The 60,480-nt window shown below is 38.4% G+C and overlaps 2 protein-coding genes across 2 annotated transcripts; one reads left to right on the plus strand and one right to left on the minus strand.

Moving 5' to 3' along the window:
- The first annotated feature begins 742 nt into the window (after positions 1–742).
- CFAP43 (cilia and flagella associated protein 43) lies at positions 743–41,705 on the plus strand. The gene is made up of 33 exons (XM_075717765.1): positions 743–806; positions 8,994–9,073; positions 9,813–9,944; positions 11,053–11,169; positions 12,295–12,375; positions 13,219–13,367; positions 14,410–14,513; positions 15,589–15,729; positions 17,848–18,017; positions 18,788–18,940; positions 19,383–19,513; positions 20,218–20,383; positions 20,962–21,075; positions 22,715–22,792; positions 24,178–24,303; positions 24,747–24,851; positions 25,582–25,698; positions 26,451–26,660; positions 28,374–28,580; positions 29,373–29,462; positions 30,237–30,314; positions 31,135–31,260; positions 31,778–31,897; positions 31,977–32,084; positions 33,646–33,732; positions 34,035–34,123; positions 34,520–34,727; positions 35,518–35,630; positions 36,440–36,596; positions 37,438–37,602; positions 39,591–39,671; positions 40,739–40,892; positions 41,548–41,705. The coding sequence occupies exons 1-33, from the start codon at positions 743–745 to the stop codon at positions 41,703–41,705; spliced, it is 4,179 nt and encodes a 1,392-aa protein (XP_075573880.1).
- A 2,293-nt stretch (positions 41,706–43,998) lies between these two features.
- On the minus strand, positions 43,999–46,155 carry SFR1 (SWI5 dependent homologous recombination repair protein 1). Its single transcript, XM_009487170.2, has 3 exons — positions 45,980–46,155; positions 44,418–44,804; positions 43,999–44,190 (listed from the first exon to the last, which is right to left on the minus strand). The coding sequence occupies exons 1-3, from the start codon at positions 46,073–46,075 to the stop codon at positions 43,999–44,001; spliced, it is 675 nt and encodes a 224-aa protein (XP_009485445.1). The 5' UTR covers positions 46,076–46,155.
- Between the last annotated feature and the right edge of the window lie 14,325 nt (positions 46,156–60,480).

The following is a 60,480-nucleotide window of genomic DNA, read 5'->3' on the forward strand; positions in this document are numbered from 1 at the left end:
AAGCACATTCCCAGGCTTGTGTCAGCTATACATAACAGCCCCACACAAATTCTGCCCTGTTTTGTGCTCGTTAGTTAATGCAGCCATAGCTTGTATGTCTGCATTCACAGCACAATTACTGTATTATGTAAGTAATTCATCCATAGATAATCACAGGCTGACTGTGGTTTATTTCCTAATTATAATACCTTCCAACTGCAAGCCTGCAAGCATTGTAATCATTATTTTACAGATTGGAAAAGCAAGGCTGAGGTCTGGGGTGCTGAAGAGTTACTTGTTTGGGCCCATTCAAGTAGTCACTGATGGAACTGATGGAAAAAAATCCATGTCTCTTGACTCCGTTGTTTTTTTCACAAAAGGAAGCACATGATAATGTTTCTAAAATGTCAGTTTTCAAAATTATTTTACTATTTAATCTTTTTGTAGCAGTAATAATTTTATGTGTGGCTAATTAACCACCTCCTTTTCATTCTCAAGGGGACCTAACTTGTTTGACAGCAGAAATTTTTTGTCAGTGACAAAGTACTTGTTTTCCAAACTCAATCTTGAATGTCAGTCATAATCGCATCCAGATCTTTGGCTTGAATGTTTTTGACTTGTTTAATGGATTTGATTTTCTTTTACTCTCCATAATGAAGGAACTGGCAAGAAAATATCCTCTTGTGCAGTGAGTCTCAGCCAGGGGTAACAGTGACCTCTCTAAGTTTTAACCCTATGAATTGGCAACAACTGTGTTTTGTTAATGAGAGCTCCATTACTATCTGGCATATTGAAAGGAATAATGATGAGCATCACCTTAAGCAAAAGTAAGTGGAACACCCTTCAGCTTGAGAGAAAAATATTTTAATAACTAAAACTAGCAACCTACATCTGTTTGCAAAGAATTTAATCCCATTTAGTTCACCTAGCAATTGCAATCAGTAATTGCGAAGTCACAACCAGTGTGATTCTGTATAGTCAATCAAGTGAATTGAATTAATGATTTCATTTTGTAGCACTCACATGTCCAGATTATGCACATCATGAAGCTAATACTAATCAGCTGCTTTGGCAGCCTCTTTCAAAAGTTGCATGACTGAGTTAAGGTAGTGCCTGGACTGCTTTCCTGCAAGTTGCTATGTTGGGCATTGCTTTTGTAGCTATGAAACCACCAAATTTGGATCAAGTTGCTTCCTAGTAAGCATAGTTAAACAATTATGTTGTCGTAATCACAATTGTACCAAAAGCAGTATCAGTTTTCTGTGTGATTTCCAGCTTGTGTGACCAATTTACAGGTCCAGAGGGGGTGGCTCTGTCAATGCAATTCACTGAGCACAGCAATCCTAGCATTTATGTATGCTAAAATGTTTTTTGAGGCTGGTATAAAAGTAGTATGTATCATTCAAGTTGGAGTCCTTGAAGTATAACACCTGTGCTGTTTCAGTGGCAGCTACTCTGCAATTCCCAAGTGCATTTAATCTCGTTAAGTATGAATATAACCAACATATTGCCACTGGCACAGTTATACTAGTGAAAGTATAGACAAGGCATTAATTTGCAATCTGAAAAGAATACTGAAGGGTTTTTTGCCTTTTGTCATTATAGAGTACATATGTGAAAATACATATATGCTCCTTTTTCCTCACTTTTCATTCCATTCAGTAGAGGTTAAACCTCCCCCGAGAACTGTTTATTTTACATAAATTTTTTCCAAGTCATAAATCAACATAGTTTGTAAACTATAGAATCCTCAGCTTCTGCATTGTAACAGCCACTCATACACTGATACCAGAGTGCAACATACAAATACTACTACTAATTTTTCATCACTGTTAAACTTGCTCCACATAAACATTCAGCATGAATCCTCACAGCATATGCAAGTTAGGTATGTGACTTTATTAATCCTGGTTAATAATGAAACAGTAACATCGTTCTTTATACAAGGCAACAAGAAAAGACACTGAGCTAGAACATGGCAATCCATTTCTGGCAGTTAGGAACATTTCTCTTTTGTAGTAGAATTACTATTACTTTTCAGTGAAATGGTGTGTGCCGTGTAGAATGATGATCTACAACAATCCTCCATTACTCTTGCAGAAGTAAAGCCCATTAACTGAGTTGGTTTCTCAAAGTTTTGAAAATGTGTTTCTCAGTTTTCTATCGGCATTTACTATTTGTAATATTTCTTCTCCTCAGACAGTGTCTCTTGCTTTTTCACAGCCCTGTGAAACTCCCTGGTGGAGAAGGGTCCGTGAGTCCTCATAAGGATTCGTTTTTCCCAGTTTCTCATTATGAAGATCCATACTATGGCCCTGATTTGCCAGTTTCAGCCATTGCTGGACTGGTAGGAGATGAAGCAGAAACATTCATGGTAGTTACTGATTTTTTTCCTTTTTACTATCCCAAGTCATTATGCTTTTTATGCAAATAGGTGCTAATAAATTAATAATTTTAATGTCTCTTACAGGTACAACCCAGTAAATAGATCTGTTGTCTCAACAATATTTTTGAGATCCGTTTTGACAAGAGACTTACAAGACATGCTGCTACTGCACAGTGCAGTACAATGTAGAGATTTCTGACACAGGTCCTAGCATAGTAACATATCTGTGCCGTGGAGGTACTAATCTGTATCCCAGAAGCAGTATAGGCATGTCAGCTTTTAACCACGCCCAAGCTAATATGACCTGCTCAAACCTTGAAAACCTACTCCCATGCTAAACTCATAGTAACCTTCAGGTATCCTTACTTCCCTTTGAGATTTTTCTTTTTGACTCTGAAAATGTCTGAAGCTATGGAAACATTGAAGGCGTTATTCCAGACAGCAACCCCTGCTTCTGAAATACATTCCCATACCACTGTCAGTGTTGGACCTGCCCATTTGTCTCACTTGTATTTGATCATTTACTTATTAGCCTCCCTTGAGATGCCTCTTTTGAGAGGCTTCAGAAGTGTTCTCATTTTGTTTGAAATTTACTTTCACCTGATTACCAATTAGAAGCATCTGCCCATGTGAAAACATTTAACTTGCAAACCTGGGATTCTCTTCTAAGATTAAGACCATCAATTTCTATTTGGTGGCTTGTGGTACATATGAGACACCAAAACTACCATGCATAAGATCATACTAGCATTATACTACATCTTTTCAATGGACAAAAGTGAGTTCTGTATTATTAGATTAGTATAACACAGGTTGCTGCCATAAACTTTTCTTATAAAGCAGAACAGAAAATAAAAATAGGCAATGATGCTTTCCTGACCTCATCCTCTTTTCATGGCTTCATGCATTCAGATTTGCAGAGGTTTTTAACTGTGTAACTGCTGATGCCCTTGGATTCCAGGACAATCAATAACTACAGACAAACATCCTGTACTGATGCTGATTACACAAGCTGCTTATATTTCAGATCACTTAGAATACTGAAACTGAAGATAATGTATGCTCATCAGGGGCATTGCCTTTTTCTTCTACCCTATTGCCTCTTATATTATGTGCAGATGATGAACTGCAAAAACCAGTTTGTTCTTTAGCCTGTAAAGTGAATTATGAGAGGTATTGGGGGAAAAAAACAACTGCCATATTAGGTTTGTGAGGCTTTGTCTGTCCTTGAATGGATGCTATTCCATTCAGGAATGGTAGGTTCTTATACTTGAACTTGCAGAACCATGTTGTAAAATTTTCGACAAGGAAAAGTTTATGCTTTCAATCATACTAGATACCACTATATGGTCTTTGCATTCCCAACTGCCTTCAGAAAAACCTAGATTTCTTTTTAACACCTTCAAGGTGATAATCTTCTCCTTATACATAGAAATATTTCTGGAGTAAGAGTGGATTGTTCTACTAGTCTTTGAGGAAGATGTCCTTTTCTTTCAAATTACATGGTAAATATTTTGATAGTTGTTTACTGTCCAAATTCCCTGAATGGGTGTATTTTGGTTGTGAATATTGACAAGGTAATGAACATCAGGTTTTTAGAAATTAAGTTTTTTTGCAGAAATACAAGCTGTTGTTGTTCCTTTTATTGTTGTGGTGGTATGTTGTTTCCTGTGTACTAAATTGTGAGGTGCTACACTCACAGTTCAGCACCAGGAGGCACTGAATCAGTTTCTGGCATGTTTTCACCTTGCTCCAGACTATGATAGCCGAGTAATTTTTTGCAGGACTTGTGCCTTACAGCGCTAATTCTCCCCTCCACGCATGCCTGTGCACATATGCTCCATCTCTAACCTAGCAGAAAAACTGAGTCACTACTAGACCTTGTAACCGCCCACACTGCAGGGAGGATCACACATATATGTCTTGTTATGTTAAGCACCCCCTTCCAGCACCCCAACATGGAACACACAGTTTTGGCAAAGCAATTCCTACACAGGTTGATCAGAATATACTTGATGGAGAAGATACTTCTTTGAAATATTGTTTTATCAAGATCCTTATGTTGAAAAGTGTCTATTGCAGCAACTTTGAGAGAGATTGAAATGTTTGAACTTGCTGAGTTCCTCAGATATCAAGATAACTTAGGACTACAGTTGCTGTAAAGGACAAGCTGTCCAAAATAGAGGTGCTATAACTGCCATTCTTCACTGTCTTTATAAATTGACAGGCTGCTGCAGCAGGTGTATCAATGGTTACTGTCACTGATGATTTGTATACCATTACAAATGTTCATGAACAGTTATCTGACTCTGGTGTAAAATCTGTGCCTCAACGTTTGTAAATACCTTGGAGTTATTTTCCTCTCTACTATCATCAATGCTTTTTAATTAGTAAGAGACAGCCTGTTTCTCCTGTGGTGGTTAATGAGGTGTGTTCAGTTGAATGCAGTGGGAATAGTGTCATGGCCTGATGAAGCTCTCCCTGTCTCTGCAGAATTTGATAGAAGGATTTTTGTTCTTTATCACTAAATCCGAGTCAGTTGAGATCAATGTTTCTCATGTTGATGTAAGTATCCAAAGTGGAGAATCATTTATTTAGACTGTTTTTTAAAGGAGTTGTCCTCAACCTGTAGTCCATGATCCTTTGAGACTGTAGCCCACTCCTAAGGAATGTGTGAGAGGCGAGTAAGAAGAGCGAGCCCATTGCCAGTGCACTTGTTTGCTTCTTTGAAATGTGTTAGGGTTCCATACTCTAGAACAAGATGCTGAGGCTGGGTATGTACCAAAGTGTAACCACAACGGGGCAGCAGAGTGAAAGGAACTGAAATATCCTGCCGCTTTCAATCCTTTCCTTTCTTGCATTAGATTGATTTAGTTTTGTTTCAATATTTCTTACATATGGGACCTGAGTTTTCGAAATATGGTTTACCATGACAAGACCACTTGACTCCACTTCGTCTCCAGTACCAATTTTATTCCATTGCCTTTTTATAAAACTTTTCATTACAAGGATCCATCATGGATTTCTTTTCTCTGAAGAGGTGCTACTCAAAAGGGAGAGAAGTTCAAAAAAAGATGGCATTATTATTATTATGCACCACTGTACAAATGCACAGTTCAAGAAGCAACCTGGTTTGGGATTTACATAATCTCATCCTAGGATTAGCATATTTTATCTAGTTTACCTGTAAAGACAGTCATGACAGCAGGTACAAAGGAACATTACAGAAGTTATCTTTACACAGAAAGCTTCTGATTCACAGTAGTTCAATTACAACCTTCCCAAAGATTTGTGATGTTCAAGCCTCATAAAATCAGTGACAATGCCTGTATGAAATGTTTCTCTGGGTGATGTGAAGCCCCAATTTTTATAGATTTATTACTGTTAGTCCTATTTGATTTATAAAGTAAATATTAATATACTTTATTTCTGTAACATTTTCCCCTGAGAAATTAAAAATGCTTTGTAAGAGAGTAAGTTACTTACCTAGAATCATATAGGAAGTCCTTTGCATATTTTACTAATGAAATCTAGGTACTTACGAATCTCTGTGCTATGTTTTCATCAAAAGTCCATCCATATTTCCTCTTTTTATACAACCTTTAGTGAGACAGCAGGTGTTTTATAGAATCATAGACTCTTCTTTTTTTTCATCCATCATATTGTCTAGTGTTCCTCACCACTTTGGCTCACATGAATAGTTCTTTGAATCTTCTCTTTTAAATGTTCTCCCAAGGTTTTCTTGTGTTTTGTGCCCCTCTCCCCCTCCACAAATTCTCTTCAATCTGGTTCTTTCTGTCATGGTATTTATATTACCCCTATTACCATTGTATCTGAACAGGTCACTATCTTTAATAATATTTGGTGGAGAAGTTCTGTTCTTCCTGTTTTATGGATGATGGATTTATGAGATTTATTTTAGCTAAATGAAATTCAAGGCACTTGGGAAGTCTGTGGTAGGGATATTTCTAGAACTAATTTGCAGATGTCACAAAAGTTGACAGAGCTGTTTTACAGAGCGATTTGGATTATATGATAAGATTGACTATTCAAACAAAATGTGTTTTAGTACTGCCAAGTATGCAAGACCACATGTGCAGGTTATGTCTACAAAGTGGAAGACTTCTGAAAAGCAGTCTGAAAAGCATTTGTCAGGGTGAGGTCATGGTGCGTAACCATTTCAATTTCGGCTTCCAGTGCTATTCTGACATTAAAAAAAAAAAAAGATCTAGGGGTTCAATGTGTTGAATTTTATCATAATTTTATCATTTAAAAACTGGGAGATGACCTGGTTATGGTAGGTCAATATCTTTGCTAGGGTAGGGAAGATACTGGAGGGATTCCCAAGCTAGAGGACAAAACTGTAACAGATGCAAGTGCTGGAGAATAAATCCAGATAAATTAAAATTTAAAAATATATAATTTTTCAGTGAAAATATAATTCATCATTTAAACAAGTTTCTTCAGAGGGAGGCAAGTTCTCCACCACTATCTCTAGACATAGACCTTTCTTGGAAAACGTTGTTTCTCAAGTTACTAGCCTCAGTGAAGGGATGACTGAATAAAATAAGGCTGATGTTATACAATTGGTCAGACTCTATGAGGTAATGATCTTTTTTTTTTTACCTTAAAATGTATGTAACTGCTTGTACAGATGTTTGTCAATTGTTGATTGAACTTCTTTATTTTTGTGCTGAAGCCTAGAAATTGTATTAAGCCTTCAGTGCATCCTACTGCCCACTGCTGGGCTGCCACCTCAGAAATTTACATAGGCTGTAAAGAAGGACATATTTTGGCAATTGAGGCTGAGACATGCAGTGTTTCTGTTCTTCAACAAAAACCTCTACCTGGTAAGAAATAGCTGTGTTATGTGACTGGAATATAACTGACTTTTATTGCAATATTGACATATAAACAAGGTTGACATTATAAATTGTTTTCTTTTGTGCAGAATACATGCGTAAAATATCAGACGTGGTGTCATATGTTCGTAGAGAAGTACAGAAAAAGAAAGGTATTTCCATGTTCAAATCAAGCTAATAGATTTTTTAAGCAGCATCAGTGATGTCTGGGAGTAATAATATGTGAGTACAGCTGGAAGCCACTGGTTAGAAAAACTCAGCTCACACTGGCCTCTGTAAGACACATTGATGGCAATCTTTTATATGTTTACATGACAAATGATTAATAGCTTTTGTGCTAATAGACAGCCAAATGAATAGCCTCAGGAGAAACAGTGGCAGTGAAAAAATTTCTGTTCATTCTAATTTAAATTGGAATAAGTGATGCTAAAATAGGTTCCCTACTGCTTAGTTTTAGTAACTTTTTTTAGAACTGCAATGACTTGTAATTTAGTTGAGTTAGGATTTAGGGGGTTGTTTCAAACACTTTGTTTTGGGCTCCACAGTGCAAAAAAGATACTCACATAATGGACAAAGTTCAGCAAAGGGCCACAAAGATTATTGAAGAGTCTAAGTACAGGGCATACAAAAATGGGCAAGGAGAACCGTGTTGGTTCAGCCTGGAGAAAAGGAAATGGGGGATTTTACTATTGCTTCAGCTACCTAATGAAAGGTTACACAGGACACAGTTTGCATCAATGGAAATTCTGGGTAGATATTAGGAAAAAAAATACTTTCACAGTGAAGGTATTGAGACACTGGGACAAGTTGCTCAGAGAAGCTATGGAATTTCCATTCTTGGGTGTATTCAGACCTCAGCTGAATATGACTCTGGACAACATGATCTAACTTTGAAGTTGGTTCTGAGTTTGAAGTTGGCTTTGTGCTGATCAGGAGGTTGGATCAGAGGACATTGAGGTGCTGGAGCGTGTTCAGAGACGGGCAACAAGGCTGGTGAAGGGTCTGGAGAACAAGTCTTATGAGGAGCGGCTGAGGGAACTGGGGTTGTTTAGTCTGGAGAAGAGGAGGCTGAGGGGAGACCTTATCGCTCTCTACAACTACCTGAAAGGAGGTTGTAGTGAGGTGGGTGTTGGTCTCTTCTCCCAAGTAGCTAGCGATAGGACGAGAGGAAATGGGCTCAAGCTGCGCCAGGGGAGGTTTAGGCTGGAAATTAGGAAAAATTTCTTTACGGAAAGGGTGGTCAAGCATTGGAACAGGCTGCCCAGAGAGGTGGTGGAGTCACCATCCCTGGAAGTGTTCAAAAAACGGGTAGATGTGGCACTTCGGGATATGGTTTAGTCTAGTCTACCCTTGATTGGTTTAGGTGGGCTTGGTAGTGTAGGTTAATGGTTGGACTGGATGATCTTAAAGGTCTTTTCCAACCTAGACAATTCTATGATTCTATGATTCTATGACTTCTAGGGTCCCTTCCAACCTCAATGACTATGATTCTGTTATTGACAAACTTTGATGTGGCTATTTAGCAGCCTTTACAAAATCAAATGATTTCTCAAATTAATTTCTAGTTCATCAGACCACACAGTAGTGCTGTCACTTCAAATTGTGTATACCATCCTTCTCCTTCATTACCACAGCAAAAAGTCAAAAAAATATATAGCCCATGGAGCCTTTTTACACACAGATAGTAAATCATCCCAGATTTGAAGTTGAGAGACATTGTTGCAATAAATTAAATTTGATATTTTATGTTGGTTTTGTGCTCTCAGGTGGCAAACCAAAGGATCTGCAAAAACCAGTTTTATTTGCCATGGCATTTTGTAACGAGGGACTGTATGCAGCTGGAAGTGTAAGGCATCCTCTATGCTTTTAACTTACTCTTATTGTGTGAAAATCAAAGAACATTCAAATGGAGTATATTTGCAGAGTTCACTGCAAAGACAGGAGTTAGAAAAAAAAGTGGAGGGCTCCAGAACTATAAAGGTCCTCTCTGGTGTTGTATGTATTTTCTTTGTTAAGACTTGAGACAAGAAATCAGAAGGGAGCAGGGTAGGAAGAGATTCCATTTTTTTAGTCAAAGAAGCAACAGAAGAGGACAATCCTATTTTTAACAAAAGACAAAGAGTATTCTAGAAGAACAGAAAAGAAGGATGGACAAAAATAGGAAAGGAGAGAAAATGGCCAAGAGAACTGCCAAATTGTTTTGTGCAAGATCTAACTCAATATTTAACCCAAACTGACAATGCCATTGTACATTACTGCTTAAGAGTGGGACAAATTCTTATACTGTCTCAAAAAAACCAAATATGAAATCTTAAGTATTAACTGACGGGAGAGTCTGTTGTTATCAAACGTGGACTGTTACTAGGGCTTGTATTAAAGAACACCTTTATTTTTCGATAGATTTATTATCCAGGGTAAGAGTCATCTGGATTTAAGCATAATAAAGGAGAATGAGACCATTAGTGATGGGATACAGTTAAACACTGTTACTGTAGAGATTTTCAGAAGTTCTTGTAGTTCAGTTTGCCAGAGTGGGCTAGGATAAATGACCTAGAACTGATGTGGATTTGTACTTTTCTACACAGGAGGGCATTTTATTCTTTTATCACATCAAAGATCTGCAGTATGAGATGAAAATCTGCACTGATATCTTGCAACCCATATCCAGCCTCATGTTCTCTCCTGATTACACTGTACTTCTGCTTGTCACTGACCAGGTATAGCATTTGAGAAAATAGCATTACATAATGGGATGTTCCTGTGATTCTGTATGTGTATGCTGATACTGCTAGTATGAAATGTCTGTAATGTAATCATACAAGTCAACAAATTATATCAGAGGTGAACTTAGTCCATCCTGTGTTTTTCATGAAAGATTGGAAAGACTTTTAATGAAGCACAGACAATTATCGCCTACAGATGGTGGGTTATAAAGTACCTAATGCTGAGATTTCCCAACAGAAATATTTGTGTGTGTACAGTGGAGTACATGCTCAGGGTTTCTAGTGTGTCCAGGTCATGTGGGTCCTACTGAGCATGAGCTTGATGTGTGCCTGCACAGTAAGAAAAGTGTAGCTTGTGTACATCAGACCTACTGTGGCTATGCAGTAGAGTTGTTCTGTACATGTACATGAATTTGTCTGGCAAGCCAGTCCAAGATCCTTCTTTGACCAGCCTGATGTCCACAAATCATACACAAGGGTCCCAAATCCTCAAATTCCACCTGTTTTTCCCAGACCTTTAATCACTTAAATTGGCATTTTTAAAGCTCTTCAAATGTTTTTGTAGTCTCTCTGTGTGTGTGTGTCAGGAGTTCCTGGGTTCAGGACAGCAGTGCAATGGTAACTGGTCACACTCTCTCTCTGATTTCATTTGTAAAATGAGTAGAGAAGTACTAAAAACTTTGTCAATATTAGTTATGAATTGTTTCTAAGAGGCTTTGAGATCTTTAGATAAAAACATCTCTTAAGATTTATGATTTGTGTTTTATGTTGGTTTAGAATATTTATTGATTCCTGGAGTAACATGAAATAGGGTGGTTTTGAATTATTTTATTAAAGCAATTTTGAGAAACAAAACTTCTTGAAAATCTGACTAGCTGGATCACTCTCAAATGAATTAACCTGGTCTTCAGCTAGTGTAAATTAATATAATCCACTAAATTCAGCTGAATTCTACTGGGCACTTTTTACCTCAGTTTAGAGTCAAGTATAAAACCTTGAAGAGTGAAGCTCAGAAAGATGGGTATTTTTTGTTGAAGTCTCTGAAAGCTTTTAATGAAAAGTTTCATAACCCAGTGATGGATTATTTCTCTTTATTTGTCAGGGGACAGTCTATATTTACAAACCTGCCCACAGTGGAGAAGCTGTCAAATTCTTGGACAGATGCAGCAGTTGTTTTCTGGCAGCTGATTTCCTTACTCCAGGGAACAAGTACTGTGTGGTAAGAAATGGTATTCTTTCTTATATATAAGAGTGGCTCTTTTCAGGTAACCAGTATGTTGCTAAGGCACAAAATCAAAAGCCTTGCAGAGATTGGGACTGTTCTGATATTTGTTATAGTTGTGTAGCTTCTCATTAAGGAAGTAAATGGCGTTAATTCAGGTATGGCTTGTAAAAGGGTCAGAACTTGCCCTAGAATGCAGGGAGGATAATTCACAGGCTGCTAAAATGTCATATTGGTTCTGCTGTTGATTTGTGTGACTCACTAGAGTTCAGGAACATAGCTGAGCAAAAGGTGGATTCAATTCAGAGAACAGATGTTGGAACAACAAATTCCGACTGATCTTTTCAGCCTCCAGCACAAATTGGAACAGCCTGAGAGATGCCTCTGTCCTGGGTCCAGGGACAAAGAAGGCCTTACTCATGAATCTGTCCATTCTGAGAAATTCCTTGGTTTCCTCCTATGTCTTTGATTCCTACAAGACATGTATTTTAGCCAGCAAGTCTGATTCATCTCCAGACCATGAATTCTTCAAGTAGTGAGCCTAGGACCCCTGGGGTCTTAATCAATTAGGTTTGCTGGATCTGTTTGTTTGTCGTTAGCATGGGAATGATAAATTTTACCTGACTGTGAGTGAGTAATGTGAGGGTTGATTGATCTCTAGCCATACTTTACTCTGGAATTATAAAATTGCCTGGATACAAGGAGAACTCAAGCACCATTACAATATGCGTAATTTTTTCATGTGAGAAAACAAGACCTCTCCTTAAGCCCTTTCCTATGCAAAGAAAATTATAAGCAGGTTTTTCTATTGCTGGCTGAATGGTGGGAGTGCTAATATTGATCAAACTTGCATTTTTTGCCCTAGATTTTCTCATTCTGCTTAAAGACCATTCCTGTAGTTGCAGCAATTCACAAAAATTATTAAACATTTTCCTTAGGTAGGTGTACCTGGCAGCAACTGGACTTAAAGGAAAACCAAGATAATTCCAAGCAAAACTAGTAACCCTTGATCTGCTATGCTCAGACATTAGTTGAATTTATATTCTATAGGAGATCAGTAGTCAATTCCAGACTATTTGGTTATTCCACCCACTTTTGACGATGTTTTTCTCTGTTCAACAGTCTGTAACAATTTCAGGTGAAGTACAAGTTTGGTTCCTGGAAGATGGAACTTGCCTCAGCAAACTAAACCTTGATATTGAGGTACATGTAACCAGCAGCTTATAGTGGCTTATATAGTGACTGATACTTAAAATTTTCTTTAATATTTTTCAATTCATACCATAATAGTCCACAGATTTGGATCAAACAGTGTTGAGAAAAGCTCAGTAGTGTCTTCGAACAACCCATGAAAGAGATTTTAAAAAGTTTATCTTTCAGCATGTTTCCTTGAACTAATCATGTATTTAACTTGGCCATGTATTTAACTCGGCAGAGGAAACATTTCAACCTAATGTCCTAGTGACATGTCTTTAAGCATATGTTTGTAAATAATCTAAATTTTTATGATATTACTTTACTAAATTTTTATTTTTAATGACTGTCAGAACTGAAAGGAAAAGTTTCAAGTGTATAAAAACTAAATGCCTTGACTGATCTGAAAAACAGGTTTTAGGAACTGAGTTGATAAAAGTATTTCAAACTGTTTATGCTTTGTCCTGATTTAAGATGCATTCAAACCCTGAAATCTGATATACAGTAAGAAAAAGAATCCCTTCCTATAACAGCTGTACAAACAACAGTGCACTCACTGTTTTATTTAGGTGGAACTTCTTTCACTTAAAATCTAGATAGTGGATATAATGTTTTTTTCTGAGGAGCGCAGAATTAGCTTTTGATATGTACATACAGAGCATAGGTAAAAATGCCTATGGTTTCTCTAAAGTCCTTTCTTTGTTAAAAAAAAAAAGTTTTTTAGACAAACCACTTGGGGTCTCTTCTCCAAATTTTAGGGACTTTTAAATAGTAAAAGAAATTGCATACTGACATATAGCATAATATATAAAAAGATATGGAACTGTTAAGTATCTTTTACTTCTCAACTAGGCAACTGCTATGGCTTGCTGTCCCTCCTCCGACAGTGTTGCTGTAGGGACCAAAAGAGGTCAAATCTATTTCCTTGATGTTACCGAAGTTGAAGCTCCACGGGTTGTTCACAGAATTTTTCTTTCCACATTTCCAGTGCTGTCTTTGCAGTAAGTATGTAGTAACAAAGGCAGGAATATTGTCAATTTGTTGCTTGAGTAATGCTGTTAGTTGAACAAAAAAATTGAAGTTTTTATTCTAAAAACAACAAAGTAAAATATTTTAACAGCTTCAATTTTTTCCAACATATTCTGAATTGCTTGCAAGAGGAGGAGTAGTAGGATTTATATGAGAGAAATATAATAAACCTGTGTTTTAAGAAGGTTTAACTAAGCACTGAAGATATGACATAAGATCCTTTCTGACAGATCACCATATGCAGTAATTGTGCACAATTCCATGTATCTGAATTTAGAGGGTTATTTCTCACTGAATATAAATTTGAGGGTTTGTGAAGTTAAGTTTAAGCCTTTTGGCCATCCCTTCTTATCTGGTGGATTTTTATTACTGTTGTTAATTACTCCTTTGCTGACAGTTCCAGAATTTACCACTCCTCCTGTAATTGGCTCTAGTCATCTAAAAGGCTTTTTTTCAATTGGTTGGTTGGTTGGGATTTTTTTCCAATTATTGAAAGATCTGAGAGTATTTTACTTCCACTTTTTAAAAAATAGAATGGATTTTGAACAATTAAACTTCAACAAAAATCTGCCTGTTATTTGGAGACTCAGGTGTGATCTCTTCACAGTCACCTAAGATAAAACATTAAAAATAGATACAGAAAGCAACTTATTCAAAATCAAGTCAATATAAACAAAGACATGTCTATTCAAAATAATACAAAAATCTGTATAGTATTTTTGGTTTTAAAAAAAGTGCACATCAAAGAAAGATTTAATAAAGTTGTTAATGCAGACTGCTATGGAGTATCATTAGCTTTAGGTTGACCACCCACTCAATTAGAAATTGCACCCATAGCACTGGACTTTATATCAGGCCCTAACCCTGTAAACCTAGAAGCTGAAATTTGAGTTGCGTTTATGCCGTCAATTAAGTCAGCAGAGTTATGGGAGTGGAATTATTTGACCCTTTTTATTGACTGTATTGAACTGTTTCCTACTACTGTTTTCTACTTTCTACTTATATTTTACCTAGTTATGATCAGAGTGGCCAGTTCCTCATTGCTAGAGCTACAGAAGGACATATCTTTATTCTAGATGCACGGCCTTCAAAATTATTCCAAGTTCTTGGATATGTAGGTAATACATGTAACAACATTAATTACGTTGTGTTTTCACTATTTGCTGTGTTTTAAGTGTACTTGCTGGTCAAACTAAGCCACTGTCCTTCATTCTACTTATTTTTTAGGAGGACTAAATATATTATGCGCACGTATTTCCCAACCGTGTTTTGTTCTGGACAATCTTTTTTTTTTTTTTCTTTTTTTTCCTCTGTAATTTTAGTTAGCAAATGCAGCAATATTACTTTTCTTCCAGGGCACGTATAAGTCACAGGGAAGAGAATGGATTAGCTGACCAACTGATCACAACTCCAGCACAAAAGTAATAGTGCTGGCAAAGAAATTAAGACCTTTGTGGCTCGCCATATGAGAATTTAGACTAAAAAACTGTAGGTCATGATAGCTGGGTGCAATCTCCTGTTGCAAATATCTGCCCTAGGTATCTTTAACATGGGGACTGCTGGAATTGTCAGCTTTGCTGGTTGATACTGAAGAATAAAACATGATGGAATTTTATATCACAAAAAAATTGTCTGAAATTTGTAAATTTGTAAATTTGTTTACGCAGTCTCTCAATTCCAATAACATTATACTTACAGATCACACCAGTGCATATAAGTCTTCATAATTTTAAGTATAAAGGACATTATTTTATCATGTTCATTGGTTTGACAAATACAGAATTACATCTCCTTAGATAATTTTCAGAATTTGCCTGATCATGTTCGCATTGTCTGGCTGGCATCTTAGGGGAGGGCTTTTCTGTGTTTTATCTGGTGGTTATCAGCAGACAGCCTCAAAATTGCTACAATTCAAGCTGGATGTAATCTCAGATTTGAATGTATAATGTAAGAATAACACTCCGGCGCTTAGCATTCTCAGCACCCGATGCCTCAAGCTGAAGTTGTGTGCATGCAGCACTTTCTGAAACCAGGCTGTGGCTCGTCTGCCATTTTAATACAAGTTCAAAAATGTGTGGTTGAGCTGAGATGTACTCTGAACACGGATCTCGTTTTGTTTCACATGATGTCTTAGTAAAACCAAGTTACCATAATTCAGTAACAATTTGCACTGGTGTTCCCTACCTGCTTCAGTGTTGGCAGATGAAGTGCTGGATCTTTCTGTAGTTTCTGACTTCAAGAATGACTTAGTTGAAGTGGTTGTACTTCTTAATGAAGCAGAGGTCCAGCGAGCAAGACTGGAAATTTTTTGTCTATCTTCAGCACTCACAACAGGTAAGAATTGAATATAAACTATGTGATATTTTTCTAAGGCAAGAACATGTTATTACCATCCCTTAACACAAAATACTAACAATCTTAATCTCTTTCTTCATCTCATCCATACATTCTCCTGGGACACCATTTCTCATACAGCAGTCTGTAGACTTATAGTCAGCTGAATCATTCCAGCAGAAAGACTGTGATATTTTGTGGGAAAGCCAGGGAAGGAAGAAGTAATTCAGTTGCAGAATCACAAAGCCACCACTTAACTATTACTACTACTGGTGGTGGTGGTTGTTGTTGTTGTTATCATTACTACCGTGTGGGCAATGCCCAAAGCCAGCCGCAAAAAGGCGTTGTGCAGACTACCGTATCAGGTGTTCAAAGTGGAATCAATCCCACCAGCCTCTTCAAAGAATTATTATAGGTGTATAATAGCTCATTAGGAAAAGGTTACAGGTTGATATATCTCAAAAAATAATGATTCCCTGTCTTTGTTATAGCTTTTCTATATAGAAGCACCAAGGAAAAAGTCCACTCTATTTAAAAAATATTAACTTGTATCCCTATAAGGAATGTTACAGAGAAACATTCTATGAAAAAATTGGCCCTATGAGGAAAAGGGAAGAATTAAGGAGACTTAAGAATGGCATACCTCCATTCACCTTCCAGAAATCTGGCCCTGTGTATATGCAGTGTGCAATGTACATATTGGGGCATCACAGTTAGAATCTCTAGTCATAATCTGGAATTAAAATGAAGGGAACCTGTTAGTCTTCGACTAAATTGGGTAACCAACGCTAAATTCTCAAATACTGTTCATGATTTGTTTTATATAAGCCATCCTCAACTGTGAAACAACATAGTAATTTATGTCATTCAGGACACAACTACAATATTATAGCATTTTAGAAATACTATAAGCAAGAAAAAATAGACCTGAATGTCATGAGTGGTCACAAAACATTTAATGGTGTCTGATATTCTAGGAATATCTAAAACTGATATTCTAGGAATGCACTGATTTGGAGCACTTTCTGGAATCAGCTGGGAAACTAACTCAGTTGTCATGAAAGGGCTTAAATGCATTAACTTAGCTGAGGCACAGTGCAGGCTACTGTTGCACTTGGTGTCCTGTCCTGTCCTGTCCTGTCCTATCCTATCCTATCACACAGCCAGCGCAGGACAGGCTTGGTTGGCAGCAGCACCATGCACTTCCAGTTTTATATCTCTTCCACCTAAGAATTGCCAAATCAATATAGTTTGAGGTGTCAGTGATATCTTCTGTCTATCACATTACAGCAAAAGGCAGCTTGTGTTTGTTATTAACATCATTCTATTTTTATATAATTTTACGCACATTATATGCAAATGAATTACTAACAAAGCCTTTTGTGGAGAAAACTTCCATAGAACTGTTAGTAAGCCTAGTGTCAGATTTTCTAGTTATTTCCATATAATTTTTAGAAGACCTTAAAATTTACGAACTTTTTAAAAAGTAATTTTCAATGAAGTTAGTATTTTCTTTAAATATTCACTAATGTTGGGCTTCTTTTTGTGCCCAATTTTAGACATATAAAATGGGGCTTGAGTTTCAAAGTTGCTGAAGATCTACAGTTACTGCATTAGTCTTAATTTCAGATGTCTCTTTAAAGCTCAAATTACACAACTAAAAAGAATAAAATGCCCTTTTGAAGATGTGAACTTAAGTGTTTTAACCAATACAACCCAGGCTGTGTGTACTTCATGGCAGAGATGCCTAAACAAGTTCTAGATGAAAGCAATGTTGACATGAACCTCCATGCAAACTGATTAGCACTGCTTACGTAATACCTAAGAAAGAGGGTAAATTAGTGTATACAAATTGTCACATCACTGTGGTTAAACTCTTTCTAGTACTTCTTTAGAGCTAGTAGAGCGCTCTCTCTGCTTCACTGCAGTGTGCTACATCAGCACAACCCACAGGGTTAGTGTTAAAGCTGGGTATCTTAATTCCCAGTCTCCTCCTTGGAAACTCATGTCATGCTCACTCCTTGCTGAGACTGGTTTTCATAATTACTTGATAGGTGAAGCACCTGCATTAGTGGTAGTGATGCCTCTTCCTCCCTGTTTCTTTTTTCAATCGTTTAGATAATGATAAGTATGTTAATGAACAAGGAATGCTTAATGCTAGTGCCATTAAAAAGGAGCAGTATGATCTGGATCACCCTTTGAGCTCAGCAGTCAGATTGAAGGATAACATTGTGTATGGCTACTGTACCTGTGCACCTTTCATCTGTAAATACCATCTCTCAGAAGAGGTAATTCTCTGAAGCTGCTTTATTTTGGGTGGTGGTTAAATACCAGCGAACAAAGGTTGTAGATGAAGTGAATATAGCAGGATATTATCTTAAAGAAATCCTCTCTGCACTAAAAATGCCTACTCCATCCATAAACATCAACTTTCAGTATCCTATCACCTGCTCAGAAACCTGGCAAAAGCAATCTCCTTGTTCTATTACAGAGAAAGCCAAATATTGGTTCTTAAAAGTCATACAGCTTGCAGGCACTTCACATGTAGCTTCTGTATTGGAGCTGTGCTTTTGTGCAGTCTGCTGAGTAACCTGAATATCCAGTTACTGAAGGAACTGAGCCAATGTGATCCCATGACTCTAAGACACAACTGCAAACCCAGCCCAGCCCTGCCTCATAATGAAGTAGTGGGGGCTTCCGGAAGCCACTGGCATTGCCTGCTGATGAACTGGAGCACCCTGCAGCTCATAGGTCTCCCTCAGTTTAAGAGTCAGGTCAAGCAAGAAGGTGAATTTGAAAGGTGAGCATTCCTCCTTGACAAGTCCCATACTTTCTGAGCCAAGAAACTCCAGGCCCAAACATACTGAATACAGACCCCTTTGAAGAGATGAGAAGCAATCAGCAGCATAGCAATGGTGCTGCTTCCTGAGCTCAGTAATCCAACAATATTTTAAATTGCAATGCATGTGATAACCCACAAAGCTCTCATTAGTCTTCTCAAAATGGCATAGATATTTCCATCATCTGAACTGCTGCTAACATTTTGTTTGTTTGGCAGAATACATTGGAAGATCCATCAGTATTTTTATCAGAAAAGAGGACTCCTAGCAATCAGTTTGGATCAGGTTTCCTCTGTTTATCACCCAACAGCCGGTGGCTGGCATCAGCAGCAAAGGATGGTGTTTTGTTCATCTATCATACTTTTACTATGGTAGGTAGGCATCCAGACACAGGCTGTGTTTGGTTTACATGAGAAAGAGGTGTGAAAGCTACTTTCTTTCACTGTAAGCTTTTCTTCACTTGAATATAAGGTGTTCCAGAAAAATTTATGTTGCACATGAACTGACATAGCATTATACAGTACAATTGTTTTTATAATTAATGTGTATACAATCATATAAACTACTTACTTTCTTCTCCAGGAAATCTTAGGGTAGATAATTTTACTACTCTTCTTTATCTCCTGCAAAATCAATATACTACAAACTTGCCCCATCTGTAGTCAAAAATTTTAAACTCATAAATCCTAGTCTTTTATGTACTTTGTATTGACATTTTGGATTGACTTTTATCTAAAAATAAAGAAGCATAATTTACAGATGTATTCCATTAGAAAAACATATTTGCTGATATTGCTTCTATGACTTTTCTAGGATATACTTGCTCAAAAGCATTGTCACTCATATCAAGGAGGGGGAATCGGATCCATGGTATTTTCGCTGGATGGCAAATTCATCCTCGTTAATGGCGGAAATGATGGTGCCCTGGTGTGTCTGAAATGGAAGTATGTATAAAGTGGCAGACCAATATTGATGATGTAAATTCTTATATCCTGACAGACTAATTTTTGCATCTACTCATGATTCTAGACTTCCTTTTTCTTAGTCTCAAAATAAGGAGAAGAATTCGATAGAAATAGAATCACTCCTCTTATCTTTAGAGGCAGTCTCCCTAGCTCATGAAGTCTTGTACTTGTAGTTGCAATACAAGATACAGGAGTATCTTCTGATAAGTACTACCCATAGTGAGCTTATCACTGTCAAATAAACCATCTGGAAGGGGCTCTCTGGGGATGTAAGGGATGTAATCTCATGAGATACTATTTTAACTCAGCAATTAGGAGACATTGCAGCTTTAATGGGAATTCAACTGTGGCTATAGAGAGCTCTTAGCAGATATTAGGAGTAAGAGACACTTGAAACTACAGCTTTTCTGTGGTATAACAAATGTTCAGGTAGATGCACAGATTAAAGATGACTCCTCCAGAACAATATTTCTAATCTGGGTAATCCATCTTTCAGAATTTCTAATTGTGTGGAAACTTCACTTAATTATGCGATTCTAGAACTCAAACAATATTGAATCATATGTAAAGATATTGAATAGGCATTTTTAAGCAACTTAATAATTGTGTTATAAAGAATATTTAATACCTCGTCCTTTTCCATAATACACAAAAAATACATCAGTTCCCTTTCTGTTTACTAGGAAGATAAAGGAAATTGAAGTTAAGGAAGCTGATTTTCACTGGCAATCTCTTCTTGCTATACTGAACAAGTCTACTTCGAATGAAAATGTTGTTTTAAAATCTATGGCAGAATGGCAGTTTGACCAAGAATCCACATCAGAATCACTTCCAGAAGAGAAATTTAAGGTGTTTTCTTTATTTTTATGGGGGAAAAAAGTTTGATCATTATCCTAAAATTATACATGGTAAAAACTGTCCTCAAAACAAACTCTGGTCCTTTTGTAAAAGTAGAAGAATACCCCTGAGGATAGGCTGAATATGCTTAATTATTAATTTGTGGAATAGTATTATCAAGGAAATTGAACAGTTATGGGAAGATGACATTCACATCTTCAATTTCACTTGTTTTTTTCAGCTACAGAAAACTCTGTGAAAGTCAGTTTCTCCTCATGTGAAGTTATGTGTCATTCCCAGTGTGATGTTACTGCTATACATTGTGTGTTACTAGTCATATATTTTTCTGTTGAAATCAAGCAAAGCAGTGATTACAGAGATTAGTACAGTCAGCTCATTTGAGTCACAAGTCTTTGCATAATAGCAAGGGTTTTCAGGATCAAATCTGGGGACTAGTTAGGGATTAAAAATGTAACATTCTGGAATTTGGTGGTGGTGGTGTTGCTTCTAATGTGAGTCCATTTTTTATTTCATTTCTTCTCTCATTCTCTTTAAGTACCTGAGATGGATGTTTATATCCTTAATTTCAGGAGGCACCACTTAAATCTTCCAATGTAGAGATGACAGAAGAAGATGGTAACATCACCAGTTTGTATTCAGCCAGTACCGATGACGTGACATGGATAGGTCAGAAATTAAAGAAGGTACCTTCATAGAACAAGTATTAATCAAAACCAGAGTTCTCAAGAGTCAGTAGTGATTTGGGGTGCGAAATTATATGCTGTAAAGGAATTCAGTTTCTAAAGCTTTTCTGACATTTGGACCTCTCTTTAAGGCATTGTGATCTAGAGTTTTAGAAATCCCAGGTCAAGGTTATAAACACATCAGAGAAGGTACCGAGCATAATAGGAGCTCTAAAGACCAAAAGACCACTTCTACACAAGGAATAAACTAAAAAAAAAATTGCAAGAGAAATTGGCTTCCTTTAGAAACTTATAAAGACTTTTTTCTTCTAGATGTCAAAAGTTGCACAGAAGATTATTACCAGAAACCAAGCAGGTGATCTGTTCCTCCCAAGGGCCAGAATAACAAATTCTACAGCACTGATAAATCAATACTCAACAATATGACATCAATTACAAAAGCCCTGAGGTTTATTTCAGGTTAAGGTTGAGATGAGTATGTTATATAACCAAAGTTTTTTGTAAGTAAAAGTGCATCAAAGATCTGTCTACAGAGAGGGGATTTAGCACTGTGTGAGCCTGGAAACTGCTATGTTAATGTTAGTATAGATTCTTTTTTTCCCAGAAATATGAATTTATGGATGCTAGGAGGTTCTTTCTGATATGAACCAGAGCTGTGTATTTTGCCCAGCTTTTGAGGTTTAATGATAGGACAAAGCAAAATACCATTGCTTTTTCTGGGTGATCTCAGGAGTGACTTTCCAAATAATGATGCGGTTTCACAAGTGGCTAAAGTCAATCTAAGACATACTGCCTCTGAAAGTGATGTGTTCTCCATCGCTTTCCCAGACATGTATTCCTATTTCTGCTTTGATGCTGGCACTCATGCTTTCGTGTCTCTGCTGGGATTTTTTGGCAAATCCATGTGACTGTGCATACACACGAGTACCACATGACTATTATTATCAGCTAGGGACAGGTGATGAGAAGCAAAGGTTGAAGGGCAGCAATGTGGTCCTAGCTTGTTTTAAGCTGCTCATTAATGTCCTAAGAGACTTGCATCTGACTTTTAGAGGATGGAGTACATCCAATGTCAGAATGATACACCCTTTCCTTTCAATCAATAGCCATCATCTGACTTAAAGTTGTAAATTTATTTTAGAAAGCAAATTTCAGAGGTGCAGACTAATTGCAAAATTTTCCCTAAGAGATGAATTGGCAAGGCTGTAGGGGCAAAGAAAATTTCACAGCTTCCAGAATGAGTAACAGATGTTAGTTTACTAGTGTTTTTAAGTATCCCATTGGAAATGCTTAGTGACAATGAAAAATCTAAGGAATATAAAACACTTAAATTCTAGCAGTAGGCTTTATGCAGTTCAATGTGTCTGTAATCACTGCACTTGTAATTACTTATTTCTTTAATATTTTCTTTCTTTTATGCTCTACTGCTGTACAACCAGTTTACAATGTGACTTAGTTTTACAATCTTTTTTCTCTTGAGCAATTATAAGAATCATCCTATTAGGATTATGTCTGTTTCAGTTATTAATCACTTGGGAGTTTTGTTTTCTGTACAGATAATGTTCCTTTAGATTATTTTGACCTTTTTTTCTCTTCTTGTCTATTTTTGTCTTTCAACAATATATTTGTTGTATATCAGGTCATTACAGAAGAGACTCAGAGGTTTGCTAACCAGAAGAAAGAGCTGCAAATGGGAATTAAAAAGCTGCGTAAAACTGTGAGTTTCTTACAAGGGTAATGGCTCATCTTACCAGTTTGTTTACAAGTACACTTCCTTTATGGCTATCAGCTCTAGCTCTCGGTTACATTTTTGTCATAAACTCTGAGCAGATAATAAAGAGACATGCTTCTTCAGGGACTATATGCTGAACCTGCCAGGAACTACTGTCTGTTTCTCAGTTTCCTTTGCTCCAAATAAATATTTTATACCACCCTTATACCTTGAGCAATCTATCCCCTCAGCAGGCTAGTTTCTGCCTGTCTGACAACCTTCCATTATAGAAACTACTGTCCTCTCCTCTTCCGTTTCCTTCCATAAAACTGCTATCAGCAAGAGGGTAAGGCAGAGGGGTTGCCTAGACCTGTCTGCACATGTGCAGACAGATTTTGATTATCTCCAAGGATGGAGACTCCGTGACCTCTCTGGACAACCTGTTCCAGTACTCAGTCACCCTCACAGTAAAAAAGTGTTTCTTGATGTTTGGGTGGAACCTCCAGAGTTTCAGTTTGTGCCCATTGCCTCTGGTTCTGTCACTGAGCACCACTGAAAAGAGCCTGGCTCTGCCCTCTTAGCACCCTCCCTTCACGTATTTGTAGACATTGATGAGATTCCCCCCAAGCCATTCCTTTTTTTAGGCTGAACAGTCCCAGTTCTCTCAGCCTTTTCTCATGAGAGATGCTCCAGTCCCACAATCACCTTCATTGGACTCTCTCCAGTATGTCCATGTCTCTCACCTCCCTCAACCTGCTAGCAACACACTCAGTACAGCCCAGGATAGTTAGCTATTTTACTGCAAGGGCACATTGCTGGCTCATGTTCAACTTGGTGTCCACCAGGACCTCCAGCTACTTTTCTGCAAAGTTGTTTTCCAGTTGCTCAGCACCCAGCATGTCCTGGTGCATGAGGCTGTTCTTACCCATGTGCAGGATTTTGTGCTTCCCTTTGTTGAACTGTATGAGATAGGTAACAACTCAATAAAGTGATAACAGCTTAATAAAGTGCTCAGAACTAGGTGCAGGAATTTGCAGTTCCCTTTGTTGAACTACATGCGATAGATAACTTAATAAAGTGATAGCAACTTAGTAAAGTTCTGAGAACCAGAGAATAAAGAATTTTGTACTACAGGTTCTTAGAGAGTATACACAGCTTCATAGATAACATCCAAATCAACTTTATGGGAAAGATTAAATATATTCACATAGTACCCTGTCACTAGTTACAGGCAGCACATTCTACCAATTCCCATGAATCGGTTAAAAGTGGAGGCAATTAAAATAATTTTCTCTGATATCAAGTTCTATATTGTTAAAAATAGCATTTCCTCTATTTACATTCAAATAATTTCTTATTCCTTGTACTTATTTAAAAAAAAAAAAAAACAGATTCAGAAAATGATGCATGAAAATGAACAGGTGCCAGACGTTGAGAAACTGGAGCAGCAGGAGTTCAACCTGGATATAGAAGAACAGGAAAGAGCGCAAGCAGAGGCTGAACAAGAAGTGGCCAGGGTATGGCAGAATGGGGGGAGAACATTTTAAAACTAGCAGTGAAAGGAGAAAGAATGATTGAAGAACAGAGGATGATCTCAAAATTGCTGTTCACTGCTGAGAAGCAGGAAAACTTAAAAGTATTTAAAGTCACTTTTTGAAGCAGGTGAAGCTGCTGATGCAGACATTGTGAACTGGAATATGATCTATGCCAGAAACTGTAAGTCTGACACTGTGGCCTTGGGCATGTTGCTTAAGTTCTAGAATGCTTTTCTTCACATGTAAAATGAATACCTTTCAGTAGTATGCAATATAGTTTTTGAAGAAGATAGCTGCAATAGTCTAAGATGATGAAATATTGGTAATTAATTTCATCTATTAGGTTTCTTTCAGTAACTCAATACAAAATGCCCATATCTTGTTATTTTGCACATCTTGTTATTTTCTTTTCTGTATCTTGGAAGGTGAGGAAGGAGATTGAGATGGAGAATTTAGCCAACCGCTATTTGCAGGATGTCATCAAACATGAGTGCTGGGATGCTATGTGTGTAAAAGGACGTGCAGTTAAGGTAACCTCTGCTTTCTAATTCATTTTCTGCAGTAGTTTATTGATTTCTTAAGGTACAGAGACAAAATAAATAGAAGTATAACACATTTCTGATTTGCTTATAGTATGGGAAAAAAATTACTTCTTCCCAGGGCTCATGCAAATCTTTCATTCTGTTCATTTTGTCTGAGCCTGGCTGATTTTACCTTCTAAGGTAGATAAGAGTGCTGATAAGCAAATAAGCAACTCTTTAATTCCTTGATCTCAGAGAATATCTTTATGCAGCGTTGCTAGCAGGAGAGGTAAATATTTTTCTGTGTGCAGTCAGTATGACTTCTGCTACACAGAACATAAAGGGAAAATTTAACCCTTATTTTGCCTATTTTAAACAAAGGGAGATTAGTCAAACTAATGATACTGGATTATCTCAAGTGTGGTGAAAGAACAAGTTAAACTACAAAAAACCTAGTTCTGGTTGAATTCTGTGAATAAAGAGGCCATACCATAGATTATTTTTTTAAAAAAAAAGAAAAAAGCAAATTTTAAACCAACCATTTTCACTACCAGAAAGGCAAGTGGTTTTATTCTTACCCCTGTATTTTTACTACATTGACTATATTAACTTATCTTCAATTTTATTCCTGAATTTAAGAGGTCTTTGTAACTGTTTAGCATTCAGGTATTGAACAAATGAAATGATAGATGCATTCTGAAGAACTTTTTGGGTTTTTTTTTTTTTTTAACTTGAATAGTGCTTCCATATGGCTTGTGAAGTGAAGAATTATCCACTGAAGGAACGTAGTAAAGAAGAGCTGGAAAATTTGGAGAAAGTTCTGCTGTTAAAGAAAATTGAGGGAGCTGATCTTAAGGTACAATCTCTTCAAAGTACTGCACAAAGGCATTTCAGATCAGGATGCTCTGAGTTGGCATCTTAACCCTTCTTTACATAGTTACATTCCTAAGGTCCTTTTTCTTGCTGTAGAAATTGTAAAAAAAATTTTTAAAGATAAATAAAAATGAAATGTTGTGTTTTTACTCAGAACAAATGTATTAATATTAAAGAATCACAGAATAGCTGAGGTTAGAAAAACCCTTTGGAAGTCATCTAGCCCAACCCTCCTACAGCATTTTACTCAGGGCTGTGTCCAGTCAGGTTTGGAATATCTCCAAGGATTCCATAACCTCTATGGGCTACCTCTTCCCGTGTTTGACAACCCTCACAGGAAAAATATTTTATTACTTTTAAGCACCACTGAGAAGAGTCTGGCCCTGTTGTCTTACTCCCCACCATCAGGTTTTTATATGCATTACTAAGATCCCCCCAAACCTTTTCCTTCTTGAGGCTAAACAATTCCAGCTCTCTCAGCCTGTCCTTGCATGTTAGATGCTTCAAACCATTAATTGTATTAGTGGCCTATCACTGGACTTGCTCCAGTATGCCCATGTCTTTCTTGTACTGGGGAACCTACAAATGGACCCAATATTCCAGATATGATCATTTCAACTTGTATTATTTTGATCACTGAGCTTAATTGAAGAATATAACCTCCAGAATTTTTTCATACATGTGCCACTGGATCATGTACAAAATTAACACAGTTACAATGTTTCTGATATTCAGGTTCAGAAGAAAAATCTTGAGATGGAGTCTGAGACTGTATTATCTAAGGAAGAAGGAGAGAAGGCTGAAGAAGTAATGGCTGATGATAGTGCATCTTTCTGCCTGATTGGAAGTCTGAGCTCTCAGTATGGTGGAGACACATCTGTCCTATACCACCAATGGGACTTGCACACCAGGGAGCAGAAAGTCAATCAGATAGTATTATTGAAGGTGGTGTCTTCTTAAATTTCTATTACTGCAGTGATGCTGTCATACCTGTTGGTTCTCACAGCAGTCACAGCCACTGTTAAGACTTTGGGCATACTGACACTATACAACGGAGAGTTGCACAGGTCTCTGAGTTACTGACATGAATGCTGATAAATACATACAGTGCAGTGGAGCACCATGTAGATTTGCCAGCTCAGGTCTGGGGGAAAAAAAACCCTATCAAGTTGGTTACCCAGTTTGAGGGTATCTCCATTTGCCCGCTGGTGCTTCAGTTTAAGGAGTTTGTACAGCCAACGCTAGCTTGCACATCTCAGCATGCCCTGTGAAAACGTGACCTTGCTGCTGAATGAAAGATCAGCTGAATCCTCACACCATTTTCTTTCTCTCCAGCCTTACCATCCCTTCATTTGGAGTCTTCAATGTTTCTGTTATTTATTATTCACTACTATCAGACTCTCTTACGCTGGCCAGTTTATTAAGTAGTAAACATGCTGTAGAACAGGCTTCTAATGAATATGATCTACAAGGGTAGAAGTGGTTAAACTACTATAAAGCATTGCCTTCTCAGAGCTCTTTAAGGCTGTAACTGGTAGCAGAGCTCAATGATTATGCATTGTAATACATAAAATCTAGTAGATACACTAGTTTTTAAAGTAGATGGGGAAGAAACACAAGGAGCACTTTTAGATGTAAGCTTGGATGTCACAAGATCTTTCTACTCTATGGCTTTAAAGATGTATGTTATATATGTAAGTGTAGACATATCTTCAGTGTTCTTGGTCAAAGCAGCGAGCTTGCTTGACTAGACGTTGAGCACAGCCTTTTTTCTCCCAGCAGCATTGTAGTTTATCTGCCATCCTGCCTTATTACATCCTAACTAATTACTATATTAGAAATCAATGAAATAATCGTGGACACAAATATTTATTGTAATACAAATTGCAAACAGCTAAGCATCTCAAATGTGAAGTTTAATGATAGAACTGAAATCCTTTTCATGTTTCATTTTAGTAAATTGACACAGTAGGAGAGACACATGGTTTTCTCTCTTAATATTCTACTTTTCTTTGTTGAGATCAATTATTTATTCTAAAGGAAAAAATTATCCACTAAGAATATATGCTTTTTAAAATGATTATAAGGTCTCAGGTGTTTTAAAAAAAAATCATTTCCAATGTTTGTTTATTTAATGTGCACGTTTTGCTCACATATGTCAGACAGAAAATCACATGAAAGCATATTGAAACTGCAGGTTGCATCACTTAAAAATGAGGAAAGTATGTCCTTAACTCTGCCTCCCTGCACCTGTGATATACAATCTCTAGATTTACAGGTCACATGTTTTTTTTCTTTGAAGCCCCTTCTTTTTTCAGCCGAAGAGTGCAAAAAACAGCAAATAGAAGGCAGCCTAATTTTTTATCTAGTTTTGGCAGCAGTGTGTTTCTTTCAGAGTTTTTGTCAAATGGCAAATATGTAGAAGAAAAGGAATAAAAATTTGTGGGGAAAAAAAAAGAAAAAAATGATAATTTGCCCACCTCCATTTAACAAATCTTGAACTCTGCCCTTCTGATTTTCAGAAGGGCTTTACGAGTTTATCTCCATGTCACACATACAAACACACACATTTATGATTCTGATAGCTTGAGGAGTGGTATATAGTCGTGGATGGATGTGACCTGTGCAGTATTGATGTTTCCTTTTTTGGTATTTCAGGACATCATTTACAAAGTGAAAACTGCTTTTAATAAGGAATTTGACATAGTTGCACGACAAAAGGAGCAGGAGATAGCACGAGTGAAAGAAAGAAACCTGAGGATCCGAGAAATCTTGGCACAACTTGACCTCCAAGTGGAAGTGTGGGAGCCCACTCTTACAGATGATGAGATACCGGCGCGAGCGCTCACTGTTCAGGATTCAGAGGTGTCTGAAAAATAAATCTTTCTCTTTCACCCACTCAAATACAGTTCTCTAATTCTCCTTATTTCCAGACATTTTGTCAGTACTGAAAAGCCTTAAAACAGATGTGTCTGTGTACTTAAAATCATCTTTTTGACTCTTTTGTTTCCCTTCCTTTTTTAGGGAGAAAGCTCTTAATAAGTCAATCTGAAATGATAAAATGCATACAATCTTAATTTATTGCTCTTAAAAGTTTTTAATTGCCCATAGATTAGATAGAATTTCCCCCTGTTCCTGACTATAAGATTCAAACCAGGCTTGCAGGGATTACTTCCATAGATAAGGGTTTCTCTGTTTTCTCTGAGCACCATTTTGAAATTAAGTAGTTTCAAATGAAGTATCTAGGTACTAAAGCATACTTAGTACTGTGCTTATAGATTCAATTCATTATTTATAAAGAAACACCATATTTCTTATACAATCTATTCCACTGATCTCATCTGCTCTTTTGGTCAGTCTTTCTCTACTTCTCTCTGCTCTCTCACCATTCCGTGTCATTCCACTGTCAGAAAAGGTATTCACAAAACACAGCTAGTATCAACAAAAATGATGGTAGTTTGTATGTTAGCATTTTTACATATAGCTTTTGGAGCTGTTCAAAAGAACAATTTTCTTCCTGAGGAATATTATCATAGAGCAGAGATACAAAAAGCATTAAGAATTAGTATTACGCCATCTTTCCAAATGTTCTTAGTCCACATGTGATCACGTTTGGAGAAAAAAAACCCTGATATGAACCTCATTTTCTTCCTTCAGATTAAAGTCGAAAAATACATGACTCCACAAGAGAGAGAGAATGCAGAAATGCTGGCTAAGCTTGAAATGGAAAGATGCCTTGCTGCTACGGTAATTAAAGTAGTATCCTTTTTGCTGAATAGGCCTTTGTCTCTGGTTAGGCATATTTAGTTAATGCTGCACTGGAATATTCCAGTAATGTCGTATGGGAGAATAAATTTTAAATGGTAGGTAATGATGATGTGTGTCTTTTCCGTCTTATTATAATTTACAATCAGAACTACATAGACCAGCTGGGGGAAGAAAAGATTTAGTGTTAGGCTCACAATTTTTAAAAATGTTCTTAGTGGCAATCAAAAGTACTGTATCAGGTGACGGGGGACTAGGTACATTTCTAAATGCATGCTACTGCTCAGTCAAGAGCTTTGTGCTTGATATGTGTTTGTTGACTTAGCGACCTGTGTTCTTCAGGGATCAGAGTAGAAGATCGTAATGCTTTCCTCTGGCTTTAAAATGCATCTGTGAAAAGCCTAAGGTGGTTCTGGCCCCCAAAAGAGTTGCACAATAACACAGTGACACTACAACTTCCTTCGTCCTAGCCTGCCAACTGGTCAGGAGCAGCCTATGCCTGTGTATTCTTTCCAACACTGCCAGAATGGCAGGTTTAGTACGTTATTTGGTATATGAACACCTGTCCACCAGAAAAAAACTCTTGAGACTTTTAGCATATTTCACATGCATCACCGAAGACCATTAATCTACTAGTGACACACAGTATAATCGTATGGGTGATCTAGAGGTTAACTACCCTATTATCGTTCCCAAAACTTCCAATTGCTACACTTCCTTTTGAACACTAAAATATTTTTTTGTGGCCATTCCCAGGACAATGAAAGACTGCGTGCTCTTAATGACATGATGGGTGGAGTGCTAGAAGTAAAAAAGGAAGACATCTTGAAAATGGTGAGCTGTGTTTCTGCCATATCATTTAGGTAGCTTGTGGGCTTTTAAGGAAATGTGAAATTCAACTAGCAAATATTTCCAGCCTAAGTGATAGAAGAAACTTAAGAGAATTGTAGAATTGCATTATGCCTAGATAGACTCCATAAGAGATCACACACTGGACTCAAAAGAGACCACAAGATTCTAGTGCCTGCATATGGTTTACCCATCAACACCTGTCCCTGTCACAGTGGAATACTATAGGAACATAATCTAGTATTACTATTACAGCAGCTGTATTGCTGGGGGAAGGGTCTATTATCCATGGCTGTGATCTTACAGAAAAATACTGTGTTCCATTTAACTCAGCAAATGTAGATAGTACAGTAGTAGAGGAAGGAAAGAATGTGTAGGAGAAAAAGGATAGGGCAGACCCAAGCGCTCTCCCTGGAATTGATCTGTTTTGGAAAATTGGGACTCCACTTAAAAGTATACATTAGCATGGAGTTAGATATGGGGTTCTGAAACAGAAAATGTGGTATATCATATCTTTGTACCGACAGTAGTATGTTTGAGTACAAAATACTTGTATTTTACAAGATCCAGTAATGAATTCCTGTAAGCAAGTGAAAGAGAATAGCACAATATATATACACCAAAACTACTGGTGCAAGTAACAAACCAGAGAAACAGAATATATATGTTACTTAGACTTAAGGCTTGTACCCTACTTACCACTAAGAAATACCTTTCATTAAATTTGATATGTGCTATAGTTTGTTAGTGTGCTGATGGAACCTTAATATTGCTTTTGAATCATATTTGTCTTTAATACTTCCAGGATATTCCTCCACCTCCATTTATATCCAAGCCTGAGCATGCCTGGAATGATGAAGAAAAGAAAATATTTAGAGAACATGAGAAAAAAGTCAAGGAGCTGAATGAAGAAAAAGAAAAGTATAGAAAGGTAAATTAAAATGAGAAAAGGAGTGGTTTTGTTCATAGTACTCATGACCAAAGCTTCTGATCTTTCTCAGGAGCTACTTCTAAAAATGAATACTAATAAATAAAATAAACAAAGAACAAATGAAGAACAAAGATTATGTGGCATATTAAATAAGTCCTAGCTTAGACAGTAAAATAAGGCAATCTTTACTTATACCAATGAATACATGCCAAAACTTGTGATACCTGACAAAAGGTAACTTTCCTTCAGAAATGTACCAGTATGCCTAAAATGTTTTTTTCAGGTTCCATTCCCAGAGTTGCTGATGCCATACACAAATAATACAATTATATTTATCCTTCCAAGTGGTATTTGGACAACACAACTTGGGAGCCTGGCAGCACTCTCCTTCCAAACAAGTACTTTTTGGCTGAAGGATGCAAGTATATTGTGCATTCTCCAGCATCTGATGTACTGCATCAGAGCTTCTTTGTTCCTCCAGATGTAATATTGCTGCTCTTGTCCTTCCTTTCCCCAGGCACTGGAAAATGAATTGAAGAAACTTGAAGCTTCCATCCAGGAAACAACACAAAATTTTGATGAGACTGTGTGCAAACTCTCTGAAAGGAAAGTGAAGATAGAGATGGTCATCTATCAGGTATCACAGAGAACACTAATTTTTTATCTCTGCCTCTGTGCAGCAGGAATGTTAACATTTTTTATTACAATCTTCACAGGAAGAACTCAAAATAGTCAATCTCGTTTATGCTTTACTGTTGAATGAAGAGTTGGACACGAGAGAAGCTGGACTTCATAATTTCCTTATGAAAAAGGAGAAAGAAAAAGTAAGTTATCATTTGGAATGCTGTTCTTGGGAACAGTGTAATATTTACAATGCAGTTTCTTGTGAAGACTGCTCTTTCCAAATCAAAATTTTGCCATAAATGATTTTCTGACAATTTACAGTGTCATTAATTCTTTTATCAACTTGTACAGGTGACATACATTATAAATACATATGTTTTTTAATAGATACTCATCTTGGTTCATCTGGAGTTCTTTGGTAAAACTCCATACATTCAGAAGGGCATGCTGTTATTTGTTTGCTATATATAACATTTTTTGGTATCCAGTATCAAGCTGGAAGCACCAATTATGATGCTTTTATGACAGAAAGATGCACAAAAGAATGTGTAATGCCATCACATTTTTCACTGAGGTGTCTAATGTAGGCCAGGGCCACACTGACTTGAGTTTGCCAGTTCAAAGCATAGAGGTGGTGTGTGAGTATCTGACCACAGAAGCAGAACATACCATGGAGTACAAAGTGTTTGTAGTCTTATTGACCAGGTTAATCTCCTGAAGAGTTTACCCATCCCTGTCAAACCATATACAAGTAAACAAAAGACTGGAGAGCACAAGTAGTAGATCTGGATTTCAATACAAGTGCTTACTGTCCACAGTAATAATTTTGACAGTTCTGATTCCTGTGTCCTGCCAATACCTGTGTGACTCAGGTGATCTAAGTGGTGGTAGTCTGCAGGCTGGTTCTGGCTCTTAGGACATATTATCCCATTTGCCCACTTTGTCTTCATGGAGCTGTTCCTGAGTCCACAGAGAATATATTAATGCCTCCCCATGTCAGATCTCCTACTCAACCTGTACAGACCTCTGTGTTTGGACTTGCAAGCAGCCATTTGTACATGAGCTACAGGGAGAGGTTCCAAAGTAGGCATCTAGCCCGTGCCACTGAATAGGCTGAACGAGTTTTAAAATTATCTGAGGCCAAGTGTATACCAGCTTACATTTTTCAAAATAAATTTTTTTTTTTTTAATTTTCTAAATGTTTCCATTGGTATATCTTTTGGTCCATGCAAACTGCCAAATACAACAAAACGGTCTCCCCAGCAGATTATAAGCATTTAACAGCCTCTATTAAACAGATGAGCTTAGTATCCTCTCACGTAGCAGAACTATGTCATGACAACAGGGAAACTGCATTCTAAAATGAAGAACCCTCCACTGAACAGCATTTGAGAATTTTCAACTGGTCTTACCTGTGATGATATGAAAGAAAAAGGAAATCTCTATGCAAGTGAAAACAAGTATCAGCATAGGTCTTTACATTGGAAGTTTAAACAGAAGACTTGTAAGCATTTGTATAAGATATTTCTTACATAGATTCCTTACTTTCTTAAGCAGTGGACTAGTTTAATTTCGTAACTTCTCATGTTTTAGCAGCATCTACAAGTAACCCCCTGAAGAAGGCATTATATTGTTAGTAAAAATAGCTCACAAGGTTTTCTCTAGAAATAAGAAAGTGTCAGCTTCATCACTGTATATGAATGGCCATGCAGTGCTTCTGCTGGCTGATTTCATTCCTGAAATCTTTTGGTTTTGTTATAGGTCAAGACTGCAAGAACAATCCAGACTACAAAAAATAAAATTGAAGCTTACACAGACACCTATGAAAATGCAATAGCTGAAGAAAAGGTGAGACTCTTGACAAACACAAGGAGATTCAGAAATTAAAAATTCAATGGTGTGTCTTGATAATGAGAAGAACATACTTCACGTTAAGAATTGGATGAGTTCTGGTCAACTTGCTGATCACTGAAATTAAGCAGTAAAGGCCAGTATGTGCATAGAAGAATTTATTAAATAGTCCAGATTCCTGTGATGCTTGGGAACACTTGGAAGAGCACCATATTCTGTATTTCTAAGATACAGGCAGGTTGATGCTTTTTTTAAAAATAACATTGTGGCAACAAGGAAGCTTTCTGTTTTCCTCCTAGAATCTGGAATGTGGTTTTACAAAGGAATTTGCTGACGTACCTGCCAATCTCCTTGATGAACTTTTCCAGCTTTACAAACATCGACCAAAGTAAGATCCCCCTGATTCCACCTGTTTAAATACTAATATTTCTTGTGAGTCAAGAATGACAATGCTATTTATTTCAATAATCTAAATTATTTTGATAATCAGTAGACTGCCTGCTTTTTATTGGATAGTCAACCATGGTTGATTTCCTATCATACTAAGGATTGCTATTTTGAGTACTTACATTTCCTTATTCACTCCACACGATCTATTTTAAATGCAATCTAAATAATCATCCGTTCTCAAAAACATATATTCTTGTTTAGTGTAATATGCAGTCTTACCTATTTGTTTTTTGCAAGAAATTGAGAGTATGAAATGTTCTTAGTTGTTTGTGAGATTCTTTTATGCAAAAGAAAATAAAAAGTAAATACTGTGTGTACTGTGTATGTGCACTAGGACCCCAGTGACAGAAATGCTCCTTTACACTGCTAATCCGTATGGGGATTGTTCAGGCTCAGTTGAAGATTACAAAGATGCATTTACCCTTCTAATGAAAGCCATGGATGAACTGGATAGTCCTGAGCACATGCCTAATGGCTTAGACCCGTCTATATGGGAACATTTTTGTCTGGCTAGACGAAATAAAATGGCGAGTGAAGAGCTGGTATGTAAAATTCTTTATTTTGCCAGTATACTTCTTGATATTTTCAGGTCTTAAACTTCTGTGGAGTTCAAGTGTAGGGTCAAGCTAGTGGTAAAATGACAATGCAGCATACATAAGCTGCGTTTGAGTTTGAAGGTTGCTTCTGGCCACATTCAGTTCAGAATAATAGAAATGTCATCAAGGGAAACCAGCTCTAGTTCTTCTTCAGAGGCAAAATTAGCATATTAATGTGGGTGGATTTGATCAGAATGATTGTGACCTTGATATGGTTTCATTAAAAAAAAAAAAAGATAATTTTCCTTTTCTCTATCCATACCAAAAAACTATTAAGGTATTTCATTTCCATAATCTGTTGGAGTTGTTCCCTCCCATTAGCATTCTATATTTGCACCAATGCATTCCCACATTTTTCTAGAACACCAAGAGCAATCCTTAACAAAGGGTGTCGCTGGAAAGTTCTAGCAAGCTGTTCAGTTTAAAAGCATGAAGGTGTAAATCTGAATTATCCAGAGACAGAGATACATGACCTTTGACCAAGAGAGAAGGAAATGTGATTTCCCTTCATGTGAATAACCTATGCGTAAATGAATAAATTATTTTCTCAGCTGAGTGTAAGGATTGTAACCTCTATGTCCCATGTGCTCAACTGGGATTCTCAAAATACCAGGCTGCATATTTATACATACTATATGTCTTCTTAACAACTTGTCTTCTCTGTTCTTGAAGAGGTTTGCCCTGACATACTGACAAAGTTGAAAAAGTTCAGAATGTCACAACATTGCTTCCTTAGGTGAAATGGAAAGCCCTAACACTGGCAGAGATGCAGGCCTTTCTCCATAGAAGGATGGATGATAATGAGAAGATTGAGTCAGAAATAGAAGACATTTTCCAAGAACTCACTTGGTAATTTTGCTTCTTTTCCTATGTTCAGCTACATTTTAATACTCCACCAGCACAGAACCAAAAGTTACATACAGAATTACACAGCTGTGTTCTCCAACACTCTTTTATCTAGGATTCATCTAAGAGAAATGAGGTGTTATTGTACCACACGTGAGCAGGCCAAACCAGTCTTAATCTACCATCTTAAGTAACAACATCAGTAAGGATGGTAGCATGGTCTTCAATGCAAACTAACTGCCCCAAAAGCTACATCATACAGCGAATCCCCCAAAGCCTTCAAGGCCATATTTGTGCTAGCTAGTTCAGTTGGATTTTGCTCATGTAGGCCTAAGATACAGTGATCACTCCTAATTGCAATATGCTGCTCAGTGATGTGACACCTGATTTCACTGAGCTGCTTGGACCTGCAATATTTCATTTTTTCATGTACATGACATAATTTTTACATTCATTGTCATTCAGGAACAAACCCCAGGATAAATTATACAAGAAAATGGGTGCTGGCTGGGAGTATCCTCCATTTCCTTTTCAGTTGTTGTTAAGATTTCTGTTCAGTAAGAACACTTTCTCTCAGAACATCTGCTAGAGTATGTTAAATTGAATCCAGCGGTTGAAAATTTCATGTATGGAAATAAGTTGCAAATTCTGGTGTCACTTTGGGAGCAAATACAAGACAGGCTGTCAAAGAGTAACCCCTACATGAACATATCACTTACTGGTAATAAATATAAACATTTTGAGAATCATGGGAGGATTTATATAATTGTGTTGAAATCACTAAACATTGTTTTTGTTTTCTGCCATTTTAGGCTGCAGGAGGAGAAAATGAAACTTCAATTGAATTTGACTGTCCAGTTTTTGCTAAAACAAGGACAGGTAGAATTGGAAAGTACTGAGATCCCAGACTACACTGATGCCATTCTCATTAATAAGAGTGTTATTGAGGAACTGAATTCCTCTATCACGGTAATTTACATTATCTGAAGGAAATTTAAGCTTTTTAAACAAATGTATTGTCCCTCAGGGGATCTGCTTTTTCTTCAGGTTGGCGTCTAGTTTCAATTCATTACTACACACCAGTAGGCTCCATTGTTATCTAGAGGCTATTAAGAATTCTGTAATGTCTCTTGTCATGATGTAAAGATTGCAATACAGACTGCTTTCTTGATGTTTGATCAATACAGTTCAGATCAATGAAATGGCAACAGTTTTTAGACACACTATCGCTTACACTCTGTAAATAGAAAATGCTAATATCCTGGGCACCAGTCCAAAAATTCCCTCAATGCAAACTTATAGTCATGTTAAGAAGCATTTGAACAGTAGCTTACATTAAGATTTAAAAAATTAATACAATTTTTTTATGTAAGGCGAAATTGATGATCATACTTAAAACAGTTTTTCATACTCATTAAACATTCTTTTTTTACGCATTCTAGCTGTACAAAAATTGCCTGTTACTGCTACTGCACAAAGCCTTCAGTAACAACTGCAGAATACCTTATACATAGCAAGTTGTATTTTGTAGATTTTAAATGCCTTCACATTGTTATAAAAGACAGAAAGATGGAGAGAGAGGTTAGTTGTAATTTTCTTCATCTCCTATGATCCAAAGCTGTGGCACAGAGCATAAAAGGGAACAAAATTCCACAAATGATAACCATCTGGAGCAAAGTCTGGAAAGAGACTGCAGTATAGCATGTTTTCCTTACTAAAATTATAACTTTGGAATCTTGCCCATCTTGTTGCAAATAATTATTCCATAATCTGTAAAGTGTGTTAATTAAGATTAATCTCTTTTTTTCAGGCTCAAGGAGAAAAAAAAATTGCTAGCATGGTGGAATGTAAAGACTTCTCTAAAGGGATATTTCAGCTGGAATGGGAACACAAGAAAATGAGAATGCAGATAGAAGATCTGAAACAGAAGGCTCGGGATATTGTAACACTACCCATTTCAAAAGATCGTCAGCTAGTGAGTTACTTTCTCTAATTTATATTTTGACTGCAGAAAATGTTGCTGCCTATACCTGTCAGATCATTTATACCTCATAAGTCTCTCACTACTACGGAGAAACCTGATGCCTAATAGGTCAACAATTCAGCTTTCAACGGAAGATTTACTCTTGAGATTGATCAGTGATGAAGTTCTTTGGGATGTTCAGGTGTAAACAAAGGCAAAATTAGCCCTAACTCTTAATGTTTCAAAATTGGCACTGAGAGTAAGGAATCAGGATTTTGCAGCCACAAAGAAAAGATCTTAAAGATCTTTAGACCGTAACTTCCTCTCAAGTGAAAGGTCTGAAGTGCCCCCATCTGGTATCTCACAGAAATATCGTAACTTTTGCTCAGTATATGAAGATTGAGCGTTCCTACAAGAGCCTCACTGAGCCCCACTCACAGCCATTTGTTGGCCCAGCAGCAGAACGACAGGAAATTGTTTGCCATGCCTGGCAGGCAAGAGGCAGCAGCTGGCCAGCAAGTCAGCACCTACATAACTTTGAACAAGCCCAACTGGCAGGCCAGAAAACATAGGTAAAGGCTGTGGGAGAGAGCCAAGGACACCAGTGGGAGAAGAGAGGAGGAAGAAGAGAGGTTGTAGGGGAATCCTGAGGGTATTGCAGTATGGGATGTAGAGGACTGCAGGGAAAGCTGATGGGTTTGTGATGATGAGGTTGGGGGCATAAAGGTTTGGAGTAAGGGACGTTGGAGGATGGGTAGGCTGGACATATTGCAGTGGGGAGAGCTATAAAGCATAGAGAAAATGAAGAATGTTGGAGAACAGGTAAGGATATTGCAATTCAATCAAAAGATTAAAAGAAAATCCAAAACACGTGTTTTGCTCAGGCTTCATTTGTTTTGCTGCTCTCCAAACTGCTTGTTCGCTTTTGAATCACAGCCAAGGGACTTCCGTAGCTAACACCAAAAACAGCTTTCCAGAGCTGATGTGACAACACACTGAATAGTTCTTGTAGCAAATTCATCACCAGTGTTGCTGTTAGCTCAAACTTCATTTAAACTGATGAGCAGAACTATTGCCCTTCAGAGAGTTAGACTTGCCCATAGCAAAGGCATATACCAGCTTAATCAGAATTTGCTCTGAGGGGCTTGACTTTACTTCACTTTTTGAGTAGAAACATGGGGTTAGTAGAAAAGACAAGGCAACAGAGATCCCAACAATAGGAACAGAAAGAAAGATGGCTTAGATAAACACATGCAGGCAAGGACCTGAGAACACCTGGAATGAGGGCTATTAGTGAAGCTGTGAGTGAAAGCAGTTTGGTGCTGTAGGCAATGAGCCTGCTGCGTCTTTCCTGTTTCTCCTCTTCTAACTAGAGCAGTCCAAAAATGTTACCTGTCACTTTGGTGGGACAGTACTGTGGAAGGATGAATCTACATCTACAGAAACCCATCTACTGTCTACATATGGGTCATACAACCCATTTTACCATTTGTCATTTGATAAAGTGATATTTTAGTAGCAGTGCACCCAAGAAAAAAATCTTTAATAAATTCTCTGAAACCTGAATTACTATGCAGATATAAGAACAATAAAAGAAGTAAGAATTACTAGGAAGCCACTTAACAGAAAATAATCACTTTTTTCTCTGGCCTAAAGACAGACTGTATAGCACTTTGGCCTCCAGCTGTGTTAGCGTAGACTACCTTATAAGCAAAAGTATAGCTTGGCTTTTTTGACAACCTCACAACAAATTTGCTTGGTTTTTGTTGCCATTAACACATAATAGATAACATTCTTTTTAACAGCTGTACAGTCTAGTACTCACACAGCATCCAAGAATATCTTTACGATGTCCATTTAGGATCACTAGTAAGCCCTTCCACTGTGCAGAATTCTAGTTTTTTGAGTTTCACATAGCATGATTATCTTTACAGAAGTGTGGAATTGTTGAGAACAAACAGGCTTAATAAGATGGTTTCTTTCTGGTTTTAATTCTTCAGTTCCTAACTGTGCTGAACTATGACAGCCGCATCGCCCACCACATTTCAGTGATGGAGCAGACTCTTGGCATCATGGATAAGGTAAAACCTAAGTGAACCACCACATTTGGGAGGCACATCCTCAGTTTAAATGCAACTCCTCTCCTTCATTAGCAAGAGGTGTTTGTAAGGAATAACTGCAACTGATGTAGGCATACTAACTCTTCAGCTAACTCAAGGACTCTTGGAGCATAGCCATAACAGCACACATGGATGAATATTTATATATGTATTTATTCATCTGGCTTTCAATAGTTTCTTCAGCTTGCACTGAGCTGTCTACAGCAGCAGTTCTCTAAAGTCTTTGTAAGCAGTCATCATACATTGATCGCTGCACAGATCAACCCGATGGAGAGAAATCTACTTGCTCTGTTACTGGAATTAAATGCTTTCCTTCCCGAATATCTGAATGCAGATCTGCTTATCACTTCTTACACAGCATTGCCTATAAAAGTCACTCTTCCATTTCTAATGAAGCATTCTTCCAGTCTTCACTGCTTAAGATTTCTCTCCAGGAGTGCCAGCCTGTTCATAATATCACCCCCTCTGCTATATCCAAAACAACACAGACACAACAATCTGATTTGCTGGCTCCCTCATCTATTTCAACATTCAAATTATGATTATCCTTGTTTTTAAGTGATTCCACTGGATTTTCTCCAGGTTGCTCTAGCTGGCATCAGCCTCCTCTTCAAACTTTAGTATTTATCTTGTCTCTTTACAGCCCATCCAACAGCTTCAGCACAACAACTCTTTCTTGAGCAGCTCCTAGCAGCCAAGAGCATGTTCTCAACTCAGTGATTCAATTGACTTCCTTTCCTCCCTTTGCCTTTCAAGTTTTATCTTTAATATATCTCTCTCCCTGACCCATACCTCTTTGTTCCTTGTCTGCTACTTATATTAGAACTGCATAAAGCATACTGGAATACAGTGTGTGTGAAAGAGACTATACAAAGTAAAGCTAGAATGTGCTACTAGTCAAATCAAAATACATGAAAGTTTATTGAGCTACAGTGCAGTGCTTAAGATTATAGGTTTCTATCAAAAGTTTGTCTGAACAGCTTTTGTATAAGCTCATATATTTGCTTTATTCATTTGAAAATGGACAGCTGCACAAGAAGAATGTGAAGAACTGTCAGAAAAGAATTAAAGAGTTGGAGAAGTGCATCAGTTTAAAAGAGCAAGCAAACTACGAGCTCAGCCTGGAGCTGAAAGAAATGCTTGTCTCCGTTTCAGAAAGGAGGCATATCTTTGAGGCAGCTGGTGAGTCACAGTAATGCACTTCAAGTCACAAGCAAAAAAACATTCAGAAAATACTGCCAAGGCTAGACGGTCCTGTTCTCCATCAGCACCAGCTGAGGGGCAAGGAGAGCCTATTTATTACTGTATGGGCACAATCAACAGTGCCCTTTCTACCACGACAATTTGACATCATTTACTTAAGACCATACCAAGAGATTGTTGCTCTTGTAACCAAAGTTAATTGACTAAATTGCTGAAACTATTTAAGTCAAAATATTACAGTCATTAATGCCTTCATTAGACAACATGCTTTCATTCTTTCTCAGAACTGTTAAACCCACTTCTTTCCACCCATTCAAAGGAACAAAGGAAGTAACATGAAGCTGACAAGGGTATTCGCTATTAGGAAAACTGTACAGATCTTTCCACTAGTAAAACAGAGATTTTCAAAACAGTGGGTACTTGCTAGAAACTGAAGGAAGTGTGCCCAGTGCCTTTCTGAAATTTTTTACTTTATTCAGTACTACAAAGTCTCTTAAGCCCAACTGCGAGCCTTTTTTAAAATGCTTGCCTATTTTATACAGAATTTGGAATAACCCCAGGACAGGTCCAATATAAATGTAGACCATGCATCTCCTACAAGTACATGCTAACCCTTCTATCTTGTTTTATGCAGACACACAGCACGTTTCTGAAACGATTACAAAGCAGCGTTACCAAGAGATTTTGAAGCAGAAACACCTACGGGGTCTTGTAAAGGAACAGGAAGAACAGTTTGAAATTCTTCAGGCAGAAGTTGAAAGGCTGAGATCAAGAACATTCCCTATTCTTTAAAAATCAGAGTCTAGGTAGATGTATAATACCATGGTCTTGTTTAAGAAAAAGAGCTTGGACATCTACCTTTTCTCCCTGAACTTTTCTTTCCACAGTTTCTTCTGTAATTTCTTTAAAAAATAACTTCAATTTGAAAGATGCATGTTTTTCTGTTTTGTACATTTTATACCTAGACTTATCCCCATATTTCAGTTCATGAGGTGCATTTCTGCTGTTTTGATTATATAAACCATATAGCTTGTTACAGAAAACAAAGGGTACAAGAAATTGTAGACTGAATGAAGAACAGGTGTATTTGTATATCCTTAGTCTGCAATATGCAATTGTAGAACATTTTGAGGTGAAGTACTGCAAGAAATCCGTGAATTTGCATGTGCTAAAATTCAGGTCTGTGGCTTTGACTTCATTTTGCTTTTTAAAATATATTTACACCTGTGATGGCAGAGGTGTATGTGGCTGAGAAGATGAAGGTATGCTTCAGCATGACCATGTGTGCTAGTTGGCCCAGTCCTGAAAGCTGCTGCTGCTGCTAATGATAGCATAATTACCCACAGCCAGCAGTAGCTGTGGCTGCTGCCACAGGCAGAATCACGGGAAAACCAGGTTTGGCAGCATCTGGCCTCCTGAAATAGTTGCTGCTATCTTCCACCCCTTCGCATTGATATGCAGTCTATTCTCATGCCAGATCTCTCCAAGACAGCTAAGAATCCTTGATAAAATTAACCACTGCTGGAGTAGGATCTACCTACTCAGGCATTTTCACCCCTTTTTGTTTCCCTCTTCCATGGTGCGTGTCGATTCTTCTTCTCCTTTCATAAATTCACATAAAATCTAAACTCATTCCATTGTGAGAGCATTAATAACTTTGATACCTTAGTTTAACACTTCACTTGTAAGGAAAACTACTTCTACTGTGATCTTGTACACCACCTCCTTTTTTTGCTTTATCATCTCTAACTGGGGTCTGTAAGGATTCTAATTACATCTCCATTCTTCTTGCAGGACTTTTTTCTTCCTGAATGAACTTCCCTAGAAGTAACAGAGTTCCAAATTTGCCCAGGATCTCAGGGAAGAGAGCCACCCCCTTCACCAGGCACCATCATCTTTTTTTATTAACCCAAAGAGGCAGAAAAAAATAGTGTCTTAATACTCAAATGTGATTAGCAAGAAGGGTGTTCCTCATTAAATCTCTGTGGACAGCAACATTCAGTACTCTTAAGAGCAAGCTGTGGGTACAGATTTAAGTCTAATGAGCCCTACAATGTTAAAAGGGTCTGCATGATCTTTGATTTCTTTCCCTTGAAAGATGTAAGTTACTCCCTTATTAAGCAAAGAGGAAGTACCACCTGTAAAGTTAAGGTACAACCAATAAGGAATGTGATCGCATATAAAACAATATTCATTGCAGGGAGAACTGTAGAGTAGCTAAGATTAAAAAAAACACCAAACCACCATTTTAAAAAGACAACATTTATTGGAGGATAAAGGAAATGGTGAAGTTTTATTCAGCTTTATGATGCTATATTTGAAACACTCCCATTAGACAAGGCCTTGTGTTTCTTATTTATTTGAAGAGAGAAAACACCTTGTCAACTCTACTACTTCATGTGAGAGTCACATATTGGTTGTGATTTTCTTGCCTTCCCTTCTATTGTCTCAGGCTGTGGCAGAAAGCTTAAGAGACCCTCCCTGAAGACAACTGCCTGGACCAGTATCTGAGAATGCATGCATTATGGCACATTTCCCTCAGTAATAATTAAAGCTATTGAGAACATCTCACTGCAGCTTCAGAATATTAACAACAGGAAAATCAGTTGTCTTTATTTAACTCACAAAATGCTGTCATTAACTGACTGGCAGCAGGAAGATATTTGTAAAATGGGGATGTATCTATGAACAAAGCCTGAACTCTTCCCCAGCTGAAGATCAACAGAAATGACAACTTGAGTTCATTATTTCAAGACAAGTAACCATGCAAAGACTAATCAAAGAATGGACCGCCTTCTACCTGTTAAAGTATGACTTGATTTAATTTTATTTTTATTAAATAACTATTCACTGATCAAGTTAGAGACAGGTTTTCCAAAACAGCATGAGTTCAATCTTTTCCGTTAAGCAATGCCTTTTACAGTGCCTACTGTATCTAAGTACATAGCTTTACAAGTATCTCCTGAGAAAACCTCCTAATCTCAAAGCAAAGTCTGCCATCTGATCAACATTTCCTATGTGATCAGAATTCGTTCAGTCTTTTCTGCTTATGCCTGTGTGTAAGTGAAAGCTTTGCACCTGTAGATTACGCATCGACAAAATCTTCTTCTGTTCTGCTGTAGTGCAATAACTGGTCTTCTAATCCAAAAGTATCTATCAGCTGAGTGAGGCTCACTTTCTTGCCATCTGCAGAAAAGGCTGACTGTAGTTCATAGAGCATCAGCTGGGTACTACTTCTCCATTTCACTATCAAAGCCTGCAGTTCAGACAGGTTGTTCTGAAATTGGGACAAAACAAAACAAGTTTTGTCATTTGCTGACATGTGGTGGCCCCACAGATCTATTTTTATAAAACACCTTAAACTGAGACAATACACAAACACCACACAAAAAAAAAAAGGTGAGTCAGTATTGTTGCTTAAATCAAAAAATGATGATTATGATTACACTATGAATTCAACTCCAAAGAATGACTTAAAAGTGCTTTTTCAGAGGTTTGCCTCACCTTAGATCGGTACATCTTAACCAGTTTGAGCCTTCGAAGTAGTTCTTCCTTCTCTTGCACTTGTTTCACCAGCCTTACTTTTTCTTCCAGGGACTGCTGCTGACTAAGATCAGCCTGTAGCACATGGGAGTTCTCTGCTGATCCACAGAGATCATTTTCCTGTGAGGAACTTCTGAAACATGTACGTCCAGTGACATTTCTTTCCAGGTTTTCAGAACCATCTTGTAATCTGGAACAATCTGTACTTGTCTTTGGCAGGCACCCTTTGTCAGCATCAGCACAGTCTTTTTCTTCAGTGTCTATTTTGAGCCGCTTTGCTACTGTAAAATTAGCATTAAATGAACGTCTTGTTTTCCTTAATCGCTCCCTCAGAGCTGCACTCAGTGGCTAAAAAGAACAGAGAACAAAAAAAACCCCAGAAGGATCAGAATAAGCAATCTTTGGATCAAATTTCAAAGAACTGTTTACCCTGGTTATTATTTACTTAGAATATGTCATATTTGTAAAGATGATTGTAAAGCTAGACTTCCTAATTCTCACTATAGCTTTCACAAACATAACAAAGGTAACTTCTGCCTTTCACAAGTGTTTGCACACACAGCTGCAAGATATGGAAAGATGTACCTCCACATTTTCTAGGAGCAAATCCTGTATTCCACTCAAGCAAACCTACTCATCTACTCTTTGTGCAGAAGACACATGGCATATTTCAACTTGTCTGATTTTATTCCACCATGTTCAATTTCCCCCTCTACTTTAATGGAGATAAGGGATGGGGTTTTTTGCTGTTCCATCCCACCACACACACACTTTCTATATTAGCACTAGGATAAAACATCTGTATTCTACTTGAGAGTATTGGAAATGATCTGTATATTTTTGACTTGTTGATGCTTTGAGATCCTTCACTGATAAGCATCTAAAGTGATGATTCATCTTCAAAAGAAGTCAACTTTTTTTAAAAAAAAAAAAAATCTGTGTCCAACATCTTCATCTGTGAAAATATACTAAAATATGGGAGAGAGGGATTAGTTAAGGAACACTTGCAAACTAGCCCTATCCTGCACAGGTCCAGATGCTGAGCGTGACAGCATCACCCTAACAAATGCTAGGATGGACACCAAAGTAGAGCTCAGCATTACGGACAATATACAAACTGAAAGCAGTGTACTTTGTTCAAGTGCAAGCAGAAGTCACAGAAAGTCATTCTGCATACACAGCAACCCAAAAAACTAGGATTTGAGATGACAGATTAAAAAAAAAAAACCAACAACCAAAAACCCAAAACCAAAAACAAACGACGACAACAAAAACTACCACAAACCCTAAACAGTATTTAAATTTATTAGTACGGCATTTTGGGTATACTGCTCCATCACTTTGTATTCACAGCAAATACCTGTGTATTCAGAGCAAAGGATACCAAGCACATTCCTCACCTGGACAACCTTGTAGCTATAGGTATAAGCTACCTCAGTGACTTCCAACTACTTGATGATTTCACAAGCATTTTTGTTACTATGAAGAATCACATTACTGGAAAAACAAGTAAGTTTTTGTACCTGTTTCCCTGAACTAGTCCCATGTGGAGCTGCTGTCCCAGAATTCTTTGGGGTATTGCACAAAGATGTCAATTTATCACACACCGATTCTTCCATCTCGAGATGGATAGCAGTTTCTGTTAAAAGACAGAATGAATTATGTATGGTGCCATTTTCACCTGATTATAATGAACCATGTGGCTGCAGAAATGAGTAAAAAGCTCTAATAAGAAATACTAAGGCTTATTTTCTAATTTTTAAGTTCAAAAAGACATCTGCATAAGTTACACAACTGTTTCATGTGCTAAGTAGCATCTTGCTTTGTGAATGGCTTTTCTTCAAGAGGATGAATGACCCTACTAACTGGTATAAAGTATCTTAGTATGAATTTTATATATTATATTTCCCCTCTCTCATAAAGCTCTATGGAAATTTTTCTTAGAAAGATGAAAAACACTACAAAAAGTCTTACAGATATTCTCCATTATAACTTTTTTCTATCAGATACCGTCTTTCAAGTGTTAAAAAGGAGCAAGACAACTTAGGAAGCACTTGAACCCATTATGTTACGCCTATAAATCCAAGGTCAGATCCTGCAACATCAAATTCATCAAAAAAGCTCTCCCCAAACAAACCATATTTTCTTAACCTGAATGACCTTTACTGCTTGTCTAACTCAAAGGAATAATCCTTACTAAGCCAGGTTGTGAAGAACCAGTCTTTTCATTTAACTGCATCCCAAGCAGTGATAAAAGGATTGTTGGGAGGCACAAGATTTTTATTGTCCACATGTATAAACAATTATCTTTTCTATAAAACAAAATAATTGGGTACCCAGGTCTGCAAAAATAATCCACTGTCTCATCTGATCCTTCTGGGGATGCTGCTTAAAAATGTAATTACTCACACAAGTAGAATTTTAGATTAAAAGCAAGCATCCCCAGTTTGCTCAGAAAAGTACCTTAATTAAAATGGTAAGTCATACCTCTCAGCAGGTACCAACTTCAAATTGATTTGGCAATGTTTAACTTAGTTTAGCTCTTATGAACTACCTGCTAATCACCAAAATGCAGCTGGAAAATCATCAGCTACACCTGTTTACCTGCAAATTGCAATTAGGAGTTTCAAAACAGAAGCTTCTTAAAATCCTGCAAACAAGTCACTAGGCAACACAAGACTGGCATAAGGGGCTTCCACTTCAGAGATGAAACGTACCAAAGCTTCAGCATGCCAAAGCCTTACTAACCCAGCAACCCTGGTCTTCCTGGCTCTATACCAAAGGATGCAGGTCCTCATTTATCTTGCAAGTCAGCACTCCCCCCAGTTGTTGAACATACAGTATTCTATTAAAAAACCCCAGATTTTAGTAAAAAAAGTCTAGTTAATTGGGTATTGTAGTAATCTGTCAATTAAACAGGAAACCCACAGCACCCATTAAGCATAATGCAAGTTATCACTATTATTTCTTCATGTAAGCAAGAGCCTAGAAAAAGCTACATCATGCCTACATATACAGTATGTCACAAATATGTAATAAATCTTACTAAGCAGCAAAATAAATTCAAGCCTAAGAGCTAGCTTCAACAGACTTGTTCAACTCTTTCAAAATAAATCCTGTGACTCTCTGCCTTTACATTCTAATGCAGATTGTCTTCAGATGAGCATGACTACAATGAATACTTTTTCCAATGGTTCACTAATGCTAAAGTAACCTTTAGATCCGTTTGACAGCACATTCACATAGATCTCCTGCACCCTTAAATCCTTCCCCAAGATCTCAGTCTAGGAATCCTTTACATTTTCAAGCACTGATGCTACTTATCACACAGAAAAATAATTCTGTCCGGCAAGTAAGGAAAACTTGGGCTAGGAGGGGAAGAGACAATTTTGCCCTTCACTACTTACTTGACTTTGCACTTCGGATACGTCCCTGATGCTACCTACCTCAGTTCTCCCCCGCTCCTTTTACGTTCTCCTCTCACCAACCGAAGACTCTGTCACCACTCAGTAACAGTTTTTCCCTAGCTAGTTTTCCACCCTACAGAGAAGCAGAAAGAAGGCCGGGCAGCTCACAAGCAGAGCCACAGACCCGAGGAGCTCTCTCTGAGGTGAGGCACCTGGAGGGCCAAGGAGCACCCCCAAACCAGAGCACAGCAGAGACCCACAGCGCAAGGCAGGGGCCGCTCGCACGCCTCGGAGGCACCAGGCCCCCGGCCCGCCCCCCGGAGCCAGCTGGGCCAGGACCCGGGGTGCGGCTCAAGGAAGGAGACGGCCCAGCGGGACCCGCTCCCCTCCCCCCTCTACGCCACCAAGCCGTGAGGAAGACAACCCGCTCCCTCAGACGCCAGGAGCCGAGCGCAGGGAACCCGCCCCGGGCCCCGCCGCCGCCGCCCTCACCGCTTCAATCTCCCGCTACCGGCGGGAAGGGGCGGGGCGAGCGGGGCGGCGGCAGTGCGCCTGCGCGCGCGCGCGCGGGGCGGTGCCTGGCCGGCGCCGGCCGCTGTGCGCCTGCGCGCAGGGGAAGGCGGGGTGGGGCTCTGGTGCGGGCGGGCGCGCGAAGCTTGGAGCTGCGGCCGGGCGGGCGGGAAATGCGGGGCTGGGCGCCGCGGCCGCGAAGGCGCCGGGCAGAGCGGGGTTTGTGGAGCCCCCAGTGCGGGGCATCCCTGGGAACCTCGTACGCACGTCTGTTGCGGCTGGGCGTGCGAGGCCATGCTGTGTCCCTTAGGCCAGCATCGGCCGGCCACCCCATGGCTGGGCCTTGCCCGAGGCCAGGTGCCATCCCGCTGCGAGTGTCCCCGCGCCAGGGAGGGGGGGGCTGCAGCCTCAGCTTAGGGCGCTCCCCGCCGTGAGTGGCAGGGCGGGCTCAGGCCCAGCCTTTTGGCACAGCCAAGGGAACCACAACTCTCCACTTCAAGCCACCCATCAGGATCTACCTCAGGCACTGTCTCCTCGCGGAAAGGGAAAAGCTGTACCTGAGGAATGCACCGGGAGAAGTGCGGCCTGAACAGCACTGTCTTGGTTGTGAGGGAAGGAGAAAGAACTGAAAATGAAATTTGACTGGAAAAACAGGCAGGTAGATGGTGATTGTGACAAGGAGCGGCCCCAGCTGTAGTTGCAGTTGTGCATTTCAGAGCAGGATTAGAGGGTGCCCTGATGCTCAAAGGCGCTGCTGAAGGAAGTGTGACTTTCGTGTCTTTCTCAGGAAACTTCCTTCCATGCTGCAGACCTGGTTTTTCCACGTGAATTTACGTTTCTCAGAACTGATTTGTACAAAATGTTTTTCCAAAATAACTGTCAGGACTGAGAAAATGAGCTGCAGAAGCCATAACGGCGATAGCTCCCAGCCCGCTGTGTGCAGATGATGTATCAGTGGTTCCTCCAGTACCAGCCACAGCCAAGCTGCTCCATGCTGTGCATCAAGGCCTCACACAGCTGTGCTGAGTGTTGGACATGGAATATATGCACCTGCATGCTCTCACTAGATCATGCCTTTAATTTCTGTAGCAGAAATGCAGTAATTTCCTGCCTGGTTGCTCCTCACAACCATCATGAGGATGCTCAATTTTCTCTTCGCCTTGTGTAACACCCATCTGTATTGAGACAGATACATTCTTGCACCGAGAGGTGAGTAAGCATTGAATGTAGGTGTGATAATGTGTTAGGAGTTGCTGTGCTTTTAACCATAAGTATACACAGATTCACTCACTTCAAGTAGAATTTCACAGGGATGGTAGCAACCTTTTTTTCTCCTACAGTAAAAAGTATAAGCATTCAAAGCCCATCTAGAACAAGTCACTTTGGGAAATCTGAGAACTTGGGGCCTTTAGATTATTCCTTGTGTAGCAGTTGACTGTCTACAGTGAAAGTGATTTAGAAATAATATTCTCAGTAGGAAATGCAGGAAGTTAGATTATGTGACTACGTTGCATGATCAGCTATAACCATCTAGTGAAAAAACTCGCACGATACCTCAACGGTTGAGGCAGTTTGGAGGCATTTTTTAAACCTACCCCTTTTGTTGTTGTTGTTTTTTAATACCTGCAGCTATATTAATGTCATAAATATTTCATTTTTTTTAATATGTTAAAAAATTGACTCCTGCGTGCAACAGTAAAAGTGCTAATCTTCTGCTGCAAATTTATCAAGTGGGTTGGATCTCAAATACACTGGAGCTTTGAGGTGGCATATCTCCAAGTTCACAACATATTTCCTTCTGTCTCAAGGATAGTCCCTGCTTTAAATTACTCATGCTCTGTTGTACAGACATGTTAACAGTTGAGTTGCACAAGAACAACAGAAAGTTTGAAATTTTAGATCATTTGCCAGCTGAGATTCCAGTAAGATTTTACAGGACATAACACATGAAAAAGTCATCCTGAGCATTATCATTGCTACTTTATTAGAGCAATGCCCACATGCCCCACCCCAAGTGAGGATTACAGTCTGCTTGAGACTGTGAATAGAGAAAGACGTTTCCACACGTTGGGTTTATGAGTTTTATGTACTACACAAAGAGTAGAGAAAAGGAAATATTATCATCAGTATTCACTGATGGGTAATCACTCTAGGAAGAGATCCCATTTCTGGTTGGTATTAAGTGTTTAGCTGTGTTTACCACATTTACCTATTGGTTTTCTTGGTGTTTAGACGTAGTACTGCAAAAACATGACTTGTCCAAGATCTGGCAGGAGGCCCCTGACAGAGCTGGGAACTAGAGTGTCATCAATCACCATGCAGTGACTATCCAGGACTTTTATTGCAGAAACCCAATAGCGATGGATATTATTTTACCCACAACTTAATGATGGCAAACGGGAGTCAGACTAAAACCTTCCTCTGAAAAGGTGCACATCTGTTTCCCTTGAGCAAAAGAGATTATCCATGTGTTATTGATACTGGCATGTTTATGGCACACTGTAGATTGTTTCTCATACCGTTCAGTTAAGCTTGCTAGTGTGTGTACACAGCTAGCAAGTTCATTGCAATACAGTCTTTATTAAGCACTGTAATGCTATTGGTTGATTTTTCTTTTTAATTCCATTCCTTTCATGATCAGAATAGTTTGGAGTAAGCAAAATAAAAGAAAAAATGCATAGGTAATTGCACACTGGGTAATACAATTATTGAGCCCTATTTGCTGAACGTATTGCTTCCCTTCAGAGAAACTTGTTTCCCCAAAGAACTAGAAGGAAAATGTGCTTCCTGGTTTTATTTTCTTTGGTGTTTCTGTGATGACATTTTAGTGATTGGATTTTTTTTTTCAGTTTGTCTGCACTATTGAAAGCTATTCTCTATGTATCGTCTCTTTCAGTAATCTTATATTACCAGAAGAGCATTAGAGCTCACACATCAGCACTGACAGGACGAGAATATGTTATAGTCCCCTATGGGCACCGTCTGTAGTAGCAAAGCCGAAATGGAGAATAATAGTAAAGGATACTGACTTTGGGTTTAGAGACTCCAGTTTGACCTTTATGGGTTCTTCTCTTCCAGAGTGCCAGGAGCATCACAAAACTTCCATTTAATAGCTTGCTAGGCACAACGGCCGGGCCTTTTGTCCCTAAACATTGCCAATGAGTAACTGAGATGTTAGTCAACATACTAAGTCTTAAGGCAGATATGCATTACACCCTTCTCTCATTTTTCTGAAATCTGTTGATCTTGTTTAAAGCCAAATGATGTATCCTGACGCATGAAGTACACTCTGCACTGTCTGCATATTCTCTCTTGCCTGAGGCAGGAGGGTGGAGTGTTTTTATGTGCCTAACCACTAACTGCTGCAGAAATATTTTAAATCCTACCCACTTCAGCATGGGCCTGGGGCTGTGTTTTTGCTGGCTGCAATTCACTCCTCCCAAAAATGTTCTGACTTGCTTATAGCCGTGTAAATTTATCAAGGGAAAGGCTTTATAGACCAGATTGCTGGAGTAAAACCAGTTTGCTACAACAAAACCTGTCCTGGGGAGATAGATTCTGCTCTCATAATGGTGCAAATGTCCAGTAATTACAGGGAAGTTACTAGAATGACATCAGCATGAAGCTAAAGCAAAAGTAAAATTTTGTTGCCTTTTCTGCTTTACATCAGGGGCTTGCTTAGACTATCCCTTATTTTTTACTGCAATTTTCAAGGCACCTGTCTTGAAAAGAAAAACTGACATAATTTATTGTAGCTGAGAGGCACTGCAGTTTGCCATTACAAAAGATAATGTACGAGCCAGCTGAGATAGGCTTCCTAGTTCTTGCTGCTGCATGTGCGAATAACCAAGTGGGTGAGGCACAGTGCTAATAAAAGGGAATAGCCTAAGACTGTCTCTTATTTTTGTGTCTAGTTGTGGGATTTTCTCTGACATAGTCATGCCAAAAATTACAGTTTGAAGTTTTTACGAGACTGTACCAGACAAAGGTAACAATAAACAGACCTTCAGTGTTCTTGTCTTTGCTGGAGAACTGATTGATCATTATTTTAAGAAAATTCAAGCCTTTTAAATCTAAGCCCTTGCCCAAACTAATCCCTGGTACAGCTTTTGTCATCTGTGATTATCTGAGCATATTTTTGTGTTAAAGGTATTTGGATTGTAGTGGAGCTTGAAGAGTCGTTTCATTTTCTCACATACTTAATACAAAAGTTCATTTCATGCTGTGCGCATGTAACTCTTGGGTTGCTTGCATTTATCCATGCTACTGAAATTGGTGAAGCTGAAAAAGTGGACATGGTTTATTTGTTAGTGCAGACGAGCGAGTTTGAGGACAGTTACCCATAGTCTGTAGGCCTTGGGTGGACCCAGTGGATTAAACTGGGGTACCAGCAAGTCATCCAGTGAGCAGGTAAGCACAGACAGAAATGCACACCTTACCTTCTTCCTGGGCTCCTGAGGGTTTCACTTTTGCTCTGAGTGTAGAATTGAGTTAGAGTGTCCATCATCACTTCAGCAGCGTCACTGGTTATCGTTTTGTTTTAGAACAAATAACCATGCTACCAAGCACACCTTCTTTCCTACCAAACTGCAGCATCAGCAAGCAGGATTCAAAAATACACTTCCTCCCTGTTACTAAGAAACAAATCAGGTCATTTACCTGAGGCTAAAGAAAGCCTTATAAAGTAAAAATTTAGAGGTCTTTTCCTAAAGATGAAATATGAATGTGGTGTTCATGGGAGTATTCCATCTCTAGATACTGCTGACAATAAAATCACGTCTAGAGGGCTGAGATTTCAATGTGGCAATGTTGTCAGGCACTCACCACTGCTTATGTTGGAAACCAGGCTCACAGGTTAATACATTCATGTGAGAGCTGGCTTAAAGCTCTCTCCTGTTTTCTTAGTCATACAGTTAGTAGCTTGCATAACATTTTAAGTGTGCATAATTGTCGTGATATGGGGGATATGTCTGTATTACTTGTGCAAACAAAATCATGTATCTAAGGACAGCTGCCTCAGGATTGTGAGGCAGGCAATTCACCAAGAACTGTGAACAGGTGTGAAACTCTTAGTTTTTAATGTAAAGGTTGAAGCAAATTCTTTAAAAGTCAAAAGACTTAAGGTGCTCACAGACAATGGGAACTCAATAAATACTGGCTTATCACACCTGCTCTCAAAATATTCAGCTATAGGGAGGGCAACAAGAATGTATTCTGTGCCATTTCCTTTAGCAAGTAAAACGTGCAGTGAAACTTTTTGACTTCTCCTAGTTTCTTGAGTAAAATATGTTGTTTATGCCAGTTAGGGCTTATTTCAAAATGGGTATTTCAGTGTTTGTGAGCTGTATTGCTTTTGTTCCAATTATTTCCAAAATCATTTCAGTGCAAATCTTCTATTCATGTTCATATCTGAAATAACTGTATTTTGAGTCTGTTTTTCTACATAGGCATACAGAAAGAGCTTTACTGGTGAGTGTGTAATATTTTCATACAACATCAATGTGTTGAAGTGATTATTCTTACGTTATTTTTACTGTTGTCATGTTCCCTTGCTGCAGAAGGGCAGCTTAGCCCTTGTGACATTTGAAGTCATTGAGAAAGTTCCTACTGAACTGAAGGGAAGCAGAACTATGCTGTCCTGATGGCAGTTAGTAGAAGTGTGGCATATGGAGCGAGCTAATGGTATGATTTCATGTGGTGCTGAGATACTGGAATTGCAGCTGACTGCATTAGCATAAGCGTTTCACACTGTGTTTAATGTGTGAGAAGGCAACCAGTCTCCCTCTCAACACATTAAGGAAACTGTATTTTGGGTGAAGAACATTTGTCTTAAATGGAGTCCAGGAATGCTGAACTGATGCTAAGTGAATAAAGAAAATTATTTGGTGAATCAGGTTAGCAAGTGCTACCCGCTTTAACTGGGGATGTTTTCCCATCGGTAGCCTACGTAGCCTTGAGGTTGTGTCCTGGCATCAGTGACTTCCATCACACATATTGATAGTCACTGAACAAGCTCTCTCCATCATCGATCTCTTTGATGACAGCCATGCCATACCATTTAAAGTAACACTCCTGCAGCTGGAGATCTGCCAGTACATTCACAGCTGAAAGAAGAGTTATTCTGGTTTTGATGTTTTAAAGTTTAGTGCATTTTTTCCTTGAGTTAATTACAAGCGTTTTATGGGTAACATATGCCAGAATAAGCTATTTCATCATTCTTAAATGCATGGTGGTAACTCAACACGTGGGTATGCATTGACAAGTTTTCTCTTGAAAGACTCCACAGGAGTTAGATCAGCAGATAGATCACCCTGGAATTTTAGCTAGCATATACCCTGCCTCTTCTTGAGTCTGTGAAACCGGGCAAGACTAAACCTTAAAACTGTCCACATTGATGTCTGGATGGGAAGTCCTACGTGGGATTCATTTTTCTAAGATCAGCAATGCACATATGGGTGGACCCTACTTAATCATGTGTGATACATGGGTACAAAGAGTAATCAAGAATGTCATCACCTACTCCATGCAGTTTATTTTCTTTGGTGACATCTTTCTTTTCCATTTCAGCAAGGAATTCTGGGTCAGAATTTTTTTTCCTTAAAGCAGGATTCTCACTTTCTAAAATCAAGCCTAGAAGCTGTTAAACTACCTCTGGTCTAACACTTCCTTGCCCTAAGCTTTTCTCTCAAACCTAAAGAGGCATTCTTTCTCACAAATATTGCTATAATGCAGGAAATACTACTACTTTGCATTACCAGTTGGTGTACCTAGCTGTAACTGCTGGTTTCCTAAAGATGTGTTTAAAAAAAAAGACAATAGGCAGACGTTGCAAATGGCAAAGAGGAGGATCTCTTCTCTCTGTATTTGTCTCTGTAGAACAAATAAATAGCTCTCCTCACTGATCTCCAGCTTCTCAGTTACACCATGGGTACATTGTGCAGATAAGAAGTACAAATAGGTCTCCAAAGCCAATACTGGTGAGATACTGAAAGTTGATGCTGGCCTGCAACATCAGAGTCACCGCATAGCCCTGCTGGGAAAACTGCAAATGAAGATGCTGCCCTTTCTGCTCGGTGCTACAGGCAATGTCCCGCAGTTCTGCCATTCTCATTATTCCAGATGTAGTATGGATTTTTAATGGTCAAGCCTGCAGTCTAACTTTGACACCACACAACCAACCTGAAGTACAGCTCTCTGGAGAGTCCACCAGGCAGTGGAGAAGTTGAGAGGACCCCAAGAAGCTAAAGAATTTATACGTTTTCCTTTTACCATGAACCTGAGTCCATCAAAGATACATGGCCATGCCTATTGCCGAATTTCAGAAACAGGCCAAAGTGGTAAAGTCATTCTGTGATGCACTCTTAAGACTTGAGTGTGTCATCAGGAGCACAAGAGCAATATCACTGATGAAGAACAAAATAGTAAGGATGTGGCTCATGTATGTATCTTACACAGAAATATTTACTTTTCCTTTTCCAAGTAAACCTATATGCAGAAACCATCCTCATAGATACAATGGAGAAGTTGCAATGACTTATCATCAAAATGTGGAGGATCAAACCCCACACCCTGAGGTCACCATGATAAACTCTATTGCTGCTATTAATTATTTCTGCCCTTATTTTTGAAACAGCAAAACCACGTGGGCCAATTTCATCTTTAGCTTAGCCGATTCCATGGGAATTGATGATTTTATATCAACAACTAATTGCATTTAATTAACTTGCAAGAATTTTTTTCATCTGCGTAATTTGGGTAGAAGAAAGGTAGGAAAAGTGGGATAAGATTAAATGCTCCTCAAATGCTTTCTTTGTGGGAGGCAGCCAAGTGGGAGATGCAGCCTTCTTCAGTGTTTTGGACTATTAAAACCATTACTAGGATGAATGCAACTGCAATCTAAGATGCCCTTTACATTTATGCCCCACAGATGCAGCCATGTTCGAACTGATGCTGCAAGTGATTAAACTATGACTTAACTTAATGTTCATCATCTCAGGTGGAGGAATCCCAAGGGGTGGTCACCAAATCAGGAAGGTCTTTCATGAAGAGATGGGTGTGTGTTCAAATCAGAGCATCTTTAGAATATATTCCACAAATGAATGTTGACTGTGTTTTCCCACTGATGTTTTAAAAATGGAGATCCTAGGTAAAGTATTAAAAAATGCATTGAAGGGACACTCTTAGCATATTCTTTCTAATTCTTTAAAGTACTGTTTGCAGTGGTCCCTAACAGTTCCTGAATACTTGACACAGAAATACTCTGAATATTTCACATGCACACAAGTACATAAGAAACAATTCTCTTGTATTTGATCATATGCTTGTTTATTGCTGAGTTGTTTATATGTTGGGAGCTGTACATCCTGATTTTTTATTGTACACTTACTCGTATTGCTTCTAGATGCTGGTCTTTTTTCACTAGTTTGTTGTTGTTCAGTTGTGCAGACATTGTGCATTTGTTTTAGGAAAAGCTGAAGGATTCCACTGACACTGCAGATAGCTACAGTAAAGTAAACAGAACAGAAGTAGGAGCATGTAATTCTAATAGCCCTTTAACACCAACCCAACCATAGTTCACTGCCCTCCCTCCCGTAAGCTGATTGCTCTTGACTCTGGCAATTGCTTAGTGTGTGTTTCCGTGCCGTCTTCTTCCCACTTGGTCTCTCTAAGTTTTCCTTATAATATTTTATGTGCATGTATTGGCTTGTTGATTTCTTTATGTTCTGCTTGATTGCATACGCTTGGCAGGCATTAGCTACCACAGATGCTATTCTGTCTGCCACGTTTTGTGTACTCAAAAGGAGAAGATCGAACCTCTTTATTGATGAGGGTGGGGATATATGTGTGTATCAATGTCTCAGTAAGCATTAGGTATTGGACATGGCTGTTTATTGGCAAAAGAATTTGCCTCTAGACATATTAAGAACAGCAGTTTGCAATACACACTGTTCATGCCTGCACTGTTAAGGAAATACCTTATGAAACTGTAGGTTAAACACTGCCTGCTGGTCAGGTAGATGAAGTTCACAACAATTTGGCACTGGTTGTCCTTCACCGGTAAAATATGGTAGTTTTTACCTGCAGTTACAAGTTTAAAGACATTTGCAAAACTGCCAGATTGTTATTACCAAAACAGTAATTAAATGAAGTGTCATGCAATTAAACTAGACCAGCATGTGTTTGACAGCCTTGGGCAACGCTAGGAATGAAGTCCCCAGTTCAGCACAGTACTTAAATATGCGTGTAGCTTTAAGCATGTGGGTAGTCCCCATGAAGGCTAGCGGTAGTTCTCAGTGATCAGAGGTCTAGTAAACTCAGTGTCTGAGGAAAGCTGCAGGAACAGGAAAAGCTTAGTCTGCTGTTGAAAACTCTAATGGCATATGTGACAACAGCATTCAAATACATAAAAGGTGGTGACAAGAAAGGAAATAAGTTACACTGAGAATGGAAGACAGGAAGTGATCCTCAGCTGAAGCAGGAGATACTTGTTCTGGAACTTCAAGACATTTTCTAACAGCAAGTATGGTGAGATACAGACCAGATCACCTCATGAGGCTCTGAAACCTTATGGAAATTTTTAAAAGTCTTTCAAAGAAAAGATCTATCAAGAATAGCTAAGGTGGAGCTGGGTCTTGGGACAGAGAGATGGACAAGATACCTAACTGAAGGCCTTTTCAGCCTTATTTTCTACAGTTGTATAATTTTATGTCCTCAAAATTACACATGTACATCAAAATAAATATGTAAAAGACTCACAGAGTTCTTTACAGGCTTAGGCAAATGTTCTTCTGTCAGAAGGGGGAGCAGTGAATCAGTGTTCTTACTGGGCTCCCTGTTGGTACCTCATCTTTCCAAAAAACTGGATTCGGTGAACTCAAGGTAGCGAACTCCAAAAAATACACACACTTCTTACTGAGGGTTCTTCACTTCAGTTCACCACCTATACTGTGTTTTATCCATTATTTTTATCTTGACATTGTACCTAACAGAATGATTTTCTTAGTACAGATTTTTAATATTTTTTGGGGGAGGAGGGGTGGTGTAAATATTTTGTTCTGAACTCTTTAATTTATGCTGGAAACTAAAAACATCTTTAGGTATTGTGGTTACAAAGCCTTCAGCTGACAACTTTAATCATGGATGTTATTAAAGTAGAATCCAAAGAGCAGTTCCTTTGTAGGCACTGGGTAAGGAAGGCAGCCACCATAACACGCATCTGGCAACCTTGTGATAACAATAAGTCTACCCAGAAAGACCCATGCCAGCAGGAACATTTAAAATACATAACATATGGAGTGAGGATAAGCCCAGGATGCCTTGATTTTAATAAGAGAAGGCTGTGTGTTATCACAGGTCTCACAAGCTGAACTTCTGATGGAAGCAAATTAATGAGAATCTGAATTGCTGTGAAATGAAAAGTTTGAATAACAACTAAGTTTCCTGCCAGTCATCTTGCTGAGAAGAAGTGACACACAACAGACCTGGCTTTTGGGAAAGGCAATACTTTTGTGCTTTGGAGAAGAAACAGGATTTTTCAAGCAGAGACATGAAAATAGAGATGGGCACAGTCAGAAGGTTCAGAGCCAAGTCAGAAAAACTGCCACAAACTGGAAGCAGAGATGACTTAAATAGGTTGGATCCAAGTTTTGAGTGTTCACTTGTAAATGTCTTACTCGGAACTATTTAAAAAATAATCTGCTAGTCTGAGGTCAGTGTTCAAGCCCTGGTATAAGCAAGGCACTGAAAAGCTTCCTTTTTCCCCAGGGTTCTGCCCTACCAGCTGAACAGCTGGAATGCAGTGTATTTGCCATCATGCCACCATTTCTCCTTTTACTTTTGATTTTAAATACCTTCTTGGCACTGGAGAAAAGCTGGTTTGTAAAATGAGATCCTCTTGCATGCAACATTATGTGAAGGAATGATAGAATCACTGATGGCCATTACTGGGGAGAGCAAGGCTTTCCCAGTAAAGCCAGCTACTGCTCATTATCTTTCTCTGAATAGCCCTTGTTTATATCTTTGCTGTTTTACTCATTACAATTGAAATTGTAATACTCACCTTTTGCAAAAATGGTGAGCTGTTCCAGGAGAAATCCCATTGTGCAAGGCGGCATAACCCCAGCCATCTTAGGATCATCTTTTCCTTGTAACCACCAGGAGAAATGTGTAAAAGAAGTCAGCAGTTAAAATGAAGAAGCTTTCCTGCCTAGCTCTATAGAAATATGAGAACTGCTGAAAATTAAAACTTGCCAATCAGCTCTGGCATATTGGAGAGCTGGCCCTACAGTTGTCACCTTAACATTGTCATTTTGATTGTAACAATGAGTTACAGATCAGTTAGATGAATTGCGATACCTGTGGCAACTTGGGACATCTGTGTTCTAACTGTGCATGAACTAACTGTAAGACCATCATGCATGAAAGAGCTGCATGATTTCTATTGAAATTATTAATACTATTTTTACTACTACACCACCAATAAACATGGTTAGATATTCCACAGACTGCATTGTACCTCTGTGTGCTTATGAAGCAGAAATAAATTTCAAATGTCCACAGACCTGCACTGGTCTGTTCTCTTCTGGGTCACAAATCTTCCCTTTGTTTATCCTTCAACAAGCAGGTTTTGGTTGGAATTAGCATATCGCTTGTGGTTTTGTATGCCAAAGGTGTGTCTGTCTAGAGATTTGCTTGCACAAGCATAATTTCTAATGAAAAGTGAGAAACTTGGAGAGGTGTGAGGGAATGGGAGCATAAAGAAAATAACCATAAATGGTGCTGAATACTGTTTTTAACCCACATAAGAAGAAAGCTGCAAACTAAAAGATGTTCTAGATTAAAGAACAGTGAGGGATCGTTAAACAGATTGAAAAAACACTTGCTAATGAGCTGCCAGCTATGACTTTTGACTTCTATAATATTGCTCAAATATTTACTCTCATTCTAACTAACTATTGATAGTCAGTGTGTCTCTAACTACTCTGTAACTCCAGCCACAGTTTCCAGCTTTTACGTAAGTCTGTTCATAATTAACTCAGAGTCAAGGAAAAAAAAGAATGTGTGAGGACTGGCTTATTTTAACCCTTGTATCTGCTTTTTCTGAATGG

This window comes from Pelecanus crispus, chromosome 10, assembly GCF_030463565.1.
Source record: "Pelecanus crispus isolate bPelCri1 chromosome 10, bPelCri1.pri, whole genome shotgun sequence".
NCBI lineage: Eukaryota > Metazoa > Chordata > Aves > Pelecaniformes > Pelecanidae > Pelecanus > Pelecanus crispus.

Coding starts and splice junctions, on each gene's coding strand:
- CFAP43 (XM_075717765.1), top strand. CDS start 743: ATGAGAGCTCCATTACTATCTGGCATATTGAAAGGAATAATGATGAGC. Junction 9,945..11,052: donor TTCTGCTTGTCACTGACCAG/GTATAGCATTTG, acceptor TTTATTTGTCAG/GGGACAGTCTATATTTACAA. Junction 29,463..30,236: donor AAAGATGCCTTGCTGCTACG/GTAATTAAAGTA, acceptor GGCCATTCCCAG/GACAATGAAAGACTGCGTGC.
- SFR1 (XM_009487170.2), bottom strand. CDS start 46,075: ATGGAAGAATCGGTGTGTGATAAATTGACATCTTTGTGCAATACCCCA. Junction 44,805..45,979: donor GGACTAGTTCAGGGAAACAG/GTACAAAAACTT, acceptor TGTTCTTTTTAG/CCACTGAGTGCAGCTCTGAG. Junction 44,191..44,417: donor TTAAGATGTACCGATCTAAG/GTGAGGCAAACC, acceptor TCCCAATTTCAG/AACAACCTGTCTGAACTGCA.